Source organism: Labeo rohita, chromosome 1 (assembly GCF_022985175.1).
Source record: "Labeo rohita strain BAU-BD-2019 chromosome 1, IGBB_LRoh.1.0, whole genome shotgun sequence".
Lineage (NCBI taxonomy): Eukaryota > Metazoa > Chordata > Actinopteri > Cypriniformes > Cyprinidae > Labeo > Labeo rohita.
Genome location: NC_066869.1, coordinates 47,711,196 through 47,783,284, shown reverse-complemented (window position 1 = coordinate 47,783,284; position 72,089 = coordinate 47,711,196). Strand labels below are relative to the sequence as shown.

The window sequence follows — 72,089 nt, the reverse complement described above, 5'->3', positions numbered from 1 at the left end:
TTACTTTTTTCATTGTTAATTTTTCTTGTTCATCTTTTTTACCATTTATTTATTTATGTAATCTTGAATTTTGACCAAAAAGCTCCATAATGTAATATATTTTAAGTCTTCTGATGCCACTGTATACGATAAACAGACATAAACTGAAGATTTTCTGTGAATACCGTCTTAAATTTCAGTCTGTTCCTCTTTGAAATGTGTCTATTTTTGTTAAACTGAAAAACCACAAGAGAACGACATGAGAGTAAATAAATGTAGACAGATCATTATTTCATTTCTAAGTGAACTATTCCTTTACAAGACTACAAGAAACCTCCAGGCTCTAATTTGCTGCTGAACATCATCAGCTTTGGAAACGTGTCAATTTAAAGCAGTTAACCTAAAAATAACCTCTTAACACAGATCTTTATATAATAACACATTATCAGAGTCAAGTGTCACACCTGCATGAAGTATATATTTTAAAATACAATGCAATCGGCTAAATGAAGTGAGTGGATTGTCTTGGTCTTGCTGGTTGGAGTTGGATGTTTGACTAGTTTAAAGTAAGTAATCTAGCAACACATACCGACGCGCTAGAAACCACCTTAGCAATCATATAGCAACACTCTGGCAACCATTCACAAGCACACACACATTTCCTTCATAAAATATACTGTGATAGAATATGATGTAATGGCAATATAAACAGACTGTTGTGTGCTTGTTGTTATCCTTAAGTAAAGACTGACTGTTTCCCTAACTTAATTAAACAGGCCCTGTGGGAGAGAAACAAGATGAGCGTAACAGCAGGTTTCTCTATTGTGTTGTTTTTACCTGTTTAGGGATCAGTTTACATTTAACTTGCCTTGAAGCAACTAAAAAAGTTGCTTAAGTGTAGCAAGCTGTTTTTTATTTTATGTAGCTTGCAGACTAACTAGTTGCTTTCTCTAAACCAAAGCTTAGTTAGCTCATTTTTCATGTGAATCAAGTAGTTTTGGCTCAACACTGCTGACAGTAGAACAACAGAAAACAAGTGTCAGATGACAGGCTCAATGTTGGTAAATTAACAAAAAGTATGAAATGTAATGCTTGGTTTTGTTTCGTTTGCATAGTGTAGAGCAGATTATAAGACAAGTAACACAGTTTATGAACTCGTCTTTTAAAAAGAAAAAAAATAAATGCACATTTCATTTACCAATTTTAATTTATTTTGATACCTAGGTGAAAATTTGAAAGAAGAAAGAGAAGACAAGTGGGTGATAGTAAATTTGATTACATAAATGTTTTATAAAAACAATATAACCTATAATTTAACTAAAATAAATGTAATTTTTTTTCCATTTATTTTAATTTATTTTGTTTTGTTTTATTTTATTTTACAATAATATACAGGTGACAGTACATAATGACCAAATTTAAATTTTTGTTTAAAACCGTTTAAGTTAGTTTAATTAATTTGTGTACAAAAACATGTGCAAGAATGTTTTGTAATACAACGATTGACAAAAATTAAAATATTTATTTACACTGAAATAAGTTGAAGTCAAAATACTACAATTACTACATGGAAATAAATAAAATTATTTTTTCACTGAGACATTTATTTATTTATTTCAATAATATAACATATAGGCGACAGCACATAATGACTAAATTTAATTTTTTTGAATAAACAGTTTAATTTAGTTTAATTCATTTGTGTACAAAAACAGATACAAAAATGTTTTATAATACAACAGTTGACAAAAATTAAAATCTTTATTTACACTGAAATATGTTTAAGTAGTAGTTTAAGCAATAGTCTCCATGGAGATTTATTAAATCAATTTTAAGTACATTTATTTATTTATTTATTTATTTAAGGTGACAGCACATAATGACCAAATTAATGTTTTTTTTTTTTTTTTTTTTTTTTTTTTGGATAAACTGTTTAATTAAGTTTAATTATTTTGCGTATAAAAACATATACAAAAATGTTTTATAATAAAGCAATGACTAACAAAAAATGTAAATATTTATTTATACTGAAATAAATTTAAGTCAAAGTACTACAATTACTACATGGAGATAAATTAAATCAATTTTACGTACATTTATTTATTTATGTATTTATTTATTTATTTATTAAATATAGGTGACAGCACATAATGACCAAATTAATTTCAGTACATTTTTTTGTAATACAACTTAACAAATTAAAATATTTATTTATACTGAAAAAAAGTTAGTCAAAGCATTACAATTACTACATGGAAATAAATTAAATTAATTTTTCATTAAGAAATTTATTTATTTATTTATTTTTTACATTAATACACAGGTGACAGCACATATTTTTCTGAATAAACAATTAAATTTAGTTGAATTCATTTAAACATATACAAAAATGTTTTATAGCACAACGTTTAACAAAAATTTATACTGAAATAAGTTGAAGTCAAAGCACTACAATATATATATATATATATATATATATATATAAAAAATCGCGATTGGTTGCATACAAAATAAAAGTTTTTTCTTAATATGTGTGGTTACTGTGTGTAATTATTATGTATACATAAATACAAACACATTTATGCATATATTTTTGACATTTTTTATATAATTATATTTTTATATAATTTATATTATACATAAATAAAAATATTTTGTACATAACATATTTCTCTTAAATATATATATTTATTTGTGTGTATTTAAATATACATAATAATTACACACAGTACACAAACACATATTAGGCAAACTCTAACTTTTATTTTGTATGCAATTAACAAAACTTAAGTAAACTTAAGTAGCACGGGTATATTTGTAGCAATAGCAAAAAGCTATTTGAAATGTGGTTCCAAATGAAAGTGAGCAGGTGAGAATGAGAGAAACAGCTGTTTCTAGACTCAAACACAGACTGACTGAGCTGAAACTCGTTCTTCCCCTGCTGCTGCAGCTTTAGGGCAGTTTTTGTCTCTTCTACACTCTTCATGACTCACTGAACACTGCAGATCCTCTTCAGCCTGTAGCTGTTCATCTCAGAGACGTCTGCGCTGACTGACTTTATCATTTACGCTCCGATGGAGCATTTCATACTAACAACGAACCTATGAATGATAATCAGTTGGTGCTGATCTTTGGTATGACATTAGATGCTAAAACACTGATTGCTCAGTCAGTAGTTAAAGGTCAGACATTAAAACAGGAAGTAACCGGACAATATGTTTTCAAAAAAAGTACAAATTATTTAGTCAACACGCTCACAAAATCATTCATATTTTAAAACAATAACTGTTGTGTTTTGGACAATAGTTCATTAATTACATTCATTGCATGCACTCTGATATAAGACCACCTTCAGCACAAATATGTAGAAGACCAAACCTACAAAAATAAATAAATAAATGAATAAATAATAGGAAAATAAGTAAATAAATTAATTAATTAAAGTTTAAAATATAGAAAATTATAAAGGAAAAAAATAAAATGTAATAAAAAATGTAATTAATACATTTAAGTAAAAATTAATAATTTGTCATATTAATATAATATAATATAATATAATAATAATTAGTTTTATTAAGCAATTTATTCTTTTACTTATTTTATTTTTTTATTTTATTTTATTTTTCAATTTTTGCAGGTTTGGTTGTCCATATAATTGAGATTATTTCAGACTTGAAATCATCCTTAGCCAGGCTGATTTGATTTTTTATGACTTGAGTGATAGACTGAATTAATTAAGAAATGCACAAGAATAAAAAAAAAAAAAAAAAAAAAAAAAAAAAATATATATATGTATATATATATATATATATATATATATATAATATTATTGGTTAATATTATTATTATTATTTTGCATGCATAATTTTTTTTCAATGCCACATTTGGGTCATCATTTTTTTTTTTTTCATGCAATAAAGTAATATTAAGCTATTTATTTTAAAATTAAGCACATATAATTTAACATTTAATTTTATAAAATTCATACATAATAATAACTACTGAATAATAATATATATATATATATATATATATTTTTTTAACATTTATTAAATTATGCATGCATCATTTTTAATGCTTCATTTTAGTCTGCTATTATGCAATATTTATTTAAAATACAGAAAATTTCTTTAAAATGATATATCATTTTTGCAGGTTTACATAAATAAATAAATAAATAATAAAATAATAATAATAATAATAATAATATATATATATATATATATATATATATATATATATATATATATAATTGCTATTGTTGAGCGCATAAATGAAAATCAATGATTTGATTTAAAAATAAAATGACAAGAGAGAGCAAAACAGAATTGCAGGAAAATATGGTTTACATCTTTAATCATTCTGAATATGATCCGTATAATTACGTATACAGGAAGTTTATGAAAGTACAAGAAGATTAGTTTCCTAAACGACATAATATTGACGTTTCTGATGATTAAACGTGCATAAAGCGAGCCTGTTGTCCAGAGCTGAAGCTCCACAAGCGTGTGTTTGTGCTGAAGTCCAATAGTTTCCGTGTGTTTGCTGACACATCTACAGCATTACTGATGGTGCCATCACAAAGCAGCACTGCCCGCTGATACATTACCGCTCTTTGTGCTAAGATACCTAAAGAAGACTTTGGCGAAGTGGAAGTCATCCTTCCATTTAGACAGTTTTGCTTCCTGCAGTATTTGCGCTGGATGACAAGCTAGATAACATGTATTAGCAGAGAGGAGAGCTCAGAGGAGTTTCTGACGAAGGTTATCATCAAACACCATTTGTTCAGATACGCCACTGTACTGATAACCGCTCGAGAGTGTGCAATCGCTTCTCAAAGTTTCTCAGGAAAGGTCTCAGGAGGCCAGCGCTTTCCTGAATCATCAAGGAAGAGTTTTGAGGTTATTATGAAAGATTTGCAACCTGTGATCAGACTGTAAGATGTGTCTGAATACAGTTTAAAGCCCTGATTTGGGCTATTGTTATTTTTTTCCTTGCAATAAAGTAATTAAGTAATTAAATTTTAAATAAAATACATGCAATTTAAAATGTCATTTAATTCTATTAAATGTATTAAATAGTAATAGTAAAAAAAGAGAAAAGAATAAGTCATTAAATACACCATAAACTATAATCTAGTTAAGGCTAGATAGTTGAGGCTGGGGCTAGTTGTAATTTAAAATGTAATTTAATTTAATTCTATTAAATTAATAAATAGTAAGAACTCTATTTAAAAACGTTGAATGAATGAATGAATAAATAAATAAATAAATAACAAACAAACAAACAAACTAAATGGCTAGGGCTAGTTGAATTTTTATTAAATTATATTACTTGTAAAATACATTTATAAAAATAACTAAATAAATAATAAATAAACAAACAATATAGTCTTGACTACAAAATGAATGCATAAATAAATAAATAAATAAATAAATAGTATAATGTAGTCAAGGCTACATAGTTGGGCCTAGCTGCAATTTAGAAGTTTTATTCAATTATATTACTTGTAAAATATATATAAAAATAATTCAATAAATAATAATTAAACAAACAATATAGTCTTGACTACAAAATGAATGCATAAATAAATAAATAAATAAATAAATAAATAATATAATGTAGTCAAGGCTACATAGTTGGGCCTAGCTGCAATATTGAAATGTTATACAATAATATTACTTTTAAAATAATAAATAAATAAATAAATAAATAAATAAATAAATAAATAAATAAATAAATAAATAAGTTGGGGGTAGCTGCAATTTGGAATTTTTATTCAATTATATTACTTAAAAAAAATAATAATAATAATAAATAAATAAAATAAAATAAAATAAAAAAAAATAAAATAAAATAAAATAAAGTAGTTGGGGTAAGTTGCAATTTTGAATTTTTATTCAATTATATTATTTTTAAAATAAAATAAAATAAAATACAATAAAGTAGTTGGGGCGAGTTGCAATTTTGAATTTTTATTCAATTATATTACTTTTAAAATAAGAAAAGTATTAAATAAATAATACATAAAATAACAATATAGTTTTGATTACATTATAAATAAATTAATTAATTAAGTACAATATAGTCAAGGCTACACAGTTGGAGCTAGTTGCCCCAAATGAAATTTTATTCAATTATATTACTTTTAAAATAAAAAAAAGAATTAAATAAATAATAAATAAAATAACAATATAGTCTTGATTACATTATAAATAAACAAACAAACAAATAAATAAAACCCATACAGCTAGGCAGAAACAAAAACAATCATCTATAATTTACTCAATTTTTTTAATTCCATTACATTTAAAATATTAAATAAATAAATAAATAAATGTTGGTAGGGAAAATTTTACGTTTAAATTTAAATTGATGAATTTTTCATTAATTCTTTTCATTTTTTCCCCTCAGATTTTATAGTTTGTTTCCACCATGATGTAGAAAAAGAAATTCAAATGTTGTCACGTGTCACAATTTACTTTTATGACACATTACATTTTTTTTTAACAGGTGGAAAATCAGCAGTAACATGATAGAGTGTTTCACAAAATGAGGTTTGTGATTTAAGTCGTTTTTATGATGCACCACAATTCATGCCCTGTTTGTGGCAAGTGTCAGTAAGTGCTCACCGCTCAGTGTCAACAGATTAGAAAGCTTTATTTAGTACGCTTTAGCTCTTCTTTTCTCTGTTCTGACCACACCTCATCATTCATTTAACACTTGCACTGTTTTCATCCTCGCCTGTAGCTGTTATATTCACTGAGAGCTAAATGAGACACGCCATCATTTATGCTCCATTGTGTAAACGCTTCATCCTGACAATGACGCCATCGATGATCATCAATTGGTATTCATCTGTAGTTGCAGCTGCACAAATGTTGGTCTGATGGTAATATTATCATCGCTGTGAGATAAAGAGGCACTTGAGCAGGACAGTCACATTCACCAGACAAAATATTCAACTCTCACACATTAAAACCACATCAATCATTGAGTGCAGGCCAGAGATCAAAGCAGATGAAAACGTTATTATGGAGTCAGAACATTACCATTAAGAATCAAATCAACTTCGGAGAAGGTGCATTTTATATTCTATGTAATTTTACATCAAATGAACTCTGATTTTAACAAATATGGTTAGAGAAAAGTTGTTCTGAAACTATTTACTTCACTTTCATTTCAAAAGTTATCCAGAGTTGAGTTGAACTCAAGAACCGAATCAGTCCGATTTCTGAAAGAATCTTTTAGAGTGAATCACTGAGTTTGTTAAGCTTGCTTTGTAAACACATCTTTTAGATGTAGTCAAGTTAGTGAGTTAGTTGAGTTTAGTTAGTGAGTTTAGTTAGCAGTCTGTTTTGTGAAACAGTCTCTTAGATCGAATCACTGAGTCAGTGAGTTGTACTTGAGAACCTGATCAGTCAGATCTGTGAACAAATCTTTTAGAATGGATCACTGAGTTGGTTAAGTTTGATTTGTGAACGAATCTTTTAGACTGAATCACTGAATTGGTCAGTTGAACTTTATAACTGATTCAGTCCAAATTGTGAAAAAAACTTCAGTGAGTCGAATTCGAGAACTGTATCAGTCTGATTTGCAAAAAAAAAAAAAAAAAAAAATTCAGACTGAATCACTAAGTCAGAAACTCAAGAACTAGATTGGTCCAATCTGTGAACAGATCTTTCAGATCAAATCACTGACTCAGTTGACTTTGAAAACTGGATCAGTCTGTTTTGTGAAACAATCACTGAGTCATTGAGTAGCATTTGAGAATCAGATTAGTCCATTTTGTGAATGAATCTTTTAGACCAAATCACTGAGTTGGTTAAGTCCGATTTGTTTTCAAATCTTTTAAATCAAATTATTGAGTCAGTGAGTTGAACTCGAGAACCAGACCAGTTGATTTTGTGAATGAATCTTTTAGACCAAATCACTGAGTCAGTTACGTCTGATTTGTGAACAAATCTTTTAGAGCAAATCACTGAGTCAGTGAATTGAACTCGAGAATCAGATCAGTCAATTTTGTAAATGAATCTTTTAGACTGAATCCAATTTGTAAACACATTTTTTAGACCGATGTCAGTGAGTTGAATTCGAGAACCCGATCGGTCTGATTTATGAACAAATCTTTTAGACCAACTCACTAAGTCAGTGAGTTGAACTCGAGAATCAGATCAGTCTATACGGTGAATGAGTATTTTAGACTGAATCGCTGAAAAGTCTGATCTGTAAACAAATGTTTTTAACCAAATTACTGAGTCAGTGAGTTGAAATCAAGAATCAGATCAGTCCATTTTGTGAATGAATTGTTTAGACTAAATCACTAAGCCAGTTAAGTCTGATTTGTGAACAAATCTTTTAGACCAAATCACTGAGTCAGTGAGTAGCATTTGAGAATCAGATTAATCCATTTTGTGAATTAATCTTTTAGACTGAATCACTGAGTCAGTGAGTTGAACTCGAGAACCAGATTAGTCGATTTTGTGAATGAATCGTTTAGACCAAATCACTGAGCCAGTTAAGTCTGATTTATGAACAAATCTTTTAGACCAACTCACCGAGTCAGTGAGTTGAACACGAGAATCAGATCAGTCCATTTTGTGAATGAACCTTTTAGACTGAATCAATGAGTTGGTAATTCTGATTTGTGAAAAAATCTTTTGGACCGAATCCCTGAACCGAGTCCCTGGTTCAGTCCAATCAGTGAACAAATCTTTTAGTCAGTGAGTTGAGCTGCAGAACCAGATCAGTCGGATTCATTCAAAAGATCAGACTTAAAAGAATCACATGTTTGTTGATGAATCAGAGGTCACTCGTCAATGAATAATGAGAATGCTAATATATGTGCAAATACGCAAATGTTGAGCTGTATGGATTGGTTTTATGATATTTTAGTGATACTTCTAATGCTTGAAAGCATCAGTCCTTACTCACTTTCATTATATTTAAAATAGCGTCCAGGATATTCCTAAAAAAAAACACTATACAGTACGCTAGTAGTATATTGGAAATTGTTAGGGCAGATATTATAAAACTCAAAATTTGATTTGTGTTTACTCATAATTAAATATTAATGAAATATCATAAATAATGCACATTTTAGTTTCCATTTGTTACAAACATCCTTTTTCCTTTAGGTTTTTGGCCTTACGGTGTGTGTGTTTACACTGAACTCAGTTTTAAAAGGTTCAGCTGGTTTAAAGACACCTGACAACAGGTCAAACTATGAAGATGGAGCTTCTTTAAGATTTCATATGACAGCTGATGGATGTTTTCCGACAGCCTCCTGCCCTCAGGACTGCGTTATCATCTTGGCAAGGTCAGGAACCGTACAGTCACAGCACTACCACAGGTTGACATATTAAAAATGACGAAACCTTGGGAAATCGCAAGGCCAACTTTTGATTGTCTGATCACTTCTTCATTTCTTGTGTGTGAGGAAAAAAATATTTGAAAAATGTAAAACTTTTGCTTTAATTATGCTTGAAGTTAGGCAAAAACGAAGTGTAGACACATTTCTTTATCTTCCAAAAATGTGTTCAATTCAAGTGCGTATCTTTAGTCATAAAGGTTGCACTTCAGAATGTGTGTTAATGTGACATTTAAAATGCAAATGCTAAAAAACTGAATACATTCGGTGCTGAAATAAAGATATTCACCTGGAGGCCTGTGAGCGAAAAGCATTGAAAAAGTGTTCATGATAATTAGTACAAGAAAGAATTAGTGCCACATCATTTGAAGCACAAAACAGCATGTCAGTGAATTCTTCATCATTCATTAGTTTGAGTAATTGCAAACAGCTTTCAGTTAACACAGACTAAACCAAAGTCACTTATCGGAGCACACACATGATTTCACCCTTCGCTCTGGATTACAGAGAGCGCACACGCAACAGAAGACGTCGAAGCAGAAGTTGAAAGCGGGGCCTAATGCATACTGCAGAAATCATCTGCTTTATTCACAGCACTGTGAGAAATTCACACCGAGAAAGTGCGGTCGAGACTTTAATCACGCTAAATGATTGAAAGCCTCTAACAGGCATGGTGCGTTTCTGAAGCTTAAGTCAATCAATAAGTAAAGAACGGGGGAAAGACAAAGTCGAGAAATTTATCGCTCTCGCGCAGCACGCAGAACTTCTTAAGAATCTCTTACTCTGAGAGCTGATAGTTGAAGACTGAAATAGAAACGAGCGCTTGTGGGTAATTAGATGTAATTAGCTTCAGTCGGTCCAGATGATTCGTATCCACCTGTCAGAAAGCTCAGCTTCAGAAAGCACTCCATTACATCTGTCTTTTGCCCTTCAGAGGGACAATGATCCAGTAATTACAGAGCTACGGCTCCGTGTTGGTCTCTTAATTATCTATCAGACGTATCTAAAGATGAGATATATTTAAAACAATATTTACATTGCATGGCAGATGCTTTGAGTTCAAAGAAACACACAATAAAGTAAGAACACAGACGGAGGTACAGTGATGCTAGCAGATGGTAAAACCGTGGTTCTCTGGTGTATACCGTAGTATTAAATGATCACCATATTCATGTACCATGGTAACTGCATGATAATAGAGGTTACTTTTAAGAATACCGTGTTGTATGTTGTAAAAAAAGAAAAAAGAAAAATGAAATAAAAAGTTAATATAATTTAATATAAATCTAATAATAAATTAATAGAAATTAAATGAAATCTAAATTAATAAAATAATATTATTAATAACAACATTTAAATTATAATTGAAAGTGGAATTTTTTTTTGCTGGTTTAAGCTATTTAATATTCATAATAATAATAATAACAATAATATATGTACAGTAAATTATATTTATAGATAATAGATAAGATATATATATATATATATATATAATGATATATATATAATGTAATTGTATGTACATTTTAATTTTATGTGAAAACATATTGAAAACAAAAAAGTAAATGGTCCCAAAAACAATATTTAATATTAATAATATCTAAAAAATAACAATATGTTTAATACTAATATAATTATAATATTTAAATTATATTAAAATTTTAAATATTATAAGGCCTACATTAATGTATACAGTTTTACATTAATTCTACTTTAAATTATATACTTTATATTAAATAATAAAAATAAATGCTAAATTCATCTCCTTCATCTTCTTAATTATTTTATTATTATTAATCATTTTATTATTATTACTTTTTGAATAATCAACCTAAGGGTTTTTACATATTTCTTAAATTTAATACTAATATAATTATAATTTATATATATATATATATTAATTCTACTTTAAATTATACGCTTTATATCAAATAATAAAAATAAATGCTACATTCTATTATTATTATTATTATTATTATTATTAATTTAATAGACAAGGGTTTTTGCAGGTTTAATAAATGTAATACTAATATAAATGTAATTCATAAATTATATAACATTTTTTTAGATATTATATACAGTTTTATATTAATTCTACTTTAAATTACATACTTTATATCAAATAATAAAAACTAATTGCTACTTTCTATTATTATTATTATTAATAACTTCTTTAATAACAACATAGGATTTTTTGCAAGGCTAATAAATGTAAAACTAATATAATTACAATGTATTAATTACATTACAGGTTTAATATTACATACAGTTTTATAATAATTCGACTATACACTTTATATATATATTTATTTTAATATCCAGCCTAAGGGTTTTTGCAAGTTGAAGTGGGCTCCCAGATGAGCCAGTCTGGTGGTTTAATTGGTTGGCCGGTTGTTCTCTCTTTTCTCAGCAGGAGTTTAACAACAGTGTTACACTAGCATGTCTACTCCAGCATCCCTAGACATCTGAGAAAGACGGAGAAGTCAGTCAACAGAGTTCGGCGTGATTCAGATCGACTGAACTGCTTTCATCCCGAAGCAAGCAATGAAAGAACTGCAGTTCACCACTGTTAAGACGCAATCATATATAAAGCCACTGTAATACCAACATTTTTTCTGCCTCGGGGGGGGAAAGCGAACTCGACTGGATTAGATTAGGCGCCTCACCTGCGGAATCCCGCCGGCAGCGGGAGCGGTTAAGACTCAGTTAGCGCGACTGATCCCCGGTGAGATCTTTGATTCTCTCGGTGTCACTATACTATCCTCCCTTGCCTTTCTACCGGGACCAGCGGCGTAAGAAGGAGGAATAAACGGCTCAGACCGGCGCTGAGTAGATAAATGATTGAACTAGCAGACAACTTGAGAGGAGATTATGAAATGCAATGAGCTTCCTGGGCACCGTTGCATACGGTATACGCCTGTGTGTGTGTGTGTATGCATGCTTGAGGAAATTGCTAGTCGGTTTGTGAAGGAGAGAGAGTGAGAGTTTCTTAGCTGGAAATAATGAATGGCTTTGCTAGCGCTTGATTCTACAGGTGCTAATGTAGATATGATTTATAATTCAGCAGATATGACAGCACTGTCACTGTGACAGGATCATATTAGTTTAAAGGGGCCGCTGCACCCTTTTATGACGAAACGTTTCGTTTAGTCAATCGCAGAAGTTTTTAAAAGATTCTCACATGTAATACAGCGCAGCTGTTTTTAACCAAAACGGATGAACATTAATTCAACTTATTTTTAAAATAATCTGAATTCGTGGTGAGAACTGCATTTCTGCAAAGAAAATTCCACCAATCAGAGAGCTGCAGTGCACCAAAAGCTCCGCCCACTGCAATGAAGCGCTGCCAATGACGTAATCAAGTCCGTCTGCCCAAGCGATCAAAATACTTAAATATTTGTTTGTAAATATTGTTACTATAAATACAATCAACGACTTAAAAATGAATAGTTTTATATTTCAGTTTCACCATTGTTTTTAATTCGATTATGTTATTTGCTTCATGGGATTGTTTTTCCCTCACTAAAGCAGTAGAGTGCACCGTCCTTTACGTTTGTCCTTTTGTCCACTTTTCAAATATATATTTGTTTATATATACACTACCGTTCAAAAGTTTGGGGTCAGTAAGACTTGTAATAGTCTTTAAAGAAGTCTCTTATGCTCATCAAGGCTGCATTTATTTGATTAAAAATATAGAAAAAAACAGTAATATTGCAAAATGTTTTTACAATATAAAATAATGTTTTTTATTTTAACATACTTTAAAATAGAATTTATTCCTGTGATGAAAAGCTGAATTTTTATCAGCTGTTACTCCAGTCTTAAGTGTCACATGATCCTTCAGAAATCATTCTAATATGCGGATTTATTATTAGAATGATCAATGTTGGATAATATCAACAGTTGTGCTGCCAAATATTTTTTGGAACCTGTGATTTTTTTTTTTTTTTTTCAGGATTCTTTCATGAATAACAAGTTTAAAAAGTACAGTGTTTATTCAAAATATAAATATTTTATAACAATGTAAATTATTTATTATTAACTTTTAATAAACTTTTAATTATTAACTTAATACATCCTTGGTGAATAAAAGTATTAGTTACTTATAAAAAAAATAAAATAAAAAAAAACAGAAACAATAAAAATGTACTGACCCCAAACTTTTGAACGGTAGTGTATATAAGTTTGTACTGTAATTATCCTCTTTGTTGGTTGGTTTGAAAATCCTTATTTGAAAAATACCAACATTGTTAATAAAGTGGGCATGCACTAATGCACACTTATTTTATATGCAGAAATGTTAGCCAATCACAGCAGAGTGACATCTATTTCAAAGTGATTAAATCAGAGATCTAAAACCAGAGTAGAAAATGGCCTTCAATTTCTAAATTATGAGTTTTTTATGTACTTATCCTATAATGTTATAACTGCACCTCAGGAAACAATGGAAAACTTTAAAAATCCAGTTCACGCTCCTTTTAACTGTGTCCAAATGCATCGATTTCTCCAGGTAAACAATGGCAGGATTTACAAAGTTAAATAAGGTTTAGTTAATGAGGTGTTTACGGCTGTTTTCACACACTGTCTACTCCAATTTCATTGCTTTTGACCACTAAAGTCTGTGTTCATTGAAGAATCAATAGTTGTATACTAACATATATGGTTTATGATTGGGTTATTTATTTTTATTTATCACACCAAACATTTTAGAGAACAGTTGACAAACACAATAAAAAATTTGCATGACATTTCACCAATATGCATAAAATCACAATCAGATCTTCATTACAGAACACGTGAATGTGTGGTAAATGCTTTAACAAAGATGAAACATAGTTTGAGAAAGTAATTTTTCCAAGTGTTCAAATAGTTATATATATACACACACACACCACACATGCTGTCAAACTACACTTATACTAATTACTCATTAATAACTCATTAAAGCAAAGGTTTTCTCACCATATGAAGCGCACATATACATTACACCTCATTTTTATAATTAACTACAGCGCAGCCCACACTTCAAGATGTTAAATGTCCAGTATACTGTATATGAACAGCAAATCTGACACTAAAGCTTCTCTTAAAGTCTTCATGAACTCAACTAGTGACAACAAAGTCAAGCTCATTGGTTCAGGAAACACATGAGCTGATCACATACTTCACTGTGTTGTAAATAGCTTTTTATGAAATGGACTAAGCTATGAAACCTCACTTATTTTACATATCAGACTCACTAGAATCACAAAAAATGCAAACATGCAAATGTTTTCAAACTCAGTCCAAACCAGATCTCTGTTTGATCTGAAGTCGGATGAAGTCACACTCTGAAGACTGAAATTAGATTTTGAGTAGTTTGGCACATAATGCATAAATAACATCATGCAAGTGCACAATATGGTCAGAATACACAATTTCCACTTATTTTGCCTCATATTGCAGCCTACGCGAGTCAGTGGTTTTTCACACATGCATGAGTCTGTGAAATGCTGATATCATAATGGACTTGAACACAGATCATGTTTCTCATGCATGTAAGAACGCATGACATCATTCCTGTAGCAACCAATAAATGTATGATATGAACAATACTGTCTGAACAGAACTAATTTCATTACTTACAAAATCTCGGAAAACCTAATTGAATCTGAGCATGTTTTGAACAACACCCATGTAGTCTATCTAGTCATCTAGAGAACATTTATCTAAGGCATCTTCTAGTACAATACATGGAATAGAATTGAATAGAATAGATTTTATTGTCCCATTCCTGGGAAATTTGTCTTGGACAACATGAATATGATATCACCATATTTCCCCAGCTGATTAATTACATTAAGAAATTCAAAGATTTTTTTTTTTGTATTACAAGTTTCTGAAATGTCATATTTAAAAAAGCAAATGAGGCATGATCTAATTAAATATGCACTAATTTGCATACATTTTGAGAACAGAAATCTAAACGATGTTCAATTTTTTCAATATAATTTTATAAATTAGAAAATACTGTCAAAAATAAATAAAATAATTATTTTCAGAATGTTTTAACAAAAAAAAAAATGTATAAAATTAGATGAAATATATATGAACAAACTGCTCTATAAAAACCTTCAGAATATGAATGGGGGGGGACTGGAAAGTTTGATATATATATCAGTGCTGCTAAAACAGAGAGAGAGAGGGAGAGAGAAAAAAAAAACTCATTTTCAGAAAATGGCCTTTAAAGATACAGTTGAGGTGAAAAGTTTACACCTGGCAGAATCTGCAAAATGTTATTTATTTGACCAAAATAGAGGGATTATACAAAATGCATGTTATTTTTAATCTAGTACTGACCTGAGTAAGATATTTCACATAAAAGACGTTTACGTATAGTCTATAAGGATTTTTAACAACACAGTATTAAGAATCAAGTGTATGTAAACTTTTGAACGGGGTCATTTTTGTAAATTCAACTATTATTTTCTCTTGTTGACTATATGTAAACATCTTTTATGTGAAATATCAGTACTAAATAAAAAAAAAAAATAACATGCATTTTGTATGATCCCTCTTATTTTGGTCAAATAATTAACATTTTGCAGATTTTCAAGGTGTATGTAAACTTTTGACCTCAACTGTACTTACTGTAATTGAAATCTACAGATTATAGATCATTGAATTTGATCAGACTGATAGCATCTCGCTCAAAAATGACCATATATAATGACGATATTTTTCCTATTTAAAACTTGACTCTTCTGTAGTTACAGTGTGTACTAAGACTGACTGAAAATGAAAAGTTGTGATTTTCTAGGCTGATATGGCTAGGAACTATACTCTCATTCCGGCGTAATAATCAAGAAACTTTTACTGCCGTACCATGTGTGCAGCAAGTGCAATGATATTACGCAGCTGTCAACTCTGCCGGCTGCAACTCTGCATCTACACAAACTTAGTGCCGGTCACTTTCAGGCGCTGCGTAATATCATTGCGCCTGCTTCACACATGGTATGGCAGCAAAGTTTCTTGATTATTACGCTGGAATGAGAGTATAGTTCCTAGCCACAACTTTTCAGTTTTCGTCTGTCTTTGTACATGATGTAACTACAGAAGAGTCAAGTTTTAAATAGGAAAAATATCGAAACTCTTTGGTCATTTTTGAGCGAGAGATATGCTATCGGTCTAATCGGATTCAATGATCTATGCTAGGCTATGCTAAATGTGCTACCGCCAGACTTGAAGATCAGCTAAATGGGTTCGAAAACGGTAAAACTCAACTGTTTAACTCTAGGGGAGTTGGACAATGAGCCTACTTTCGAAAAATTGGAGTGTTCCTTTAAAAGTGCATTTTGGTTGTTTTCTTTGCACTAGTTTGAAACACCACTTTACAAAACGTCAAAAAACTCAAAATTGACCGAAGCATGAAAAAACTGTGTTTGCATCCATTGCAAGGTTTAAACCAGAAACCTTCTGACCCTGAACTTTAACCACTACAAACTGCCACTCTATTACTGTCAGAATGACTTTTAGAAAACAAAATCCAAGATTGGAAATAAATCAAGCATGCAGAATCTGAAGGACATAACATTTTTACAAAGTGAAACGCCTTTAGAAGCATCTTTTGCGATGAGGATTGGCAAAACATATGATTACCACAAAAGCTCTTGAGTCACCGCAGTCGTGTGCGTTCATGCCAAACGCAAACCATCAAACGTGCTCTTAATGGGCCGTTGTCCGTCAGCAGAGACCGCTGGAGCGACTGCAAGGATTGAGTCAAAGTCCCTCCACTCTCAACCAAAGTACAAATAGTTCTGATAAACCTGAAAGTATTTAAAGAGACAAGATAATGAATCGTTCTTTACCTGCATTTCACAACACTTCAATCACTGTCACACAAGCACAGCGTGAAGGTATTAATATAGACCTGGAAAAAGTTCTCCAACAGAGCGCCGGCTGTCGTCCTATTCAGCCGAAGCAAATCTCAATTAAATTAGCCTGAATAGGTGCAAGCCGCCATGAAAGAATGACAATTCAGTACCCGGCCCTTTATTTAAAGGAATATGTCGGCGGTGTCGTTACGGATTGGATTCCTCAAGGTGCCGCGTTTGCACGGAGCTTGAGGGAATTTCGCCACCCAAATGTAATCAACCAGAAGCACATTTAATTTCCCCCTACACAAGTGAATTAAGGGCGAGATGCGTACACACAAAGAGGAAAATGATAATGGAGAAAATGGAGGAAAATTCACTGAGGAAAATTTTTAATGAGATGACTGTCCGAATAATTTGTTTAATAAACTGTTATCAGTACTTACGGTCCGACACTGTAAAATTACAAGACAATTACGGCCGCAGACTTTCTTTGAATAATTCCATAAAGTTTACAGCTTCACAAATTGGTATAAAAAGCAAGAGGATGGACTTCAAAAAGCTTCATTTTTCAGTTCGCCACTGGAAAACGCTTAAAAGTTAAATAATCATTCAGGTCATTGCAAATGTCTGAAGCACTGAAGGCTTATATTGGGTGATTTTGTTTCTGTCCTTTGTGATTATTTGGCTGTCTGCTTGTACAATATGAGCTTTGAAGAAAGTCAAGATAGACTTTTATGTCAGAATATAAAAATATTTCAAATTTGGTCATGATTGACAGCGCTAACAACTTCATTTGGGAAGCTTGACACACCAAGGGTTTGAAGACTGACGTTTTTGACCTAACATGAAAGAAATCTTTTACGATCGCTGACAATTTTCTCAGAAGGCAAAACATGATTTTTTTAACATCTTAATCAGAGCTAAGTTTCTCAAAAGCATTGTAAGCTTGTAAGTAGATAGTAGAGATGCTTTTGGGAAGTTTATCATCAGGGTTTCTGCAAGTTTTATGAAGGTAAATATAAGCTTTTTTCATTTCATTTTGTTCAGTTGTTTTGTTCAGTTTCTCAAAAATCAAACCTTCATATCTTTTGCATCTAAAGTAAATATAGAACTGGAAAATTTGAATAAGAAAAATAGTCCAGAAGAGAAAATAATAGCTGAACTTACAAAAATGATCCCATTCAAAAGTTTACATACGTTTGATTCTTAATACTGTGTTGTAAACCTGCCCGTTGCTCTTCAGAAAAATTCTTCAGGTCCCACAAACTCTGTGGTTTTTCAGCAATTTTGTGTATTTGAACCCTTTCCAACAATGACTGTATGATTTTGAGATCCATCTTTTCATGCTGAGAACAACTGAGGGACTCAAATGCAACTATTACAGAAGGTTCAAACGCTCACTGATGCTTCAGAAGGAAAAACGATGCATTAAGAGCTGGGGGGTGAAAACTTTTAAATAAAATGAAAATGTGTACATCAATATCATATTTTTTTTTAATTTAGTACTGCCCTTCAGAAGCTACAGAAGATAGTTACATGTTTCCCAGAAGACTAAATAAGTAAAATTTACCCTGATCTTCAGATTCAAAAAGTTTAAAAGCCTAATGCATCGTGTTTGCTTCTGGAGCATCAGTGAGTGTTTGAAACTTCTGTAATAGTTGCATATGAGAGTCTCAGTTGTCCTCAGTGTAAAAACATGGATCTCAAATTAGTCACTGGGGTTCAAATACACAAAAATGCTGAATAACCAAAGAATTTGTGGGACCTTAAGGATTTTTCTGAAGAAAAGTGAGCAGTTTAACTGTTCAGGACAAACAAGGGACTCATGAACAACTATGAAAAAAAAAAACAGCTGTTAATCATTCAGGTAACAGCACAGTATTTTTATGATCTCAGCCAGGAATGGATCATATTAATAGAAACAAGGGATGATTTATAAAATACTGTAATTATAGTTAATGATGACATTGAAGAGCAGCTGATATAACTAAACGTGCATGCAGCGTGCTGTGTACTTTCAAGCCTACTGATAGAGCAGTTCTCATTCCCGAGTCAAAAACACATCGGACGCATCCGATATGAGAACTGATGGATGAAATGGATTATGCATAATAAGTGGATCATGGTTTCTGCACTGATTTCAGGGCTAAATTATTAACTTTATATCTTCAAGACTTGTAAACAATCCTCATTTGCACATCACTGCGTGTATTTGGGTGCTTTAATTACAAATCTTAACTATAAGAAACTTATCAGATCATGGTGATGTTTTAACTGGCTAATGTTATGATTACTGACTGTATATTTGAATGTGTTCAGTGTATCTTCATCTCAGCCCGGGACGACAGACTTGACATCATTGGTTCATCGCGAATGATATCATTACATTAGGGCGTAAAAGAACCAGTGAACCCGTTTTTTTTTTTTTTTTTTTTTTTTTTTTTTTTTTAAGTCTGAAAGAAGAGAACTGGACTAATCATCACTAGTGGGATATTCGTAACTGGATTTCTTCAACACCAACATTGTTTCAACCAATGGCGTGAGTTTGGGGCAGGACTCTGTGCTGTTTGACCAATGACATACAGGCGTGGCTGGGAAACCTGTTTGAAAACAATCATTATTTTTGCCATTCTATTTGGTGCCACATAAATTATGATGATTTTATCACTTAAAATCAAACACTGAAATGAGTAAACCATACATTTTATTACTTCCAAAAAATTATATATTAAAATATATTAAGTCAAGCTGAATATAACCAGCGACAATTATAATTTATGCAAACTCTAGAAATTTCAGTGACTTTAGCCATTAATTAACACATTGTGTTCAACTTTATTTTTTTTTAAGCTGTACAAGATTCAACTACATTTTTAAGCCAGTTCAATATCATTTAAGCTGAAATGACTTTAAAATTATATTAAACTGTTTTAAAAATTGAGTTGAATCTTGTTTATTTAATAATTTAATTATATTTCAAAATTTAATGCAGTAACTAAACTTAAGTACTTAAACTGAAGTAGGTGGATTTTTTTTTTTTTTACAGTGTAGAGCAGTTTTACATACATCTTTATTAATGTAAGCTAATAAAAATACAATTGCTTTATAATGCATGAACTAATATTAACAGATACAACTTTTGGTTTTAAAATTTAATTGTTGAAATCAACATTAGGATTAATAAACAGTGTTATTCATTGTTAGGTCATGTTAACTAACAAAAAGTCTTAATGCAATGCACAATTTCATATGCATTTTTTTGGGTTGTGACTTACCAGTTAACCCACTAGTCTACAGTACACACTAGTACTGTACAATTCACAATGTTAATGCACTGTCCTCCTCTGCGCTCAGAGATGTAGACATTCACATGCTATTAAAAACAGCGCATTATCTTTTTCTCCCCAGCTGATTCAGATTTTTTCAAAGAGCTCTTCGTTTCTTTAGTTCAAAAGCCCATCTGTGATAGTACAAAACGCCACGTCAGATGATTAATCCGACAAGCTGTAGAATTAAAGAAACAGCAGCTCAGTCAAAGAACGTACAGGAACTGTAGGTTTTTGAAGAATCGAACATGTCCGTGCGAACATATGCCGGAGAGACAGCGCAAATCAGACTTATTGGACAAATCGGGAAATAAAACATACATACGGACAAAACCATCTGCAGTTTGATGAAAACGGTGCCAGGAACAGGAGGCCCGTGACGTACAGCAGGCTGATGAAAACGTATGTCTCATCACAGGACTTCCCCGGCGCTCGGCCCTGTATCTAATGGCACTGTCAAGGCGAAACAGGAAAAACACAAGACGGGAGATCAGGGTTCGGACGGCCGAGACAAATGACAGAGGTTAGGAGTTACACGGAGCATCTTTCATCTCGTCCTTCCCAGCATCCGTGCACTCGGCGAAAGCAGAGATGAGAAAGAGAAGAAAAATTGAAGGTATTGTAGGGCGCTAGTGCTATGTATGCATTAGAGAGGAAAGCAATATGCACTTTTACATTTGATGAATGACTCTGCTGGGACATCTAATCCTCTTCCTCCATCACCTCCCTGGAAAAAAAAGATTAGCGCAGGCTTATTTTAGAATTCAACTCCCTTAGTCAACATCTATTTTATCCATGCAAACGAGACGGGAATTAAAAGTACATTCGCTGAAATATTGCACTATTGGATTTGTAATGAAATGATATTCATTCACGTTTGCCAGACAGTGAGCTGGTGGAAAGATACACTGACTTTTATATTTAATGGCATGAAAAGGCCTCGATTTAATTCCGCTTCTCATCCTGGCAGCTAATAGAAAGCCGGGTCTTTAGTGTAAAAACATGGCTAGAAGTGCTGGCGAAGCCATTCTGAGCTACAGCTTACTCAAAAAGTACAGTAGTTAAACTCCAGTTCATTTACTCATTCAAAACAGGTGTTAGTCACACGACAAGGTGCTAACAAAAAGCAACACGAGAAACAGCAAAGCTGCATCTTGTCACAGTACATAACCTTACTGGAAAAGTAACACTGTTTTAAAGTCACCATGAAATCAAAAACACCAAGTGAATTTTTTTAACAGTGAATTATTATAAATGATTTATCCGTGCACATCATTATTTTTTTTCTAAATTATTTTGCACTTGCAGTCTTTAATCAAAAACAATTACCTCCCCCTCCAAACAACATCTGTTCCTTTTCATGAGGTAAGACTCAAAAAAGGGGTTGGACTTTGCTAACTGTTCAATGACCAGGCTTTGACCACCATTTGCCGGGAGTTTGATTGACAGGCATTCTGAGCGATCATAACGCAGAATCCGATGTTCATTCATGTGCATTTCATGTTATAACCAGCAGGAAGAGATTGATTCACATTTGAACCGCTAGAACTGAGGTGCTATCGCAAACTGTCACAAAGAGCGACAAAAAAATATTTATTGTTTGAATTTCTTTTAAAACTGACAAATTTGAAAGACTGAGACTTTGTTTCGTACCAAAAGTAACCTGCCCAGCAGGCACTGGATGTCTATATAACGTCAGGTTGACGTTGGACATGATGTCAGACAGACGTTGCATTTTGGTTGAGAATGAAAATCGTGTTGACGTCAGTATTTGATGTCAATTTGACACTGACTTAATGTTGGATTTTGGTTACACAACCTAAAAACAACAAAATATCACCGTCAGCTGACACTGGTATTGGACATCAATTTAACGTTGACATTAAACGTTGAATTTACATTGAATTTTGGTCAGCCAATGTCGCAACCGAAATTTAACCAGATATCAGCGTCTTATGACGTTGTGTGCCTGCTGGGTGTGTTCTCTTTGCTCCATGATGTATTTTTCACTGCGTGGTGATGTGTGGCGTGAGAACGCAAATGCATCAGTTCAAGCTGCATATGAACAGATCATCTCCTCCTCTTTAAATTCAACATTATGATTGGTCAGATCGAATGTCAATCAAACTCCCGGTGAAGGGTGAAACCCTTACCTACATTTCAGAAGCCGTTCCACTTGGATATACACGTCACAATTGGGAAGAAAAGACTACTGCAACTTCCCTTTCATCAAGGTTAGGGAAAATGTAGTACAGTGTAAAAAACAAAAAAACAGAAAAATAATTTTAACAGTAAGACTAAAAATGCTGTAGTACAAACCTGTAATAATGTAATTTTACTGATTTTTTGAAATAATTTATTATTATGAGCATTGTTAGTTTTGTTTTGTTTTTCATTTATTTTGATATTTTTATTTTATTTCAGTTTATGAAAATGTTTTTTGATCAATAGTTTTCGTGTTAGTTTCAGTTTTCGTTTACAAAAATAACCTTACAACATATCATCCGATGTCCATTCATGTGCATTTTATGCAATAACTAGCACAAAGAGATCGATTTACATTTGAACTGCTAGAACTAAGGCGCTACAGCAATCTGCCGCATTAAAGAGTGACAACAATATTTATTGTTTGAAATTATTTTAAAAATGACAAAATTTGAAAGATTGAGACTTTGTTTCATACCAAAAGTAACCTGTGTTCTCTTTGCTCCATGATTTATTTTTCACTGCGTAATGTTGTGTGGTGTGAGAATGCAATCGCATCAGTACAAGCTGCACATGAACAGATCATCTCCTCCTCTTTACTACTAGTTATAGCACAAAATAAACATGAATAAACATCAGAATTATGTTGTCTCATCTCCGGAAGGATGACAGTAGACCATAGTCCACTGACGTTATTCTAACTCTTCTGTTTGCACTGTTTGTCGGGCAGATTCTGCATTATGATTGGTCAGATCAAATGTCAGTCAAACTCCCGGCGAAGGGTGAAACCCTTCCCTACATTCCAGAAGCTATTCCACTTGGATATATATACGTCACAATAAGGAAGAAAAGACTACTGCAACTTCCCTTTCATCAAGGTTAGGGAAAATGTAGTACGCTGTAAAAAACAAAAAACAAAAAAACTAGTAAGACTAAAAATGCTTTAGTACAAACCTGTAATAATGTCATTTTACTGATTTTTTAAATAATTTATTATTATGAGCATTGTTAGTTTTGTTTCGTTTTTCATTTATTTTGATATTTTTATTTTATTTCAGTTTATGAAAATGTTTTTTGATCAATCGTTTTCGTGTTAGTTTCAGTTTTCGTTTACAAAAATAACCTTACAACATATCATCCGATGTCCATTCGTGTGCATTTTATGCAATAACTAGCAGGAAGAGATCGATTCACATTTGAACTGCTAGAACTAAGGCGCTACAGCAATCTGCCGCATTAAAGAGCGACAACAATGATGTTTTTTGTTTGAAATTATTTTAAAAATGACAGAATTTGAAAGACTGAGACTTTGTTTCATACCAAAAGTAACCTGTGTTCTCTTTGCTCCATGATGTATTTTTTACTGCGTAATGTTGTGTGGTGTGAGAACGCAATCGCATCAGTTCAAGCTGCACATGAACAGATCATCTCCTCCTCTTTACTACTAGTTATAGCACAAAATAAACATGAATAAACATCAGAATTATGTTGTCTCAACTCCGGAAGGACGACAATACAACATAGTCCACTGACGTTATTCTAACTCTCCTGTTTGGGTTGTTTGTCAGGCAGATTCAGCATTATGATTGGTCAGTTCGAATGTCAATCAAACTCCCGGCGAAGGGTGAAATCCCACCCTACATTCCAGACGCCGTTTCACTCACAATAGGGAAGAAATACAAAATACGCAACTTCCATTTCAAGCCAACTTTAAGTGCTGTTACTAAGGTTATGGAAAATGTAGTAAACTTCTAAGTCCACTGTAAAAAAAAAATCATTATTTTAACAGACTAAAAATGCTGCAGCAAAAATCTGTAATAATGTGTTTTGGAGTGAAAAAGGAACAAGTCATTTTATATTTGATATTCCCAGAATTCCCTGTTGTAAAGCTCACTTTTTTTTTTTTTTTTTTTTTTAATGTTGTTAAATTAATGCTTAGCACATTATTTTAGTGTATTTACCCTATAGTGTCTTGTATGTGTGATTATGATACCATGGCTCCTTCTATATATTAATTTTTAACTGTAAATTTAAGTTTATTCCATAAAACAAAATGTTGCCACCATATTTTTATGGTAGAATTCTGACAAACTGCAGTTTTGTAATACTGTAAATTAGACAGATGCTTCTACACTGCATCATTGCAACCATCCAACTTAAACACTATATTAAAACACTGTAAATCATTAATATAGTTGGTGTTTTATAATAATTTTATGTCTATTCAGATTTATTCTGTCATATAAAATAATGTATTTGAATGTCTTCACATGTCTTGAATAAGACCACTAAACTTAGATGTTATGGGATGAATGTCATGAAAACATGTTAAGGCCTCCTCTGAAAAAAAAAAAAAAAGCCCTGCGCATTTAAAAGTTTAAAATATTTAAATATTTTTTAAAAGTTAATATTTAAAACTACATATATAATATATATCATATATATATATGAGGTCTATTAATTTTAAGTAGATTCAATTACTGGTCTTTACTGCATAATATAATGTTTCATGCTACTACATTATCTATGGTAATGAATGGTTTGATGGTTAAACCCGTTCTACTCGAGCTGCTTACAGTCTTACAGTCTAAGCCACGACATCATGGAGGGGTGAATCCGGAGCCAAGGATGTCTACATTACCCACTGACGTCTGATCCTGCGGCTCAATACCGGATTACTGGAAAGAGGACAGTCAGGTCATGTGCAATTACTCAAATGAAGCTCTGCAAACGCACTACATTAAAGCCCTCTGAAAAAATCCAATTACGTCAAGACTTGAAGCCTTTGTTAACAATTAAAGTGTCATACATTATAGGGATTTAAGATGCAAAGGTTGCCAGTTTGACTTAGGATGAGGGTGAAAATATTTCCATGCATTTCACCACATTATCAGAGAAAAATAATATTTAATAGCTTATAAAGAACCTTTGTGGTAATAATGTTACACAGTGGATTTTTAAAGCACAATGGATTATAAACAATTAGCTGAATGGAGTGCACAAAGGTTGGGCGGAGCATGATCATCAAATCCAGCCAATCACAACACAAGAACATGCATATATAAACAGCTGTTTAAAGAAATACTTTACACAAAAATGAAAATTTGCTGAAATGTAGCACTTGCTCACCAGTGGATCCTCAAAAGTGAATGGGTGCCGTCAGAAGCAATGGTTTAAAGTGCATTAATGATGTATTTATTTCGTATAAACACACTGCTTTTGGCTTCTCGAGACGTTAAGTGATGGACTGGAGTGGTGTGGATTACTAGTGAATTATTGCAATGTTTTTATCACCTGTTTGGACTCTCATTCTGACGGTACCCATTCACTACAGAGGATCCATTGGTGAGCAGGTGATGAAATGCTACATTTCTTCAAATTTGATGAAGAAGCAAACTCACCTACATCTTGAATAAGGATGAGTAAATGTTCAGCAAGTTTTCATTTTTGGCTGAGCTTTACTTTAACTCTCTCTATGTTGTTACTGCTTAAAATCCTAAAAGGCAACAAGCTTCAGTCATCTAGTGTGCTTGGCTTCTTGAACTGTGATCAAAATGTCATACAGTAGTGAATTATAACCAAGCGAGTGTAAATTCAAGCATGTGACGTGATATTAATAAACTAATATCTTAAAATTGTCAAAAAACTCATGTTTTTAACCATGTTTTCAATCTTGTTTTCCCTGCCGGGTATAAATAATGGTGGATCACGCAGTTAGCGAGGTTGAACGTTAAGGCAGGTAATACGTTCCGTAGGCAGGCGGCTTCTCACGGGTCACATTAGCCAGAATCGGCTGACACAAATCAATAGCAAGACAGATGCTCCACCAGTTTCATATTTTCATTTTAAGCAATCTCTTATTAATTTGTGTTCATATAAAAGCCATTTTTCTGGACAAGGGTGAAACTATAGATTCTGCCGGAGGCAATCAAATGTTCATCAGGTTCTTTCTCATATGTTGATGGGAAGTTTTTCAGAAGATGACATGAGACTATAACCTCAGGCCTTTGGCTTGAATCTCAGAGACACATTTTTTGGGTTGTAGTACAATTTTTTGTGCACTGGACAAATTGAATTCCGGTCTGCTGTGCTAAAATGGAAAGTCGCAAGACGCATTTTGAGGACGGGATGCCATGTTGATCTATTCACATCATCAATCAGCCCGGCACATATTTTACAGAGTAAACTAGATTTTTACATTTTCTCAAGAAAAGTTTGAATGTTTCTTGGTTGTACAAAACTTTGCGTTGAAGGTGTTTGCTATGCTGTTGCTAGGGTGTTATGAGTGGTTGCTAGGTACTGTCACAAGTGAAGCCACTGCTTTCCACTGCTTAAGAAAAAAATCATGGTTAATGATATTCATGACATGAAATGCCACTATTATGAGATTAAACAGTCAAAATGATGAGCTAAAAAATTTGATTATGACAGTAATCATATTTAGAGATAAAAGTCAAAAGATCCAAATTATGACATGCAAAATCATAATTACAGCTTGAGAGGTTAAAATTATGACATACTAAGACATAATTATGAAAATATTTAGTAATAATTAGAGAAATTAATAAAATAAGTCATAATTATGACAGTCTAATTTATGAGATAAAAAGTCATTATTATGGTAAGTGAAAAATCATAATTACTGTTTGAGAAAAGTCCAAATTATGACATACTGAGTGATAATTATGAGATAAAAGTCACAATTATGAGATATTAAAATATGACAGTCTAATTTCTTAGATAAAAAGACTTTATTATGACAAGTCAAAATGATGACATACAAAATCATAATTAAGAGATGATTATTAATTGACAAAATGTCAAAATGATGACATACAAAATCATAATGTATGAGATAAGTAAAAAATTATGACATATTAAGTTTAAATTTATAATTTTGCCAACAAGTCAAAATTACGAAACATAAAATCATAATTACTGAATAAGTCAGAATTATGACATAAAACTGAATTACTGTATGATACATGTCAAAAAGTATAATAAATACGTTATAATTATGAAATATAAAGCCATAATTATGTCAAGAAATGTCAAAATAACTGCATGAGATAAATTAAAATTATGAACCATCCAAGTCAAAATTATGAGATATTAAGTCACAATTATGAAATTTTAAATTATGAAATAAAAAGTCACAATTATGCAATCAAAAATCCTAATTACTGTATAAGTCAAAAGCATGACATACCAAATCATATTTAGAAATAATTAGATAAATTAATAAAATAATAAGTCATAATTATGACAGTCTAATTTGTAAAATAAAAAGGCATTATTTTGACAAGTCAAAATTATGACATAAAAATTCAATTAAGAGATGAAGTCATTGACAAAATGTCAAAATTATGACATGCAAAATCATAATTACTGAATAAGTCAAAATTAGGACATACTAAGTCATAATTATGACACAAAAGGGTCATTATGGCATAAAACTAAATTACTGTATAAGACAAGTCAAAACGACTGCACAATTTATAATTATGAGATAAAAAGCCATAATTATGACATACAAAATCATAATTACTGTGGAAGTTAAAATTATAAACATACCAAGTCAAAATTATGAGATATTAAGTCACAATTACGAAAGTCAAATTTATGAGATACAAAGTCATAATTATAACATACAAAATCTTAATTACAGTATAAGTCAAAATTATGACATACTAAGTCGTAATTATGAGGTAAAAGTCAAAAGTATGAAATATTAAGTCATAAGTATGAGATAAAAAGGTCATAATTATGGCATAAAACTGAATAACTGTATGAGACAAGTCAAAATGAATGCACAAGTTATAATTATGAGATAAAAATCCATAATTATGACATACAAAATTGTAATTACTGTATGAGATAAATTAAAATTATGCACATACCAAGTCAAAATTATGAGACATTAAGTCACAATTATGAAATTCAAATTTATGAGATAAAAAGCCATAATTATAACATAAAAAAATCCTAATTACTGTATAAATCAAAATTATGACATACTAAGTCATAATTATGATAAAAGTCAAAAGTATAAGATTTTCAAGACAAAAAGGCCATAATTATGGCATAAAAGTCAAAATGACCACACAAGTTATCATTAAAATATGAAAAACCATAATTATGACATACAAAAGTATGTCCCAAAAGTTATAATTACTGTATGAAAAAAGTCAAAATGATGATGTAAGTTTGAAATAAAATTATGAAATAAAAAGCAAATTATGAAATACAAAATCGTATTTACTGTATGAGACAAGTTAAGATTATGAACATACAAAAATGATGTCAAAATTATGAGATAAAAAGTCAAAAATATGAGACAAAAAGATAAGTGTGGCATAAAACTGCATTACTATGTGAGATGAGTAAAAATGATGATGTCATTTATAATTATGAGATAAAAAAGTATAATTCTGACATACAAATTGAATTAAGTTTAAAATTATGACACAAGTTATGAAAGTTGAATGTATTAGATTATGAGATTAAAAGTCCTAAATACTGTAAAAGTTGAGATTGACATACTAAAATATACATATATTAGTATTGACTAATAAGTATGAGATAAAAAGTTGAAATTATGAGACATTTAGAGACAATGAAAAGTCATAATTATAATGTTATTCTCAGGGTTATGTTCTGTTTTGGTTTTGTTTTCACAAGGTTTTAATTAATCACACTTTTGATTCAGTAAGTAAAGCTTTTTTTCTAATTGGTTGGAAATAGGCTTCCATGAAATCACTTATAATGACTAGGAGTAATATAACAGTGACACTTGCTTAGCAACGCCACTGTTTTATTTATTTATTTTTTGCACTGCAACGATTGCAGGAAAAAAAAAGAGTCTTCCTCATCGATGTAATCACTGATGGCCAAGAAAAAGCAGTTTGTGTGAGGTTTGTCATTGAGGAACTTGTGTTGACACTTTCTAAACAATGAAAACGCTGCGCATGATTGAAGACCGGACGGATAACAAAGGCAAACAAGAACGCCGGCCGCCCGTTTCGCTTTGTTAGACGGCAATCAGCGGTGACACACAGCGACTACATTCAGCTACGAACACGCTGCACTTTGTCATATCCACTCAAAATGAAATAAAACAGCAGGACGGCTCAGTACAACAGTTTAACCACACAGAGAGACAAAAAGACAGTTTGCTGTGAATGCATTACGCTTACAGAGCGATGCATGACATTTCTATTTACTTTGCCATTAATGCTGAATTAAAAACTTTTGTTTTTTTCCAAATTGGTTAAAATTTCCTGAAGGTTTCCCCCCCTCTTTTTCTAACATAATGTGCACTTCCTTAAAGATGAAATATTTTTTGCCTCATGCAACCTCATGTCTTCCTGTAGGGAAGAAAATAAAAACTCTTTAGTTTCTCAGTCGTTACTCTTCAATGGCAAGGAAAATTGAATAGATACATCTGCTAAAGTCTCTTGCTTCTCAGATGTTTCTCCTTAGAGAAAGACCACAGTAATCTCCTCCAGACATCTCAACAATGTCTCATTTTACAGTATGCTTAAATTTTGCAATAAAGAGATCTCAATATGAACTATAACTAGTGAATCACCTGTGTTGTTTTTATTTTATTCTGTAAGGAATTTGAGAACAGTTTCAAATTTTCTCTTAGTAAAAAAAGATTTTTTAAAGATGTAAATAAAACAAAGTTTACGTTTTATTTCAGTCTTTCTACTTCAAAATTTCTTGTTTAACTCAAGTCATTTTTTTGCAGATGCATTGTTATTAACTAAAAGGTGTGGAAAAGTTTTAGTTTTAAGTGTCAGTTTTAGTGACACTTTGCAATAAGGTTATATTGGTTATTATTAACAAACACCAATTAACAAGGAAAAATACTTAAAAATACTTAAAAAAAAAAAGCATTTATTAATCTTACTTAATTCGATTTTTTAAAAATCAAAAGTTGTCCGTTTTTAGTTAATATTAGTTAATGCATTAACCAGCATTAACTCACACCAACTAACAACGAAAAAAATACTTTAAAAGCATTTATTAATCTTAGCTAATGACATTTATTTAAATCAAAGTTGTCCATTTTTAGTTAATATTAGTTAATGCATTAACCAGCATTAACTAACACCAAATAACAATGAAAAAAATACTTTAAAGACATTTATTAATCTTAGCTAATGAAATCTTTTTAATCAAATCAAAAGTTGTTCATTTTTAGTTAATATTAGTTAAAGCATTAACTAACACCAACTAACAAGGACAAAAATACTTTAAAAGGCATTTATTAATCTTAGTTAATTTTTTCTTAATCAAAAGTTCATTTTTAGTTAATATTAGGTCATGCATTAACCAGCATTAACTAACACCAACTAACAAGGACAAAAAAAAACACTTCAAAAGTATTTATTAATCTTAATGACATTTTTTTTTAAATCAAAAATTCATTTTTAGTTAATATTAGTTAATGAATTAACCAGCATTAACTAACACCAACTAACAAGGACAAAAAATACTTTAAAAGTATTTATTAATCTTAGTTAATGACTTTTTTTTTTTAAATCAAAAGTTAATTTTAAGTTAATTTTAGTTAATGAATTAACCAGCATTAAATAATGGAATCTTATTTTAAAATGTTACCCATTAACTACACTGTAAAAATAAATAAATAAATAAATAAAATATATTATTAGAATATGTTTTACAATAAAAGCTAATATTGTTTTTCTACTTCAAAATGTCACACTTAATTATATGATGTTTGTCGTTTGTTTGTAATTGTATAAGAAATTTACTACAATTTTTTGAGATTTTTTGAAAATCATTTTATATTTTCATTACATTTTTTTAAATACTTTTTTTTATTTCGTTTTACTATTTATTTTTATTAATTTTTTATTTTGATAATTTTTTTATTTATATAGCACATTTCATACACAATGGTAATTCAAAGTGCTGTACATAAACAGAATTAAAATAATCATAACAAAAGATCACAACAATAAAAAAAAAAAAAAAAAGAGGAGTTTAGGAATATTTAAAATGATTTAAAAATAGATTTAAAATCAAAATCAAAATCAACTAATTAAAACAGTTGAGTATAAAAAATGATCATACATTAAAAATATAAAAAATAAGTTTGGACTAATTGCACTGTATTTATTTATTTTGATTCATTTTCACTTAGTAATTTTAGTGCTTCAGCTTAAAATAATTTAATTTATATACATTTCAATGTTTTTTAATGTAATATTTATATTTTTATTTTATTTCAGCTTTCAGTTAGCAATATGTTTTTAATATAGTTTTATTATACAATAATAACCCTGTTCAGTACAGTATTTACTGCATAAAACTAACAATGTACCACATTAACATAATTGTATTCTTTAAAGTACATTACTCTGCTATGTACTGTAAATATCATGGTACATTAATATGGAAATCATTCACTACCATAGTACATTTATAAAAGTACCATATTAATATGGTGCCACAGTAGTAAAAGTGCATTGGATTACTTGTAATTACCATGTTAAATGGATCTGGTACCACAGCAAATATCTCTTTGTGCACATTACATAAGACTTTTGTGATTATAATATTTAATACAATACAATGCAAGAGCAAATATGGCACTTTTGTTGTTGTTTTTATCTTTCCTTACATTAAACATTAGAAGTAAAAAGTGCAAAGTCATGCATTTCAAGATATATATCTCATATCATATCGCATTTCATATTTTTAGGTTGCATCGCTCAGTATAAACTGTAAGTGGTGGTTTGAAAAAGTGATGGTCACTTTGCATGTGGGTCAGATGGTCTCTTCCTGTCTAAGTGGGCATTTATTGACCAGAACGACGGCGGAGTGCATGAGATTTGCGGTAGGCAAAAGTCTGGCGATGCAAGACTATCCAATATTAGGGATTTGTAATGCGAATACAGAGGAGAGAATGTAAAAATAACATGCATTAGCGAGACGTAATCTAAAAGCCTCTGCGGTCTCGGACTGTGCCGGCGCTGGACGGGCGTTTCGAGGTCTCCCTCGGGTCTTTCCATCTGTGTGAATGGACCCGCAGCGGCTGCCGCTCTCTGTTTGGACCCGGGCCTTTGAAGAGCACTTCTGTTTGTTTACTCGGAGGACTCAAATTGCCCGTGATGCTTGGTTAGATTTCCATCAGGAGCTCGCTGGAGGTCAGAGCCGAGGCCTGACCTCGGGTCCGGTTTATTCACAAAGCCGCCGCAGAATTCGCTATCGGCCCAGGAAATCTGATCCAGGATCAGCGATCTTCATAATGGCACACGGAGCTGCAGCCGTAGACTAAAACACCATCTCAGATCATTTGGGATTGTATTTACATCAATGCTGTTTGCGGATCTGTGCCGCTTTTTAGTGTATATTGACTAAATTTAATATCGACTATGTGATCTGGTGACAAACTCGGACGTATTTTATGCAGCATCCTTACCAGAGTAAAACTAAAGGTCCCAGGATACCATTACTGTACAATACTTCACATGATAATGCAAAACACAACAACACAGATGGTAAGGAGAAGGATTTCACCCATCAGACTCTTTCTTCATCTCCTAGAGAAATTAGATCATCTAAAGCACCGTCACAAATCATTTTAATGCTACAGAGAGTACAATAGTTTTACCACAGTTTCGATTTGAACATGATAATTATTCAGAATTGATTTATTTATTTATGTTTACAATTAATATTATTATTATTTTAGTTCATTTTTTAAGTTATTTGGTTTTTATTAGTTTTCTAATTAGATTTAGATTTAAGTGTTAATTTTGTGTTATTTAAATAATATTAGATTTTTTATTGTTATTTTCAATTAGCATTTTTACATTTCCGGTTTTATTTAAATTTGTTTTATTTTTACTTATTTTATTATGTCCTTTTACCATTTTTATTCGTTTTTTTAAATTACGTAATTTCATTGATTTTACAATTATTAAATTTTTTTATTATTATTTACAATTAGCGTTTATTTGTACATTTCCAGTTTTCATTTAAATTTATTTAATTTTTAGTAATTTTGTTATGTGTTTTTGCCATTATTATTATTATTTTAGATTTTTAGATACAACTTCGGTTTTACATTTCAGTGTTATTTTAGTGTTATTTAAATACTAGTACATTTTTTAAATTAACTTTTTAGTTATCTTTTATTTTGACATCTACATTTTTATTTGAATTTGTTAAATTTTTAGTAATTTTGTTATGTGTTTTTGCCATTATTATTATTATTTTAGATTTTTAAATACAACTTAGGTTTTACATTTCAGTGTTATTTTATTGTTACTTAAATACTATTAGATTTTTTATTATTATTTTTAATTAGCTTTTATTTTTACATTTACATTTTTATTTGAATTTGTTTTATATTTTGTAATTTTTTTGTTAGTTTGAATTTGTTTTATTTATTTATTTATTTATTTTTAGCAATTTTGTTATGTGGTTTTGCCATTTTTATTCGTTTTTTTTGTTTCAATATTTCTAGATACAACTTAGATTTTACATTTCAGTGTTTTTAGTGTTATTTAAATACTATTCGATTTTTTGTTATTGTTTTCAATTAGCTTTTATTTTCACATTTCCAGTTTTAATTTAAATGTGTGCTTCATTGCTACTAATTTTGTTATGTGCTTTTGTCATTTTTATTAGTTTCCTAAACACTGTTCACATTTTTTTTTTTAAATATTTATTTGTATTTATTTAGTTGGCTTCAGTTAGTTGCCAAAACAACATTTCTCATTTTCATTTCGTTTTTAATTTATCATATAATGTTTACATTTTATTTTAATTTCAGCTTTCAATTAGCATTTTATACCACCAACATCAATATTATTTTCCAAAACAAATGAATAAAAATATTTAAAAAATACTTCCAGTATGCTCTCAACTACTATATGCTCTTTTCATGCCAGTATATTTCATATTAAGAAAAGTATGACAATATGAGAAAAATTAATAAATGCACAGTCAGTAAAGTCAAGGACGAGTGTCTCTCGCAGTAATTGCATTTAGTGGTTTAGGATTACACTGAGACAAATGCACATTCTTCAGTCCACTTGTGTTCACTCGTCTGTTTTTTTTGTCAAGCTTTTGCTGTCATCACAGATTTTTGCTGCTAAATGAGTTTGAATGCATGCAAATGTCCTGTGACTACACACCAATGAGTGACATATATATAATATATATAAATATTAATATGGTGCCACAGTATATATGATATATAAAGTTAAGATTTTAAAGATTTTGAGATCTTTTTCACAACAGATTATTTGTAACTCAATTTCTTGTTCTGTTATTTGGGATTTAGGGAAAAGTGTTTGCTTGTAGGAATGAAAAACACACCCCAAAAAACAGTGTGTTGATTTAGTTTTAGCCTGGTGTAAGCGTTTAAACAGCCGGTCCCTGTTGTACGCGGCGCTTGTAAAGGCCTGACCGTCAGAAGGACCTTGGATCTCGGCCTGGATGAAGAATGAAACTTTATGCTTTGATGATAAAGCTTTCCAATACCCAGAGCAAACGTTTGTCGGGAAAAAGCCATGACAGCGAGCTATTACTAGCAGAAGACATCAGTGAGGATGTCACCTGACTTCTCGCCCGTGTTTGCTTCAAAATCCCTTTGAGGATGACTAGTGGGGACCCGCTTGACATGTGTGTAAGATGAGACGAGACTGGATCCCAAACAACCAGGATTAACAAGAAAGACGGATCCTCTTTTACTCTGCCCATGATTGATGATGATGACAGTCAAAGAAATGTTTGGTGACTTTTCAGTCCAGGGAAGATTAAAGGCAGGAATTACTGTGTATTTATAAATGGAAAAACTACACTATGAATATTAATTTAATATATTTTATTATTATTCTTTTTGTTTTTAATCATAGAAAAAAATATTTGTAATTATATTTAAATCATACATTTTTATTTTTAATATATATATATGTGTGTGTGTGTGTGTGTGTGTGTGTGTGGTAGTAGTAATTATTATATAGAATTATTATAATATAGTATAATATAATAATAGAATTATTATATATTTATACATATATTAATAGTACTTATTCATTTGTTTAAAATCATGTAAATATGTTCAATGATATTTTTAATTATATTTAAATCATATAATTATATTTCTAATATTTATTAGTTATTACTACTACTACTACTACTACTACTAATAATAATTTAATATGTAAACATTTTAAAATAATATATCATAAATATATTAGATATTAAAATTATGTATTATGTCTTTAATAATAATAATCATGTTTTATGGTTTTCACTTACATTAAAATATATATGTATACAATTTTTGTGCATATATTAATATATTAAAATATTACACTCAAATTTAATTGTTAGTTTTAGATTATTTATTGTTGTCATTATCACTTTGATTATTTTTCTTATTTTCTATATGATTTCTCATTATTTCCCACTCTTTTATATATAATTATATATTTGTTTATTTAAATATATAATTATATATTTATACACATATAAATAGTAATTGTTCATTTTTTTAAATTATGTAAATATGTACAATTATATTTTTAATTAATTAATTAAAATAATATATAGTTATAGTTTTCAAATAATATATAGTTATAGTTAATTATGATAATAATACTCCTTATTTCATATGTAAACATTATAAAAGTATATATCATAAATAAATATATATATATATATATATATATACATATATATTAAAATTATGTCTTGAATAATAATAATAATAATAATAATAATAAATCATGTTCTATGGTTTTCACTTTTATTAAATATATATGTATATATATATATATATATATATATATATATTCTATTATATTTTTACAATCAAATTTAAATAGATTTTTAAAATGTTATTTTTATATTATTGATTGTTGCCATTCTCACTTTGATTATTATATAAATATATATTATATATATGTTTTTTTTTTTTTTTTACATTTTTTTATTTATTTATTTTTTTTCTATAATATATTAAATTCTCTAATTATAATATTTTTTAATAAATTATGTAAACATGATAATGCTTAATAATAATAATAATAATAATAATAATAATAATAATAATTAAATTAATATTAATTATTATTAATAATAATTAAAAATATTATTTTGCAAATTGAAAAAATTGCATTTAAAGTATGGCAGTATATAAAGACATAAATGTTCACATTTCAAATATTTGTTTGCGACGTAGTGATCCTTATAAAAAAAAAAAGGAAATTTATATACAAAAATAATATTTTGAAAATATATGCAAAAAAATGTTTATTTTACATTTGTTGTCTATCAGATTTTGCTAAAGGAAACAATAATATATTACATTTTGCAGTATTTCAGCTTTTAAAAGCCACATGAGATTTCATGATCCAGCAAGCACATTCTGTACCCTGTTTTTAGTCATCTAGTTTTTACAACTTCCACAACTATGCGTGACACTCCCATCATTAAAGACCCCAAAAAGCCTTTCTGTTCACCAAATTGGACAAACATTTGGCAGTGACACGTTGGAAAAGCGTCGGCGCAATATGTGCTCTGCGATCCCAACAATCTGCAAATATTTCTTTGAGGTGTTTCATCTTTACTCTGTCTGGGTTGAAATCCTCATTGTTTACCTCCACAGTTCAATGGACTGGCTTAAATGTGATTTTACTCCTGATTTTCCCCCGGCTTACTGTTTTATCTCATCGAGAGGCAAACGGCGGACCTACCGCATCAGATCTACTTTCCGCGAGTCGCTTCGCAAACAGGCCCGGGCTTCACAGCAGGGACACAAATCCTCCCTAATCCAAATTAGCCCCTCCAAGTCAAATAAAACAGTCTGTCACGCACCGTCTCGCTCGCCCGTCTCTCCTCTTTATGGTAGCGGCAGATGGCACCGCCAGGACGGACCTAAAAAGAGCAATATATTCAACACAGAACACAAAATGACTCGATATACATACAGCCGCATAAAAAACTGAATCTACGCTGACTTACAGTCGAGTCTGGATATGCTTAATTAGGTTATGTTAAGCAATGCTTCATGCAAAAGTGAGAATTCACTCTCAAATCAAACGTCAAACGGCAAAGTCTGACACGTCGAAGGTTAAAGTGATGTTAATGAGGTTGAATGCTATTGCACTGGGTTAATTTACTTTAATCAAAGTCATTCTGCATGCTCTTTGGAGATGCATTAATTAATAGATCATTAATTTCTATACAGTTCATCGAGTTGCAGCCATAGATGATCTAGTGCAATCCTACAGCTTTTAACTGCAAATGAATGTGGCCTTCATCAGGTTTGTTTCAACTATATTTTTATATTTTTTACAAGGAAACGGGTGGTGCTAGCTCATATTTCTATGGTATTCGGATCTGTAGATATGATTTGAATGGGATTGCATCTGAGAAAACAAAACAGCACATCATTTGGGATTAAAAGTTTAATACCTGAACTTATTGGTTTGTTCAAATCATTAACACTAACTATGACCGATAGCAAGCTATACATGACTTGGCAAACACCGCTAATGATAAATACAACGATCCCTTGGTACGAATGCTTTTAAATGCCTATGAGCAACCGCAATTTGTAAAATGTCAAAGATGCACATCGTTTAAACAATATTTAGAGCCTCATTACTTCGAAAATGGCACAGACATCAGTTTCACTTGTGCAAAGTGAGTTGCATCTAACTCAGGTTTCTTTTTCTTTTGTCTTTTTAGATTTTTCATTGTTTAATTTTAGTTAGTTTTAGAATTTTTTGTGTGTTTTTGTATGTTTTATTTTTAACTCAATTTAATTGTGGCCAGTGTTATTTTAGTATTAGTGCTAAACTTAATGTAAATTTTAAATAAAATTTTATTTTTATGTTCTTTTTCCAGCTGAATTTTAGTTAGTTTGAATCATTTTGTTGAGTGTTTTTGCATGTTTTAATTTATTTTATTTTAGTGTATTTTAATATCATTGATACATACTATTATAAATTTTACAATTTTGTTTTTACTTTAATTTTAGCATTTTTTTGTTTTTGTTTTGTTTATTGTTCAACTCAATTCATTTGTGCCCAATGTCATATTATTACATATTTTAGAATTAGAATTAATTTTTATATGTTCTGTCAATTAAATTTTAGTTAGTTTTGTTAATTTATTGTGTGTTTTTGTAGGTTTAGTTGATTTACTATTATATGTTTATATTATGAGATTTTATTTTTGTTATGTAGTAATTTTTTGTTTTAGTAATTTTAATAAAATATTTAGCCTAATTGATCTACATACTATTATACATTTTTAATTAGATTTTATTTTTATATTTGGTTTCACTTTCATTTTAGTAATTTATTGTTTTTGCATGTTTCGTTTATTGCTCAACTCAATTCATTTGTGCCCAAAGTTATACTATTATAGATTATGAATCAGAATTAATTTTTACTTTCTGTCAATTTAATTTTAGTTAGTTTTAGCAATTTTGTTGTGTGTTTTTGTATGTTTTGCTTAGTTTCAACTCAATTCAGTTGTGCCCAGTAATATTTTAGTACCACTAATATACTATCATAGGTTTTAAATTAGATTTTACTTTTATATTTTCTGTTTTCACTTTAATTTTAGTTAGTTTTAATAATTTATGGGTTTATTTTTGGGTAATAATAATATTTTTTTTTTTTGTATGTTTTGTTTAATTTTCGACTCTATTTACAATTATACTATTTACTACTATGTTTATATTATGAGATTTTATTCTTGTTATGTAGTCATTTTTATTTTTTAAAAAATAAAATATGTCTATGTAGTTGTTATTAATTTTGTTTATATTTATTTTTATTTTTAATATATTTTATTTTATATATATATATATATATATATATATTTAATATAGTTTATTTAATATATTTCTAACATATTTATGTATATATTTTAAAAATGTATTTTAAATTTATAAATTTTTATTTTATTAAATTTGGCAACTAGTTGAAATAAAATGTTTTTAAATTTTTTAAAAATATATTTTATTTCAGCTAACATTTATTTTACTTCACAACAATGTTTTAGTGGTTTTAGTTCACTATAATAATCATGACTAAAGAGCAACTCAAATAAAGTGTGTTAACGTGATGATTTCACATCAGATCGGCAGGGGAAAACCTATTACGCTTTAAAGCCTGAGGCCTGTTCACGCACCTCATGTAAGCATTTTACATTTGCACTCATATTAACAGATTAAGCATTTCACACTGTATGAGTCTCGCGTAGCTTCAGCATTCATTCTCACAAGTTGCACGCTAAAATCTGCAATAAATGGTGTTCACAACTGGTAGTCGGAAATCATTTGGGTTGCATGTGATAATAGAGAGTTTAAAAATAAAAGAGCTTATAAGGCAACTTTGTTTTTTTTGCAATTAAAGTGCATCAATTAATCATTTAAATGCATTGAATGGAGTCTATTTTGATTGTGCATGTTGACTTTGGTCAGTCTAATATGAATAAAAGAGGCAGTTGCTAAAAGAAGCTCAATTATTCCCGAGAACCGAACTGTATTTTCAGTTGCTCTACTTTTGAATTGCATTTTGCAATGAGACAGCAAGTTTTGTGGGGCAAACAAACAGCACAAACCTCGCTATCTTAGTATTGTCAAAAGCACACATAACCTTACCTTTGTTGTCACTGGGAATTCTCGGCTGCCCTACATTCGGCGTTGTTGACATTGCTGAACATTTCATGTACGGTTGGACTCCTGTTGAGAGCGCCTCTCGCATAAATAGTTCAAACTATTCCCCGTCTGAGTCGAACCCCACAGCGTCACATATCTCAAGCAGAGCCATCCGTCTGGACCTTCGCTTGTCAGTTTCAATGAAAGTCTCCATCTTCTACAGCCGTAAATGCAGGTTGTGTGCAGCGCTCAGCCTCCAGCAACACTTCACCGTCTGCTGGACAATTCTGCTGTTATCTAGTCACTTTTGGAAGAGCTGCATGCATCCTGTAAGGAAAAAAAAATCAAAAAATTAGATTCTGAATCATTTCTCCAACACAGAGATTAAACACAGCAAATGGAGATGTGTGCTTTATTCTTCTGCTTATATATTTTTGAAATATACAAAACATGAGATTTAAACTCAAACAATTAAAAGCAAATATGATTTTACAAATGAGATTCTGAATTGTTTCTTTGTTGACATTAAACAACAAATCTGAGTAAATTAGATTTTTTTTTATATCTTGTGTTTTCACTTTAATTTTAGTAGTTTTTAGTAATGTCGTTTTTGTAGGTTTTGTTTACTTTTTAACTTAGTTGTACTCAATTTTACTTCATTATCACTGATCCACTATTATAGGTTTTGAATTAGATTGAATTAGGTCATATGGTAACACTTTACATTAAGGTGTCATTTGTTAACATTAGTTTGTGTTAACTAACATGAACGAACAATGAACAATACATTCATTACACTGTTTATTAATCTTTGTTAGTGCTAGTTACAAATACAGTTGTTCATGTTAGTTCACAATGCATTAACTAATGTTAACAAACACAATGTGATTTCAATAATGCATTAGTAAATGCTGCAATTAACATTAACTAAGATTAATAAATGCTGTGGAAGTACTGTTCATTCCTAGTTCATGTTAACTAATGTACGTTATTGTGAAGTGTTACTAATATGTTGTTTTTACTTTAATTTTGGTTACAGTAATTATGTTGTTTTTGTAATTATTATTATTACTATTATTGGTATTATTTTTTATGTGCCTATATAGTTATTAATTTTTAATTTATTTAATTGATTGTTTATCTAGAAATGTTCAAGAAATGTTGCCCTGGAAAATAGCTGAAATAAAAAAATACATATATATACTTTTTAGTATATTTTTATTTTTATATTTTATATAAAAAATATTTATTTTATTTCAGTTATATTTATTTGAGACATTTTACTAATTTGAATTTAGGTTACAGTAATCCTGTTTTTGTAATTATTATTATTATTATTGTTATTATTTACTTATTTATTTTTGTCTATATATATAATTCGTATTTATTAATTTTATTTTATTTAGTTTTAGTTATTTTAGTACTTCAAGAAATGTTGCTTTGGAAACTATAGCTGAAATAAAATAAATGTAATTGTTTATGTATTTTATTTTATTTCAGTTATGTTTATATTATATAAATAAAAAAATAAGTTTGGCTACAGTTATCCTGTTGTGTTTTTGTAATTATTATTATTATTAATACTTTATTTTTTTAATTTAATTTAATTTATTTTTTATTTAATTAATTTTTTTAATGTGTCTAAAGTTTTATTTAGTTTTAGTTATTGTAGTACTTCAAGAAATGTTGCCTGGAAAACTAGCTGAAATAAAATTCCCCAGTTAATGTTTATTTTATATATATTTTTAAAAATTATAAGATCTCATTTTATATGATTTTATCATTTACAAATTAGATGAATTAATTATAAGAAAACAAATTATTTCTCCTAGACAGCAATGACGACTTTTGCTCAGATTTTCTGGTTATAAATTATTATTAAGTTTCAAACTGTGCTCAATCAACAATAAAACAGATTTCTATTTTAAAATAAACAAATTATTTCAAAATGAAATGATTTTATATGATTTTGCCAATAAACAGAGCAAATGGAAACTTTTGCTTAATTCTTCTGCTTAAAATGTGTAAAATTCAAACTAACTCTTTTTTTTAGATTAAATGATTGTATATGATTTTATCATTTACAAAATTAGATTCTAAATTGTATCTCCCAGAAAACAGTGAGATTAAAGCAAAGGGGAACTTTGGGAAAGGGAAAAGGTAAAAAGGGTAAAAAGTCTTCTACTTACAATATTTTCACCAAGACTCAGTCCACAATAAAACATGTGATTTCAGTTTAAAAATAAGGAAAATTGTTCGAAAATCAAACAATTTTATCATTTTATAGCTTTGTACTTTCACTGTCAAAAATGCACTCATGCATTTCTATTATTATTCCCTTTGAAGAGAAACATCTGAGATAAAGGTAACACTAAAAAAAGAAATATTTCACAAACTTCTGAGCAACAATTCTTTGCTACATGTCCATCAAAAGAGCAGTTATAGATTTAATATCTATTGATAATGCGTTTCTCATGAAGGACACAGCAGAAAATTGGACAGAGCAAGCGGCACAACAGTGATTTTGATGGATGACTTTTAATTTAACAGGAAAGGTCACAAGCCACACAACCCGACATTGAAGAATCAGTGCTCATTACATGTTTTAGTTAAATTATTAGTTCAATGTCTTGCATAGTTTGCCATTGGACTTTTTTCACAGGAAAAAAGCAGACGTCACAAGCTCAAGTTTTCAAGGTCACCTATAAAATGATGTTTTCAAGTGACATGAGAGACAGTTAAGCAGACTTCAATTTCATGCAAATGCGAATGGATCATTAGAAGCATTTACAGTCACTTGCATAAAGTTTTTTCCACTATAAACTATTCCTAATGTTGCTTCACATATAGGCTGAATGCATTTGTTGACAGCAAAGGCATGTGTATCTCTGGACACCTTCCTCTGTGAAAAGGCAGCAAACATGTTTGCCATTCCTCTGCAAGGTCTGAAACATCAAGGTGCCTGAGGGACACAAAAAACCCCCACAAGCTTCCCAGAAAATAAAAGATTATAGGACAAGACAACATAGTCAAAAGAAAGAGTTTCTCCATAGGACAGGATTGGATATCTGGGACAGGCTGCCCCAGAACAGGCACCACAAACGTCAAGTTGTGTTTGTTTGAGGCACAAAACAAGCACAAACTACCTTTGTTGACTATGGCTGGGAATTCTGCCAGCGCAAACTACCTTTCCGAGAGAACTCGATGTTAGCCTGACGAGGACAAAGGCGGAAACTCTAGCAAAAGCTCAGTGAAGCATGAGCGCAGCTATTGCATGACCCACAAACTAACTCTACATCCTCGGACGACTCTTTCAGAGCTTTGTCCATTTCTCACATCGAGTCAGGCCACCCACACTCGCAGATAAGCGCTCCCGACCGTCTCGCCGCCTGCCAGGGGAGATTACGCACGTTTGCGACGTGAGCGTGATTTCCATAGAGCGTCAAAACTCAATCATCCCCCCTTGCGACGTCTGTCAGGCTGCGACGCTCTCACCTGTCAACCTCCGTCACAGCGATCGTCAATGACTTCTAGAGGAGGGAAAGAATGTAAAAGCACTGGAATTGAATGAAGACACCCTTGGAAGCGGATCCGTCGAGATGTGCTTCGCTATCGCAGTTATAAGAAATGTCACTTTCGTGCGCAAATGAAGAATGACGCCGTTCGTATTCTGACTACACCATTTTCCGCCTATTCGGGTGTGTTGTTACGATTGATTCACACTGTAAGCAATAACAGACTAACAATATATTCCTGACAACATGGCAGCGTGTTCAGGTTGAAATAACACGTCAGGTCAAGGAGGCCCTATTTTCCCTCCATTTGAACATCCGTATGAATCACTGAATTTGGATTGCACTCCAGCCAGACTCTCGAAGCGTGTAGTAGCATGTAGTAGCTTCTCTCCACAGCACCCACCAGGATGATGCAATGGCAGACAATGTCACGGTGATGTCTTCAGCATGCTCCGGCGGTCCAGTGGGACGGAAGTCGGTTACGCAATAGACTGGACTCAAATCAGCAGCTGGAAGACAGATTGGGATGTTATAAAGAAACGGTGACACTTGTGTGCTGTGTTTGTCTGTATGACTAACTACTGATATAATTAACAGGATACTGAATGTAGTTACATAAAAAAAATATATATATATATATTATAGAACAAGTAAAAATACAGCTGGACAGACACACGGACAGACGGACAGATAGATAGATAGATAGATAGATAGATAGATAGATAGATAGATGGACAGATGGATGGGTGGACGGACAAATGGATAGAAATAAAGATGGACTGGTGAATGGACAGACAGAAAGAGAGACAGGTAGTTGAATAGATAGATAGATAGATAGATAGACAGATGGGTGGATGGACAAATGGATAGAAAGACGGACAGGTGAATGGACAGACAGAGAGAGACAGGTAGATAGATAGACAGACAGACAAATGGAAGGACAAATGGATTGAAAGAAAGACAGACAGACAGATGGACGTATGGGAGGACGAACAGATAGAAAGAAAGCTGGATGGATGAACAGACAGATAGATAGATGGAAAGAGAAACAGAAAGACAGATGGATAGACAGAAAGAAAGACAGATGGACGAATGGACGGATAGGCAGAAGGACAAAAGAATAGACAGATAGACAGACGGACAGATGGACATCCTGTCAACAATCTACTCATTTATTTTGGATGGATGGACAGACAGACATACAGATAGGTAGACAGACAGACGGATGGATGAATGGATAGAAACAAAGACAGACGGATGGACATACAGATCGATAGTTATCTAGATAGATGGATAGACGGACGGATGGATGGACAAATGGATAGAAAAAAGACAGACAGATGGATGAAAGAAAGGACAGAAAGAAAGAAAGACAAATGGAAGGACGAATGGATTGAAAGAAAGACAGACAGACAGATGGACGGACAAATGGATAGAAAGAAAGATGGATGGATGGATAGATAGATAGAAGGAAAGAGAGACAGAAAGACAGATGGATAGACAGAAAGACCAATGGACGAATGGACAGACAGATGGACAGATAAATGATAGAAAGACAGATGGGCGGACAGACAGACATACAGATAGATAGATAGATGGTCAGACAAATGGACAGAAAGAAGACATATGGATGAATGGATGGACGGACAGACAGACAGATAGATAGACTTAAAGACAGAATGGCAGATGGACAGACGGGTATATAGGAAGAAAGACAGATGGACGAATGGACAAACAGACAGATGAATGGATAGAAAGAAAGACAAGCAGAAAGACAGATGGACAGACAGATAGATAGAAAGAAAGACAGATGGATGAACAGACATACAGACTCTGGTTTAGATTCCAGCTTCATTGTTTATTCAGTTCAGTTTTGCTCCAGACAAACTTCAGTTTATAAACTCTGACAATAAGCTGAGATTTCCGTATATACCGAGGTGATGTTTAACATGCTAATGTTGTGTGACTGCTCATAAAATATGGATGATATTTTGTTATCATATTTTTATGACTTTTATGTGACGGTGGGTGTGAATAAAATGCATAGATTTACATCATTTACATTTTCTCAAAGAAAATCTCATTAATTTGAATCTATCAGATTTGTAGAAGCCGGTTTGGGATTTTGTTCCCCGGCAAAACAATCTGAATAGAGATGAGCGAATAAAATCAGTGTGGATCACTTACACCACAGTGACAAAAGATGCCACAGAGCTAAATCTTAATTAGCTGAAATAATGAGACCAATACAGAATCCAATCCAATTAGAAGAGAAAAGTCTCTTGAAGCGAAGCCTCTCCGCGGGACGATAAACACAACGGAACAACATTACATTCCTCAGAGAAAAGAAAACGAACAATACGAGGACTTCAGCATCGCTGTCTGGATTCCTGATAGTGCTTAAACACATTGCCAATTAAAAGACAAAAACACTTCAACCCAATAATTGTAGGTTGTGTGAAAAAGCATTACAATGATGCCAGCAAGCCGAGGCTAATTTGTCATAGCATGGTGACGTTTCATAGCATGAATAAACAACCATCGATGCTAAGGTACTATATATCTTTATGCTGCTCAGTCAACAGATCTTCTAACGACATGCTGACAAGAAAAATGATAATGATGTGCAGTCATAAACAGCAAAGGTCGTTCATCCTGCTGGGGAAAAAAATAACCGGCCCATGGTGGTGAAACTGGTTTGGGGTACTAGTTAGTAATGGTCAGGCTTGGAGAGCTGCTATCTGAGTAGCTAAAACAGCTTAAACCAGTTAGGATCACCAAAACTTTATAATGCAAGCAGTTTTCTCATAATGTGCAATGTTGCTGTGTCACTCATATCATAAAGTAATACAAAATAAATATAAATGTCCTTGCTAATTTGAAGTGCATGCACTATAATGAACTTAAAACCCTTCTCTGATCTTTATGCATATTTTTATTGATGTTTTTTTGTAGTTGTAAATAGTTTATCTTATATTCATAAACTGTGTCAGTGTAGTTATCTACACTAGAAAAAAAAAAAGACTTTTACAATTTTATGCCAATTTGTGTACAAATATTTTGGTGGAATGAATAAAAACTATCAAGAAAAATTGAGAAATAAAATAAATAAATAAATAAATAAAATAAAATAATGTTAATTTACATGACCTAAAACATTTATATAGTTAAAAAATTAAAATATGCCCAGATTAATAAATGCTGTAAAAAATATTTTTCATTGTTAATTGCATTGCAATAACTAATGTTAACAAATTTAAGCTTATTGTAAAGTGTCAGCAGAAATAAAATAATGAAATATTTTAACAAAATATCAAGTAGTGTTACTTTACACTACTAGAAATGTTAAAAATAAGCATTTGTAAAGATATAAATTAAAATGTGCTTTAAGAAATGCTGTAAAATTTATGCATTTTAATAAATGTTGTAAAAGAATTTTTCACTGTTAGTTTATGATGCCTACTGCAGTAACTAATCTTGATGACTTTAGGTTATAAAATGTTAGTAAAAATATAAAAATAAATAAATAAAATACATCTACACAACTTTAAATGGTAAAAATGCATCTGTATAAGTGGAAATAAAAACTTACCCATTTTATTAAATGTTGTAAAAATATTTTTCATTGTTAGTTCCTGATGCCTGCTGAATTAACTAATGTTAATAAAATAAAATAGTGATATTACATCTTGATCCATCATCATATCGGTAATGGAAGGCTGAGCTGCTCAGCTTTTGGCAATTATAGATGCACGTTTCTCTAAAGTTTCTCTAAAATGTTACTTTTAATATTAATATACAATGCCTGTAGTTTTGGTTAAATATTAGGGCATGTTCAAAAGACAAGAATGCATTTATGATGATCTCTCAAAAATCACTAATCAAATTAGAAATTGGCTTATAAAAGGGGTGCAATGTATAAACCAATGCAAATCCCATCATTAGCTTGCAACATGCTAAACTCTAACTCTATTAGACAATAACATTTATTATACAGTAACATACAGAGCAAATATAACTTGTTACTGAAGCGCGATAAGAGCGGTGTTGACATGCTGTTGCACTTCATATCAAACAACACCAGGGAAAGAAAAACCTGTGCAATCAGCTTTGGAAAAAGCAAACAGTTATTTGTCAAAAGCCTGATCTGTTTTGTTCTTTTTCACAGGTTTTTGAACACTTAATGTAGCAATGCTGAGTATAAATTGGACGTGCCCATAAATACATACGACAAAACACTCAATTCTCACAGATACAGCTGTGAAAGTTCACACTTGAAGAACTAGAGGATGAAACAGCTGTGTTATAGCACACTATAATACACAACAGCTGCTAAAACAATGTTTTTACAGATACAGCACAAATTTATGATGTGAATGTCTCACTTTAAACGTGTTACTTAATTGAAAAGCTTTATCAGTACAATGAGGACTTCATTTGACAGATAAAAAGATATTTAAGGTGTCCCTGCAGGAAAATCATATCACTCAAATGTTTCCTTTATAGAATATACAAAAATGATTTTGTCTCAGATGTTTCTCCCACGGTTCATTAATAAAAATAAATATGCATTAAATCTTGGGAGAATTTGATGAAAAAGATCTCAGATTTCAGATTTTTGATTGCAGGAGCTGGGACAATCGGAGCACAGTTTGAGACATTGTTGAGATCTATCATTAATTGGTCTTTAATTGTTGAGAAACTGATTACTGTGAGATTAGTAGGATCTTTTTTGCAGGAGAAATATTTGAAGAGCAGAAGACTTAAAAAAATCTCCATTTTCTCTCCTTGATGTATAGAAGATACACTGTATAATCAATATATCTATATCTATATCTATATATATATATAGATATATATAAATAATGTAATATTTCATATTAAATTAATATAACATGTAATATTTAATTTAATAATTTGATATAATTATAATTTAAATGTTTTATGAGAAAATACTATTTTTTAATATTTTAAATTAGCTTTGAATTATATAGTTTCATTTTAAGTTTTGTTTTTTAATTTGTGAATAATTTCATAATTTTTATTAAATATTACTATTTAATTAGTTTTTTTTTTTAATTTATCTATAAATTTATAATTGCTTCAACTTATTTTACTTTACAATAAAATAAAATAAAATAAAATAAAATAAAATAAAATATTGTTTCTTCATCAGGTACATCAGGTAATGTCAATTTATACAGCTTGAAGTGTAAAAATTAATTTGCATATGTAAAAATTAAAATTAATCTAGATTAGTAAATGCCATAAATGTTCCTAATTCCTTGTACATTAATTTTGGCAGAATTAAGCTTTTTGTAAATTGTTAGCAATAAATAAATAAATAAATAAAATAAAATTTTCATAATTCAAATAATTTACATTTACAATTTAATTTAATTTAAATACATAAAAAATAAAATTCATTTATTTGTTTATTTTTAGTGCTTCAACATATTTCACTTACTTACTAAGACTTTTTATTATTATTATTATCATTATTATTATTATTATTATTATTATTATTATTATCATCATTATTTAAATTAAAATAATTAAATTTAATTTAATTATTTCAAATAACTTTTTTAAAATAATTTTTAATAGTTTTAGTTAATTTTAGCCATGCATGTAACCTTCTGATTTCAGGGATGAAATATATGGACGTCCAAGTCTGTTGACATTCTAAGTATAATTTACTCAGACATTCACGTCAGGTTACTGCAGATTGCTCAGGTTTGTCCTTGGTTACCTGAAGGCTTCTTTGAACGGTGCACTTCAGAGCTAAAATTAACACTGCCTATAAAAGCAATGGTCTGTAAAAACACAAGCAAACAAAGGTCAGATAAATTAGAGATCAGGACTGGCAGCGGTGCGTGTAAAGACACGTAGGATGGAAAGCAGAAGTTGCTCAGGTTATTCTGGGATACGGGATGCCATATGTTGGACACTGGGAATACATGAACTCACTAGCACTGTGTTCACATGCAATGATAATGTACTAAAATAGTACCTATATGCGTCACACAGCATGAAAATAGTATGTGAAACGCAGTATGCAATGATAATAGTTGAAATTCATTGTATATTCAGAACTAAATGCTATAAACAACTTTGTTAGTTCAAAATACCTAATGCATTAACTAATGTTAAAAAACAAGCTTTTTGAAAATTGTTAACAAAAAAAAATAAATAAATAAAATGTTTTTTCATAATGCATCAAATAATATTAATTTATATTAAACCTGAAATGTAAAAAAAATCATCCTTTGTATACTTAGTTAATGAAATTAATCTGGAAATTAATCTACACTGTAAAAAATAAAAAACACAATTTGTTGAGTCAGCCTAAAATAATTTGTTCCCCTGCTGCCTTAAACTTTTAAGTTCAGTCAACTAAAATAAGTTTAGTCAACTTGAAATGTTAAGTTGTACTAAGCAACAACTTAGATATTTGTGTTTGCTAAACTTAACAGATGGGTAAGTAACCAAGCTGCCTTAAAATTTTAAGTTGATTCAACTCAAATATCTAAGTTGTTACTTAGTATAATTTAACATTTCAAGTTATATAAACTTTTTTTGAGTTGACTGAACTTAAAATTTTAAGGCAGCCAGGTTACTGTAACGGGGAGTGAGAGGCGAGAGGCGAGCGGATCCATTCGCGAGCTTTTATTAACAGGACGAGGCATAGACATGGTCGTACAGGCAGGGTCGAAACAGGAGCAAACAGGAATATCACAGGCGAGCCGTAGAGAATAATCCAATAAAACAAGCAAGAGTCCAGTAGGCAGGCGGCGAACAGTCAAAACGGGGAAGCCAGGCGAGGGAACTAAACACAGGGAACAAGGAAACTAGAAAACGCTAACAACAATAATCACAACAACACTCCGTGGCTTGCATGGGGAAAGACCGGGGCTTTATAGAGCTGCTGATTGGTCACGGGTGCTGACGCAATCAGCGCAAAGGATACCGGGAGATGTAGTACGGGGTGTAATGCAACAGTCAGTGTGTGCTGATAGGGTGAGAGTGACATCTGGTGGTGAGCGGACCGCGGAACACCGACCAGATTCGTAACAGTTACAAATTATTTTAAGTTGACTCAACAAAATGTTTTTTACAGTGTAGTTAATGTTTAAAAGTTTCATTGTTAATTCACTGATGATGCATTTTCTGAAAAAATAAGCTTACAAAATAAGCCAAACCAAAAAATAAAATAACAAAATGTAAATATTGTTTCTTCATAATACATCAAATAATCATAAGTTATGCAACTTGAAATACAAATTAATTTGTACTGCATATGTAAGAAATTAATCTAGTGTACTAAATGCTGTAATATTTTTCATTGTTAGTTCATGATACCTAATGCATTTTCTGATTTTGAAAAAAACTTATTTAAACTTATTTAAAACTTACTGCATACAAATAAATAACAATTCTAAAATAAAATGTATTAATAAAATATATTTTTTCCATAATATGTGTAAAGTGTTCACAACAATAAAATAAGATAAAATTAAACAATAAAATAAAAAAATAAAAAATAAAATAAACGAAAGTCAAACGAAATGCATACTGGTATAAAGAAATCAATGCAGTGTGCTCTGTTATATACTGTACATTTGGGGAAATGTAGGTTTACAAATCTAAACAATGTGTTTGTAGAAAGGCAGACACTGGACAAATATATAAGACATTTTTAGAGTGGTCTGTCAGTTATTATTCATATGAAAACACTGAAAGATGAATACAATGCAACAATATTGAGATGTTGCACAACCCAAGAAAAAAAAAACAAAAAAACACAGACTTTAGTTGTGGTTGTGGGTGTTGAAATATCTTATGACATCCCATACAAATATGAGTCCATGTACAGTCAGTTTGACAGGCAGCTTTTGCATCCTACATCCGTCACTAAAGCCTCTCGGTAGATCCTATTTACAATCTTGGAAAAAAATAACAACAACACCACAATGATAAGGCTTGAAATAATTCACAAGGTTGTCATCTGGACAAGCAGGGGGCAGCATGCAATTTCACAAGAGTTTGGCGGCGAATACTGTTTTGATTTTGCCATCGGGATGGTAATTAGTTTATGTTGGAAAAGCTGTAGTTGTGTAATATTCCACATGAAAGGTTAAAAACACGTCTTAAACAGCAACTGCGCCTTGACGATTACTTTGACAAGCACGCAGCAGTATAGACTGCATAATTTATAAGAAAGTGACAAGACGTTGTTTATAAAGTTTTTACATGAAAGCCTCCAAAAGTTGCTGCTGTTATCTTCCTAATTCCCCCAATCCTCGTCATGCATTACAATATGTTCGTGTCAGTCTACATGGCGGCTGAGGAAAGTGGAGGAAAAACAGGACAAGAAACTTCTGATACTCTACTGAGACACTCAAATGTGTGCTTGCATCAAACGTGAGTCTCATATATGCACGGACTATACAGCTGCTTTTTCATAGTTTTGGAGATCTAATCTTTTCCTTTAATAATTAGTCATACAGTAGATTATAAAGCTGTAAAATGTTTATATGAGCTCATAATGAGATTTTTGACTTTGTATCTTGGCAAATTTATGCATGGTTTAAAACACTGCTTTTCTAAAAATCAAAGATTTTAGATGTTTTGCAATTTGTGCTTCATTTAAACCAACAGCTCCCCAATAAAAAAAAATAGCTGAAAATGTCCTCACCCTCAGGCTATTCAAATTGTAGATGAGTTTGTTTCTTTATCAGGTTTGGAGAAATTAAGCATTGCATCCCTTGTTCACCAATAGATCCTCTGCAGTGAATGGGTGCCGTCAGAATGAGAGTCCAAACAGCTGATAAAAACATCACAGTAATCCACAAGTAATCCACACCACTCCAGTCAATCAGTTAACATTTTGAGAAACCAAAAGCTGCGAGGTGTAAGAAACAAATCCATCATTAAGACATTTGTAACTAAAATATGAGTCCATAATCCATAATAATGCTTCCTCCAGTGAAAAAAGTGGTCTGTTCTGCATCAGGAGAGAAATCTGCACAGATCAAGCACAAGCCAAAACAGTCCAAAACCGCTCTAAACAATTACGTGAGTGAGCCCTACCTTTTTTAGTACACAGACAATGAACGTGATTCGTAGTAGTGATGGGAAGTTTGGATTATTTTACAGACTCTGACCTTCGAGTCTAGTTCAGCAAAATAAACAAATCTTTTTTCGATTCATTTCGTTCATTTAACAAAATATGATTAAAATATTACGTGTTACTTCCCTAACACATGTACTTCTTACTAGGGATGTGCGCAACGACTAATTTGATAGTCGTTTAAACGAAAGTTTTGTATCCGACTAGTCAACTAGTCTAAAAGCAAAATATCCCCAAAAGATGGTAAGAAAACAACCTATGTATGTGCATGTATATAATAGCCAACATTTGAAATAACTATGTGAAATCTCTCAGTGAATTCCGCTTGCTGTACGCTTGCTTCGCATTATCATCATTTAATTTTAGGCGGTCGTTAAAAAGGAAACAAAAGAAGAGCCTACACTCAACGGGCTGTGTGATTCTGGTGGGAAATCGTGCGTCCTGTGATTGCGTGCAGTTGCTGGCGGTCGCGAAAGCGTGCAGTCTTATTCTTATGCACGCTGTTTTATTGCATGTCGTTTAAAAACAAAACAATGCAATTACTTACTCAAGACCATGCGTTTTTGTTCAGTAAATTATCCATGTGGTCTGGTGAAATACAAAAAGGAACTCGGCAGGAACTAAAGTCGCAGGCATGCAGAGATAAGCGAAAAGCAAGCTGATAGAGTTTTTAGAAAGCGCCTGGACCTCCCACACCACCACTGAGGCAGGTCTTCGTTTAGAGAAATAGACGGCGCGGAACGTAGAGGCAGAGGCAGCAGGTTGTAGTGAATGCTGTGATTGGTGTTTGCTGCCTTTGGCTAGCTTTTTAAGCTAACGCCTACGACGTGCCTGTTATGCATCCCTCCAGTAGAGTTATTGTAAGCCAATTTGAAATTACATAGTTTACACAAAACTTTTCAGATTCCTTCTAATTTAAAATAATCCCGCACCTTAGTCTTTTGCATGGTCATGAGGTCTCTATTAGGGCATGCGAGGTCTGAGGTAAAAACTTAGTTTTCGCCCAGATACACTTTTAAAAATAATGTATTATTTTTCAAACGTCTAATTTTAACTTGTCATTTAAAATGTGTAGTCGACTATTGTTTTCAGTGTCGACTAGTAGGAGCTGTACAGTTTAGTCGACTAGTCGACTAGACCCGCACATCCCTGCTGCTTACACAAACGTTGATTACACTACAAACACCTCTTATCTGACAAGTTTTCGGGTTTGAGTCGTTCGTTCATCATGTGACAGCCCCATAAGCTCAACCAATAGTGTGAGCCGGAAAAAGAATTGATTAGTTCATCTCTCGAGTCTTCGGGTCCGAGTCATTCGTTCATCACGTGACAGCCCCATAAGATGAACGAACGACTCAAACCTGAAAACTCGAAACAGGTGAACTCATTCCAGTACAGAACTTAATAGGATGTTGCGCATCGTTCCCTGAGATGACTCGTTCCCGAAATAACATTAAAGATTCGTTAAAAATGAATGAATCGTTCAAGAACGACCCATCACTAATTTGTAGCATCGTGAACATGCATCCCAGTGCCTGTGCTACATGAGGTTTTGTGCTTAAAAAGTACACAAATGTTTATTTTTTCGAAAAAAATGACAGATCGTTTCGCTAGATAAGACACTTCTTCCTCGCCTGGGATCGTTTAGAGCCCTTTGAAGCTGCAAGGGGGTGAGTAAATTATTTGTGAACTGTTGTTCTGGAGGTGAACTTCTCCTTTAATTGACACATCCTAAGGAAATAGTGGGTTCACGGCAAATTTATATTTTGAGCACTCAAGATTTAAACTGATAGACTGTAGTGGTGTGGATTACTTGTGGATTATTGTGATGTTTTTATCAGCTGTTTGGACTCTCATTCTGACGGCACCCATTCACTGCAGAGGACCCATTGGTGAGCAAGTGATGTAATGCTACATTTCTCCAAGTCCGATGAAGAAACAAACTCATCTACATCTTGGATGGCCTTATTGCAGTCTAGGAGAAACAACTGAGACATTAAGTAAGATCTCGACAGGTTGCGCTGACAGACGAGCACGTTTTGAGTGTTTCCAGGTGAGGCGTGTAACAGTAACTACAAAGAACACATCATTTAGTGAACGACTCAGTGGTTTACTAACAAGTAGCGAAGACGTCCTGTTGATATGCATCGTTAAATCATCATTCAACGACAGAAGAAAAGCTGAAAGCTACATGCTGATCTCTCTAATGTTTCATCTGAGTGTCACTTACGGAACAGACGACGTCTCCGCACTGATGTGATGCTGAGGGGAGCGATGCGTCTTTCAGCACATTAAAAGAGCAGGATGAAATGAAGCCATGCCGCGCTGTCATAAATGAGTAACGGTCCTGTTAGATAACGCCCCGTGGGCTCGACTTTAGTAGACGGAGCGCCAGTGATTTGTTCACTGAATATCATGACACGGATAGTTTCTCATTCATGATCGTTAAAAATTCTTTGTTTGTATTATTTTATAAGGCAGCTGTCAAATAAATCATTAACTCTGACTATTTCAAGCGGCCTTAAAAGACGACAGCTGCTCTAAAGTTAGCCGTGTTAAAAGTTAAATATAACAACAGACGTAATTAATCTCAAAGGATAACATTAACTTTCTAGTGATTTCAAGCATCAGTCTAGTGCACTAAAATGTTTATATACACATTTTCCTGCCTTAGTACAGTTTTTTTTTTTTCCAAAACATTAAATATGAATGGCTTTTTTTAAACTATAATGTATATACTAGACAAATGAATGTTGTTTTTTGGAATAAAAAAAAATGTTAAACTATAGATAAAATAAAATAAACTATAGATAGATAGATAGATAGATAGGTGTATAAATGTAAATTGTATGTAGTTATAATTTTGAATATATAAATGTAAATAAATGTAAGTAAATGTATAAATATATAGACACAAAACTGAATATATAAATGTAAATCATAAAAAAATCAACAGTTAAATTAGAATATAAAAATACAAATCTAAATATAAATCATGAATATATATATATAAGTCTGAATATATAGTTATAAATCTGAATATAGAAGCCGAAAGTATAGCTGTATGTTTGAATATATATATATATAAATGTACATTTTGAATATAGTTAAAAATATCTAATATAATATAATATAATATAATAATATGTAAGTCTGAATATATAGATATAAAACCAAATATATTAATGTAAATTATGAAAATATAAGTAGACCTGATTATATAGTTACAAGTCTGAATATAGAAGCTTAAAGTATAGTTGCTGTAACGTAGGGAGGGAAACGAGAGACGTGCGGATCCATGCGCAAACTTTTATTATAACGACGAGACATAGACATGGTCAAAGGCAGGCAGGGTCGGGCAACAGCAGACAGGAACACAGACAGCAAGAACAAGAGTAGAACTAAAACAGGAGGGGGTCAGTCCAGCGGCGAACGTTATCCGACAGGGGCTAGGCAGAAGAGTGGTCAGACGAGCGAGGGTTCAAAACGAGACAACGGAAAAACTAGACACGGGGAGAAACTAGGAGATACGCTTAGTACGACTGCAATGGAAAATACAATACAATACAATACTCGGCGAGGAGTGACAGGAAGACCGGGGTATTTATACAGTCTCTGATTGGATGGGGGGAAGTGCAATGGCTGATGGGGAGTGTAGTCCGGGGTGTGGTGTGGCAGTCCGTAGAGCGACGTCTGGTGGTAGCGGTCCGCAGCTCACCGACCAGATCATGACATAGCCCCCCCCAAAGAGCGGCTTCCAGACGCTACAAACGAACCATAGTCCAGGGGAGCGGTGGGGCGGGGGTGAGACAGGGCAAGGGCTGGAGGGCCAGGTCCCTGCGGAGGACCCGGTGATTGAGGCAGGACCGGCAGGGCAGGAGCCCTCCAGGGCGGAGCCGGAGGCGGAGCAGGCAGTGCAAGAACCCTCCAGGGCGGAGCCGGTGGAGCCCTCAGGGCGAAGCCGGAGGCGGAACAGGCGGCGCTTGAACCCTCCAGGGCGGAGCCGGAGGCAGAACAGGCGGCGCTAGAACCCTCCAGGGCGGAGCCGGAGGCAGAACAGGCGGTGCTAGAGCCCTCCAGGGCGGAGCCGGAGGCAGAACAGGTGGCGCTAGAGCCCTCCAGGGCGGTGCCGGAGGCCGAACAGACGGCGCTACAGCCCTCCAGGTCGGAGCCGGAGGCAGAGCCAGCGACACTAGAGCCCCCAAGGGCGGAGCCGGAGGCGCAACAGCCCTCCCAGGCGGAACAGGAGGCGGAGCAGGAGGCGCCGCAGCCCTGCGGGGCGGAACAGGAATCTGCATCACGCTCTGGGACCTGGGGAGAGCAGGGACAGAGGAGGCAGACAGAATAGAGAGAGAAGGCGCAGCAGCCTCCCGGGCGGAACAGGAGGCGGAGCGGCCCTCCGGGGCGGAACAGGAGGCGGAGCGGCCCTCCGGGGCGGAACAGGAGGCTGCGTCATCGACTGGGACCTGGGGCAACAGCAGACAGGAACACAGACAGCAAGAACAAGAGTAGAACTAAAACAGGAGGGGGTCAGTCCAGCGGCGAACGTTATCCGACAGGGGCTAGGCAGAAGAGTGGTCAGACGAGCGAGGGTTCAAAACGAGACAACGGAAAAACTAGACACGGGGAGAAACTAGGAGATACGCTTAGTACGACTGCAATGGAAAATACAATACAATACAATACTCGGCGAGGAGTGACAGGAAGACCGGGGTATTTATACAGTCTCTGATTGGATGGGGGGAATATGGCTGATGGGGAGTGTAGTCCGGGGTGTGGTGTGGCAGTCCGTGCGTGACAAAACGCAAGAGCGACGTCTGGTGGTGAGCGGTCCGCAGCTCACCGACCAGATCATGACAGTTGTAAGTTTGAATATATAAATGTAAATTTTGAGTACAGTTAAAAAATAATATAATATAATATAATATAATATAATAATATGTAAGTCTGCATATATAGATATGAAACTGAACATATAAATTTAATTTGTGACTATAATTATAACAATATAATATAATATAATATAATATAATAATTATATAATATAATATGACTATATAACTGTAAATCGGAACGTATATTGATAAATCTTATAGTATAAAGAGTATAAAGTATAGCGTACAAAAAATATAGAGTATAAAAAGTTAATATCAGCTTTTATGTATTTATCAAAATAAAAGCAGTCAAAGCATAAAAGTTATAATGATAAAATATAAGTATTCAAAATCCATTTGAGTTAGGATTATTCATAAGATAATGTCTTTACAATCATTTATATGTGTGAAAATTGGATGAGAATTTAACAAAAAGTTGTAATTTGGATCAAAGGAAGACAGGAATCATGTGTTTGTCTGTTTTTTCCTGCTGATTAAGAGATCAAACAAGACTTTGCCTTACAAAAGCAAAAATGTTAAGAAATGCGTCATTTTGTGAGAAAGTCAGATATGCTAGATCAAAACAGACACTATTTTTGTAATCAGCACCTCAATATCAATTAGAAACAGTCATTGGATTTCATTTAGCAAATATGATGTAGCGCTTTTCAACCCAACACACATAATCTTTAACATTACAGTAAGGTGATTAACAAGAAAAACGGCACGTCATGTGAACAGGCTGCTGACCTCTGCTTCAGGCCATCAGACTCCACGCGTGCATGCATTAGGTGACCCGTTAGTCCAGCATGGAGAAACACTGCCTGACCACCTCTAACCAAACAATGCTCTGACTTTGCACCTCTTGGCTGACCTTGCTTTCAGCACAGACTCTCCCTCAGCGCCTGACCTTTCACTTCATCCTTCATGTGCCTCCTGTTCACCATGTGAACTAACTTCACTTGAAAGAAGACACTCTACACTTTCATTGCATTACAATATGGTAAAATAAATAAATAAATCTGACTGACTGACTGAATCATTCTGATTCATTTAAAGAAAAAGCTTAAAAATACAAGCTGTCCTCAACACCAAGGATGCATTAAAATGATCAAAAGTGACAGTAAAGACATTCATATGCAGCAGTACAACTGTTTTTAACATTAATAATAATCAGAAATGTTTCTTGAGCAGCAAATCAGCATATTAGAATGATTTCTAAAGGATTATGTGACACTGAAGACTGGAGTGATGATGCCAAAAATTCAGCTTTGATCACAGGAATTAATTACATTTTACAATATACTCAAATAGAAAACAGTTATTTTAAATTGTAAAATTTTTTCACAATATAACCGATTTTACAGTATATTTTTAATCAAATAAATGCAGCCTTGGTGAGTATAAAATACTTTTTGCAAAAACATAAAAAAATCCTATACCGATAAATAAATCTTATTTTAGAATGAGAATATATTATTCCCCTATTGAAAAATAAATATACTAATGTGTTTAAAATACATTTATTTCATGCTTAGCATACTACACATACATTTACTTATTATGTACTTAATAAAAACACCATGCAATTGTACTTTTAGTATACTAAACTGATATATTTAAAGTCTGCTAAACTGGAACAACCAATTTTGTACTTAATGCGCTTTAATTGTGCGGAAGTCCAACTAAAAATATTTTTAAGTATATTAGATTGTGTTAAGGTGGAACTATTGCAAGTATACTTTAGGTACACTTTAAATAATATCGGTCTTTAAATGCAAAATATTTAAAGATCATACAATCCTCATTAACAGTGACATAAAAATTTATTTTAGGCTTAATATTAAGAAATGTGCATTGTGCACAAGTACTCTACATAAAGCTTAATTACAATTTTTAGATGAGTAAGCGATATGTCAGTAAATATGTTAACAGACATGAACTATACTCAGTATATTTTAAATCTATTACTTTTTTACTAGCGTCATAACCATTTCAACTATATATTTAGTCTAAAAAGAGTTGTGATAGAGCAAGAAACATCCAATTTTCCTTATTATGACCCCTTTAAAACCATGACAATCAAAAAAACAGGTTACTTTCATTCAATTTGACTGCTAAATCACACAAAATTACCCTGCCAGTTACAAAAACCTCTCAAACCTCAATTTCTTATAACAATGCCCATTCAACACCAAAACCATCATCAACACACGGCCAACAGCCACTAGGAAATGTTCACAGACTTGTTCCTTATTATAAGGAACCACCTCGCTGCTTAGCATGCAGGAGTTCTGGCCGAAACGTTCACCGTCACGTCCCTTGCAAATTTCACTCGTAATGAAGTTGGCGGACTTCAAAGCAGCCGTTTGATACCACTCGCCTGTATGACTACGAAACCAGCTCATTAGCCGTAGCTTTGATAAGAATCAAGCAAGTTATTATAGTGTTAACCTTGTAACCCAACAATGAAACATGGTGCACCTCAATGGAAGGGGAAACACTGCTATGAATCACACCTTTTCCACAGTTAGGAAAACGTGATTCATTTTCTAGTATTAAAGTAATGCCCACGGCAGAACACATGCTGTTAGAGATAAGAAGATGCTTGATCAAATGGATTGGTCCTATGAAAGAGCATCTATAGCCAGTGAAGTGTTTCCAGGAAAGCTAATAACCATTCCTTTTCTTCTGCAGGAAATCTTTTGATAAGCGTGATTACATGAGAACTGCATGAATACAGCTTGAACAATAGGCTGGTGCTAAAACCTTGATGTTTTTTTTGTAATCAAACACAATTTTGAGGAAAATACGAGTGCTTGCTCATGCAAATCTCGCCACACAATTCTGCTGTTTTGTAGGTGTATGGAGCATTGAAATGCGGTTGCTAGTCTGTTGTGGGTGGTTGCTAGGTGGTTGTATAAAAAGTCAAAAAGGTCTCTGCAATATTTTGGTCTCCAGATATGGCTCAAGTCCCGCTTTCAGTTCAAGTCAGTGTTTTTCCTGTATTATCATCTGGTTGGAGGCAGTTATTGTTATCACTAACTAAAAATAATCTACAGCTATTAAAAACATTTTCGATAAATGAAATAAATGTTAAATGTTATTAAAAATATTTTAGCTAGTTAAAGCTAGTTTCTTCAACAGATTTGGAGAAATCCAGTTCCAGCATTGCATAATTTGCTCACCAATGGATCCTCTGCAGTGAATGGGTGCCGTCAAAATGAGAGTCAAACAACTGATAAATAGGGCTGGCCGATTAATCGAAAAGTAATCGAAATCGACATTCAGAACCTATAATCGATCAAATTTTTCCAGGTCGATTATTTCGATTACTTTCCCTTTAAAAACACTACCGGGTGTGGAGTCACGTGACCCCGCTCCGTTACGTTATTCCGCCGACATGTCGAGCATGGAGAGCTTAAACACTGAGACAACTGAGCAACAAGAGCAGCTTGTACCAAAGAAAAACGCAGTCTCCGTCGTTTGGACAAATTTGGGTTTAGTAAAGATGACATCGAACAAAATGAAGTCAGATGTAGACACTGTAGAAAAACAGTTTCGACTCCCAAAGGTAACACCACCAATTTGTTTCAACACTTGGAGCACAATCATGTTACTGAATATGAAGAGTGCATGGCTCAAAAAAAACAAAAAGAGACTGACAAGCGCCCAGCAACAAGTGTCTCCGCAAAGCAGATGTCGATAACACAAGCGTTCACAAATGCCACACAGTATGAGAAGAGTTCAAGAAGATGGACAGAAATAACTGACGCTATTTGTTATTACATCGAAAAGGATATAACTCTCGACAGAAGATACACTGTGCCATTGCGATCACATTTTTCTAAAACTGCGCTGCCAGACATGTACAAGACATGTTGTAAAAATGTAGCTGCTGAATTGAAAAATGTTAAACACTTTGCAGCCACATCTGATCTCTGGTCAAGTAGGACGATGGACCCATTCTTGAGCCTTACTTTGCACTACATTGACGGCGATTGGAAGCTGCGCCAGAGATGCCTTGAGACGGCATATTTTCCAGCCGATCACACGGCAGATATGATTGCGCAAGGTCTGAAAGATATGCTTTCTGAATGGGACCTCGCGGAAGAAAAACATTCAGCCATTACGACAGACAACGGTGCTAATGTTGTCAAAGCTGCTGCGCTTAATGGATGGATACGGCAGCAGTGTTTTGGACACTGGCTACACCTTGCAATTGGTAAGTACACGTCAGCTTAATTAAATATAATAGCATTGGGATGTTATCTAATTGGGCATATCTGGCATTTACTATATTCTGGCTACGCTAAATTTGTTCATAAAGCACCTTTATAAATGTTACAATATGCTTGATATTACAGTGTTACAATGTTAAGTTCACATTACAATGTAACAGAACACTACATCATTAAAGTAAAAATCATTGTGTTGTAAAAATGTGTTGTTAATCTGATATTATTTAAGAAATATAAGAGGCTAATTAATTTTGGTACTGTTAAAGCTTCAGGTATAAATAAAATATTGTCAATAATAATAATTAAAAAAATTATTAATTTTGTGTGTTTCAGAAAATGGATTGAAAGATCAATGTGTGACACGTGCAGTGAGGGTGTGCAAAAACATAGTCAGTGCTTTTTCCTATGGCTGGAAAAAAAAGAAGGCATTAATGAAGGTGCAACAAGAACTGAACCTGCCACAACACAAGCTAAAAACAGCATGCGTTACCAGATGGGGATCGATGCAAATGATGATTGCACGAGTCCTCGAACAAAGGAAAGCTATTACACAGGTCCTTTCTGAAGACAAAAAATCCAGGCACCTTGTTCCATCGTGGGCTGACCTGGATGTCTTAGAGGCTGTCAGCAAGGCTCTTTCCCCCTTGATGGAGTTCACAGACGCCCGAGCTCTGCTCGCCCCCGGCCCTCTCTTCTGTGGGGTGACGAGCCGTTCTGTTTACTTGAGCCAAATTTTGCTGTGAAACTTGCTAACTAGCACATAATTAGGAAAGGCGATTTTGCAAAGATGCATAAAAAGCCCTTATACTCGCTTCTGAAGTAGGTGAAGCTGGTTCACGAATGATTCACGCAACATAGACGCATTTATGCAGATTGCCGGGGGCATTTCCTTCAAAAACGAAAGTAACGTTAATCCTCTGCATCTTCAGCGGCTCAGATGTTGGGAGCAAATGACGACTGCTATGTTCACTATTACATCCGACAACAAAACACCTCAGTCGCTCAATCAGAGACATTCTTGTCTTCCCCTGGACCGTAGTCGAAACAATGGCGGTTGGACTGTTACAGCTCACTCAGGGCAGGCCTAAGGTAAGACGGCCGTGTCAATTAACTATCGTGGGAGCAGCCTTGGTCTGTGAATTTTGCATCCGATGACCCCTTTAAGTCTAACAAATGAAAAACTTCTGCAGTAAAGTTTCTAACTAGCAAGTATAATTGCATAATACAAATCAATATTACATCATGCGCCGATGTTCAACTGGTTAACACAGCGTCAAAGATTAAATTATTTGATTTTGCCTGTAGTGCTTTGTGTGAACATTTTAAGGCGTGCTTTTAAGTGGGCGCTAAAAACATAAAGAAAGCAGCATTCCTTGTATTTCACCATAGAAATCGGAATCTGATGCAACCTGAGAAACAGCGGGGCTATTCCTGAAGTCTGGACTGAAGGGAAAACCCAAGACAATAAGGGCTTTCAAGTGTTGTCAGATACTGTTCTTACTTCGCCTCTGTTGGCAAGCACGGCTTCCTCACTGTCAGCGTCTGACCTTCTCTTAGCGCGGCCCATCATGCAAAGAGCGGAAAGAGTAGCAGATGGTTCTGGAAGGTCCCTCAGGGACATCTTCATATACTGTATATGAAGCTATTAAAACCAGTGGGCTGAGGAGAAGAGGATTGTTTTTGAAATGATATAGCTCATTTATTTTGTTTGTGTAGCTGTCTGGCAAATGCTAATGAGCGAGTGCTAACCAGTAATAAACAACAACAGTTTATTCGATGGGATCTGCTGCTGCATTTGAGTGAGGACTGAAAAGCAAATTCACACCTGTACAAACATGCCGCTGATCGAAAACCATATTTACAATACAGATTCACATCATTTGTTTTATAAAATGCATCCCATCTGATGGCACTACAGTGATTAATTTGTGCAATAAAATGTGCTTTGCATAAGCCTACATCAAGGATACAAAAACTATTTTGTCAGGCGAACCCATCTGATCTAAAACATTTACTGCAAGCATCCACTGAGATCTTATGTTAATATTTAAATAAGTTAACAACACATTCTCAGGTTTACAGTTCTCTGATGTTGGTTAATGTTCACATTACATGGATAAAACAATAATATATATATATATATATATATTTAAATATATATATATTTAAATATATTTTTATTTTATAATAATAATTATTATTTATTTAAATTTATTTTAATTTTACTTTTTTATTTTAATTTAATTTTTTTATTTTTAATTAGTTAAATTACATGCACATAGAGCTGTTACAAAACCACAAACCTCATGCAATAAACCTTACAAAACTCTAGTTTGGGAAACCTGGCATAAATTAAAGTAAAATTCATTGTATAATAACCTCAACATTAAAATGAATGAAATAACTCATATTCAGTTCCCTTTTTTCCTGCAATTTCCATCCTGTGCAAAAAAATTATAATTATTTTTTTAATTAAATTAGGGAGTCCCAAAATGTTTCTGTCAGTTGAACCTGTTTGACCTAAAATAATTTAAGTGAGAGACTGTAAGTGTTTAATTATTTTTGTAAATAATGTAATTTATTTATTTTCATTTTACGTTTTTTATTTATTTATTTTATCTAGCTTACACAGAGAGCTTTTACAAAACCAAAAACTATTACTTGGATAATGACTTTAAAATAAAATAACTCTTTCTTTGGTCTTTGATTCAATTTTTTTCTGCAATTTCCATCCTCTGCAAAAATGTTTTTCATAAGCTTAAATCAGAGATTCACAAAACATTTATTTGTCAATTAAACCTCTTTAACCTAAAGTTAGAGATTTTAAGTTAATATTTCACTAATTTAATAGCATTCTCATGTTCACGGTTTTCTGATATCACAGAACTTTTGTAAAACCACAAACTCCAGTTTAGGAAAACCTGGCTTAAAAAAAACAAACAAGAAAAATTATAACTTTAAAACATTAAAATGAATAAAATAATAACTATTCCCTCATGTCTGGCAGATCCTTTATTTCACCTCATTGTGATTGTGACCACAGGAATCCATAGTTTCTATTTATCTTAAAATACAAATATCATGCATGGTGTGAACAGACCTTTAGACCAGCATGCAAGCAGGTTTCTGCTGGTTTAGCAATTGGACCAGCACAGCTTTATTCACCTTGACAGCCGATAAGCCAGGTATGGGAAACACTCAATAACACTCATCTAGGATCTGAATTCTGAGTTGAATTAAACAGTCAAGAGCTAAAATAGCAAAAAAGGGCTACTCCATGAGACATTTTGGTGCCTGATTAACAAAAGTGTCACATTAGAGCTGTTGAAGTTGGAAAGGCCTTTTGAAAAGAATGAAAAATGCCTACAGCCAAAACAACCACACAAGCAAAAAGGAAATCAAGCTCCATTTTTAAGTGTTTAGTGCCATCTCTCAACTGGATGATGTGCCTATGCATTAGCCAGTAAGGAAGATATTGCTCTAATAATTTCCCAGAAAAGGCTTGTGGAATGGAAACCGAACTATTGCGCCCATCAGCAGTGACAGAACGCGGCCTCGTGCTGTTTAGGAATGCTGATTTTTAAAACATAATCACCTCATTCATTTACACCGCAGACACGCTTCAGCTCCTGATCAAGTATTCCGAGCCGGTCATGGTTTGTAGGGAAATTCAAAGGGCATTAGCTCAAAGTGACTGCATCCAGAAAGCAAAACAAAGAGGGCAGCATATTTATCCCAGTGGTATTCCAGGCCGTGTTGTCCCAGACACACTGAAGTTTCCAGCTGTGAAGAAGCCATCTGTTCTCCTCTCCTTCGTTTTAATTAGCAGCGGTTCTTTCCTTTATCAGCGCACGCCTGACTTTCTCTCCCGAGTCTCGGAACGCAGGATTATGACAAACAGGTCATGCAATCCATCGAGGCCTCCATACAAACACGGATTAATATTTCAACGCCCCTAATTGTGTCGTCAATGGAAATGGAAAGGACACGCTCACCTTTTGTCCTAATTTGTATTAATGATGTTTATGCCATTTGATGCATGCGTGGAGTGCAACAACTATATTGATTTAAATGATCTGAGGCGCCATATTGCGATGCACTTGTGATGATCTCCTTTTGAAGGTTGCAGAGCAAAAATACCATCTGTAGAACAGTTGAAAGTCTTGCTCAGATTCTACAGGGTCAATGCCAATGCCAAAAACTACCAATACACAATATTAAATAAAAAGCAATATTTACCCATTAAACATTTTTGATCTGCATTTTGAATTCGCTACACATTTGCCGACTCATAGTACCAGTTTAAATTAGATACAATATGAAGACTGTGACAATAATGATAATCTTTATGAAACTTGATGGCCAAAAGGCCCATCATGATATAATCATAATTTTATATCTCCAGCAAAATCATTGCAAATGTTCCATCTATTAAGGATTAAAAGATTCTGATTTAATTTGCGAGTAACTCGCAGCGCACCACCATGTTTGAACATCAGGTGGTCTGGTTTGGTCTGAAGTGTGTGGTACATCATGCTGAGATTAAAAGAGCTCTTAGAGGTCCTTAAAACAGATTGCACATGAGTCTGGGAAGGGTTTTGTTTCCAAGTCATTTTGTAGTCAGTCCACTCAACATCAGATTTCCAACCACTGGCAGATTGGCCAGGCCGTCCCACCAAATTCAGCCAGAGAGCTGAAAATAGCAGGTTACTAAACACTGTTTATGTCTCTTCAACCATCCTGTCCACACAACAGCATACAAGACCAGCTCAAATAATGTCAAAAACACTTTTAGCAAACAAAAATTTAGTGACATCCATAACCAGAAAGGAAATACAACTTGCACAAGATTATTTCATAAATGCATCCAATCAAGGCATGAGCTCATCCATTAAATCTTTACTAACTGACTGAAACCATGCATGCATTTTATACCTCATTCCGCAATGCAATGTGCTCGACTTGAGCAGTGATGCATCAAATTTAAAATAAATAAATGAACTGCAAATTAATTTCTGAGATGATGACTGGATGCAACTCACTGAATTACACGTGCAGCATTTTGCATATCGTTTTTCCGACTTTTTAAACATAACAGGCAAAATGCCATTTTAAATGGGAGGCGGTGTTGCATTCCGAACATAACCAAGGTCTTGAAGAACCCCAGGATAATGTAAAAGGGATTTATAAGCAAGGCTTGCCTCAGTTAATGTCAAATTGCATGAATCAACCATCCAAAAGAGACTTCATAACTTTGCCCAGAATGCAAGGTCAGACTCGAAGAATATAGATACACACTGGAGTGTGTCAAACAACATTTAAGATCAGATCAAGACTCAGTGTGCTCTGAATATATAAGGCAAAGAAATGGGGTTGACTGCAATTGTGCATCATATTTAACTGGAGCATGCAATGCAACCAAATCCAAGCTGATAAATGAACCTCAAAAGGCCAAACAGTAATAGCTTTGAAGTTTGGAAAAATAGAATAAAATAAAAATAAATCCTAATTCATTTAGCTCTTTCTCAATTGTAAAGTTTGGGATTGGGGGGCAGTAGGTATTAAACACTGGTGTCCACATCTACTTGTTATCTTTTCAATCATATATTAATATGATTGAAATAGAAGATCAAATTTATATATAAATAAATGTGTTTGCGAATTTGAACACATTTAACTGTCTTAAGGTCAGAAACTCTGTTATGTTCCTGCATATTAGCCTTTGTTGTGTTCCACTTTCTGTGTGTACCTGATAATAAATAGTGAAATGCAGCCAGCGTCTCTCTCCGATGGATGCTGTTGGAGTCCTGCTGATCTAGGCTCCTGAATGCTCGCACGGCCCACCAAGGTGCAGCTTATCAGTGCTGCAGGTTTCAGGTTTGGGAGTCTGCGGCCCCTCGCTGGCCTTCCCATCATTCCAGCCTCTGTGTGAAGTCCCACAGACAGCATGACAAATACACCCTGTCAGTCAAGAACTACTCTGCTAACTCTGAAATGCACCCAGCTAGTGGTGCACATAACAAATACGAGTAGATGCCTATGAAGGTGCATCATCAAATGAGTACTCTGAATTCTTTTTTTGGTCGCAATAAATAATGCATCCCATAGCACCCAACAAGTATCCATGTAGGTTTGTTGATATGAAGTTTACTTGTAGGATACACCAGCTGGTAAATGTGTGAAGTTGCTTCTTCTATATTGACCTTTTTCTTTCTCAAACCTTGTCTTATTATAAATTATTAAATTATATACGTTTTATTGCAAAATTCAAATAACAGATGCCGTTTTAGGCGCGCTTTCATATTTGGCGCTCCTTTTTTGAGTGACAGTTAAAGGAACCGTATGTAGGATTGTGGCCAAAACTGGTACTGCAATCACTTTCAAAATACTGTAGAACGGCGTATCCCCTCCCCCTCCCCCCTGACTCAAGGTTGCCAGCTGAGCTGCAGGATTCCGCAGGAACGTAGGATGCTACAAGGAGCTTCCAATGGCAAGTGTCGAGTCCTACACAATAAGTTTTTTCTTCTTCTGTTACTTATGTTTATGCTTCACGAGAGATGTTTTGCGAAGTAATTATGTGTCGCAAAAATTTACTAAAGGCGATTAGCCAAATATTTCGTAAAGATGTACTGTAATACCACATTTCAGTCGGAACATAGATTGTTTTCATACCGTGCTAGTGGTGCAATATAAAGCTTTTTATGAACGCATTTAGCACGGGCGACCGTGGAAAATCCACTGTGTACGGAAGCACGGGGCTTTTAGCCTATACCAACAAACATTACCTGTCCAGGAGAAAATTAGCAACGTTGGCATCTGTCTTAACACTAGAACCGCCACGGGGTCAATACCCCTACCTGTTATTCAAATGTACATACCTTAATTTCCATAAAACACTCAACCCTCCCAGTCATTGACTTTTACTAAAATTGGGTAATTAATAAAATCCCCTGGTGTTAAAAAGTGTTTAGATAATACCAGATCGAAAAACGGAGCATTTATACCTAAAAGCGCCATCGCGGGTCAAATTTACCCACTATATAATGCGTGTATTTTCGCACTGTCATAATCTTGCCGGTTATGTTTTTACATTGTACATTGCTAGGCAGCGCCTTTTACTCACTGAATTAGTGGTTATCAGTTTCAAAAATAAAGTCAATATGAGTAAAAGAAGGCAGTTTATTGATGCCGAAGAGGTATTAGAAGCACTAAATACATGATTATTGGAGAGTCTGTTATGCGTCCTGGGTCGCTCAGCGTCTGACGGCTCATGTGACAGCGATCTTATATTTAGATGTTTTAGCCTAACGTTACACATATTGTTAAAACTTTGAATTATTTATTTAAGACATTGTGGCATATTTATTCTACTGAAAAAAAAATCCGATCTGTGATGAATACAACCTTTCTTTTTTTCTTTTTTTTTTTTTAGCCTAAGTTTATTTGTGTTGTTCTTATTCAAATTATAAATGATATAAAAACAAATTAATCATTGTTAGGTGAAGCTGTGCACTTGAATTTGACATCGCATCATCATATGCAGTGTGCGCGAGTTATTATTACCGTTGTCTATGGGCTATTTTAGTAATTTAAATAACATGAATTCTCTTAATTTATTGAATAATGACAACGAATTCTTATATTGCACCACACAATTATGTAGTTACTTCTTTTTAATTCCCTTTGTCAGAGCAGTCTTGTTTATGTTAAATTGACTATTATGAAAACGGACTGTAGCCTGCACAAAAATCTATAAACAAAACAACAGGGCAAAAATATAAGTTGATGACTAGACAATCATTTTTTTATGACACTAGACACTTCTTTATCAAGACAGTGGCATAATACAGTGAAATAAAATCTTCTTTAGCCATATCAAAACACTTGTTTGTGCGTGGGTAAAATTTACCCGCATAGCGGTTTTAGGTTTACAGCGACCTCTGGCGGTTCTAGTGTTAAAATTCTTCTCCGTTTTCAGCGTCTCCATCTGTCAAAGGCATCTCCTATACAAATCCTTGTTTTATTTCGGACTTCGTCACGACGTACTTCGGATTCATAACGAGGTTTCGTAAGTTTATACATGTTTTATCCGACACGTTCGTAGCTGCAGCTGTAACTAGAGCAGAGCTGGCAACCCGGATGACGAAACTCTACTGACTTCGTGATTGGTAGATAGCTGGAGGGTGGCGCCTCAGACCAAAACACAACATGACAACATCAACATCAGTTGAGGGCTGCAACTTTCACTTTTAAATGACAATATCCTGGCCGGACCACTGTTGTCAGTGATATAAGTATTTGAAATGAGCATGATTTCTTAATGTCTAGTGACATGTCAGGGCCATTTTATGATTAACTGAAATAAATTTCTTACATACGGTTCCTTTAACTGTCATTCAAAAAAAAAAAAAAAAAAAAAAACCGCCTCAGCTCAAACTGCACAACGGAACGCTCGTCAACCGATCATCTCTTTCTCTTTACTACAGGTTAAATAGCGAAAAAGACAACAATGATCATCAGAAGGTATGTTGAAAGATGCAGTACATCTTACTGAAAATATATAACCTCCAATGTAATTACTCAGTCAGCGTTTAAAACTGCAGAAAGACGTAAAGAAAACAGCTTGTGAACTACATGTTATCTGACGTCACATTTACCTCAGAAAATCCAATATTCATAGCTCGTTAGTTAACTAGAAACCGCATATGGCTAAAACAGTAAGGTATTGGTATATTACATATGTACTGTATTAGAAATGCATTGTATTTTTACTTAACCTGTTCCTTTTGTCTCTGTTGCGCCTTCCAGCCAGACTTTTAAGTCTATGTGATGTAGATTTTACATTTACGTAGTTACTCCAGTAGGAGGCGACAAGTGACTGAGAGGTTTATGGGTGAGTCCTTGACTGATTCTTTAAACTGATTCGTTCGAACTCCGTGATTCATTCAGCAACGAAACTATTGACCAATTCGGTGTTTGCGAACAGTTATGACGTTTTTTGTGGGCGGAGCCTGTTCCAGAAAATTACAGTTTTCAAGTAGCAGTCTATGGAATAAAAAAATAAAAAGGTTATTATTTCAGAATTCTTACTTTATTCTCACAATTCCTAGATTACATCTCACAGGAAAAACAACTGGTCATTTTCTATTTTTCTAGTTTGAACTAGGAGATATAAATTTGCATTTGTGAGAAAAAAAAAATCAGAATTGTGAAATAAAATAAATAAATTATATGTAAAATATAAATAGTAATAGTTTTAAATAATATGTCATGATGTAACTGTAGGGCTAATACAATGCTATAAACAGCATATGTGAATATTATGTAGACCTTGTTTAAATAAAATGTATTCTTTAAAAGTAATCGTAGCAGTTTTCATCCATAGTATGTCTGTTTAAATATCTGCGTTTAGTTTAGCTGCATTAAAATTCTGACATTAAAAGGCACTTTTTGTTTTTGTCTTATTCCATGGATTTTACCCATTTCCCTTCGCAAGTGATGAAACTGTGACGTCTACTCCGAATTGGTCTATTGACAGTTATTTCGAGCAAGTCTTTTTTTTTCAACCGATTCATGTAAAATAGTTAAAAGGATCCAAAATAACATTTTTAATTCTGAAACACCAACAACATAGTTAAAATGTTTGCATACTAGTTTGAAAGACTTGATGTTGCATATTTTCACATACTATTTTTATCATTATTAGAAATTAAACTTTCAATATTTTTTTTGGCAGCCTATCATTATTAGTATTAAAGGAATGACATAAAACCTTGACAAATTCAAGAGAAATAAAAATAAATAAATAAAACCTTTGAATTAAACATTTTTTCCACCCTTTTGCTGATGACAGTCATAGTAAGAAGTGTTGCACACACAAAGATGTGCAATATAGACTTGACGAATAGTTCATAAAACTGAA

The 72,089-nt window shown here is 32.8% G+C and overlaps 1 long non-coding RNA gene across 1 annotated transcript; it reads right to left on the bottom strand.

Annotated features, from left to right (window-relative positions):
* Positions 1–37,578: 37,578 nt before the first annotated feature.
* On the bottom strand, positions 37,579–68,079 carry LOC127169432 (uncharacterized). The gene is made up of 3 exons (XR_007828245.1): positions 67,917–68,079; positions 40,408–40,731; positions 37,579–37,664 (listed from the first exon to the last, which is right to left on the bottom strand). It is a non-coding gene; the product is annotated as an uncharacterized LOC127169432 (long non-coding RNA).
* Positions 68,080–72,089: the final 4,010 nt, after the last annotated feature.